Below are 67,727 nucleotides of genomic sequence, written 5' to 3'. Positions count from 1 at the left end.
CTGCACGGTCTTGCTGTTGTAGGATGAGTCGGGAATGGCCGTCCAGCGTTTCGGACCTGTTTCTTCTGCGTTTCAGCGTTCCTTTGCCGGTGCTTAGGCCTGTGCTGGCTCCATGCCGTTCCATCTCCAGCCGGTTCCCCCACTGCCCCAGTCCTCTCTGCAGGCCAGATCCGCGCTCTTGACGTTCTCCTGAAATTACTTCATCATTGGCATCTTACCTTTTTTGGGTTTTCTCACAGTTTGAAATGTAAATAAAGAATTTTGTTAAATATGCGTGCAGAGCGCATCAGTTGACGTGCTCGGGAAGAGATTCTTCTTCAGGTGAGGAGGACTGCAGAGTCTTCAGCAACGTGTGTTGTCCCTAGCTGGTTCAGCAGGGAGCTTCTACTGGGCGTGGTGGTGCGGGGCCCTGCTGCTGGGCGATTGCGAAATGGGCAAGAAGGGGTGAAGGGAGCATGGCAGAGCACGGCAGTGCCGTGCTACAGCAGCTCCTTTACTGGGCAGGTAAGTCGGGCTGCCTGGCAGAGAGGTTCTTGGCGTCTTGGGAACAGCCAGAGCCTTTCTACACGCAGCCTTGCTGAAGCAGAAGGAATTGGCGCGGCGCAGGCTCCATCCCCGTGAGTTTGCTGGGCTCTGGGGCGAGTCGTGTTGTAAACAAGCGTTTGTAAAACCTCCCCTGGCGCGTGGCGGCACCAGGCCGTCGGGCTGTCGTGTGGCACGGGCGTTAGAGGAATTTACCTGGGTGCGACGTGGGTGTTAGGGCAGGGCTTTGGGCTGGGAAGCCAAGAATGCTTATGCTCTAGGAGCAGAAATTGGGCCTCCTTATCCTGCACGGTTACCGAGGGCGCAGCTGAGGCTGCCGGTCGGTGGAAAAACTGACTTTCTCCTTCCAGAATTGGGTTGCAAGCTGACTGTCACGGTTTGAGGCTGGGCCGGCCACTAACGAATGACAGACGCTCTCTACTAACCCCTCTCCCCTCCCAAAAGGGAAAAGGAGAGAGAACAAGGGAGAGAGAGACTTTACGGTTTGGAAAAGAAAACTAAAACAGCTTTAATGGAACAATAACAATAAAAGAAAAGATAAGAATAAGAATAAGGAAAAAAATGAAATCTATACAGTATGTACAAATATAGACAAAACCAATAGCGAACCCAACTCCCCCCCCCCCCCCCGATGACCATACGTCATCACTACACCGCAGGGCTGGCACTGGGGCAGTCCCAGGCTGGACTCGGCAGCAGACAGGGACGGGATGCAGGAGCTGGACTCAGGCACTGGATTCAGGGATGCACGGATCAGTCCTCCTCAGATGTCGGCCATCGAAGAAGAGCGAAGGGGAGCGAAGGGGCGAGACCCTCGTGATCTCTTAGCTTTATACTGAATATGACGTCTATGGGATGGAATACTCTGTTAGTCAGGTTTGGGTCACCTGTCCAGTTCGCTCCTCCCTGTAGGTGCGACCCTTTTCACTCCTGGCACCCCAACACGCAGTACAAGATTTAGCAGTGACCTTGGTTGCCATAAGAACAAGTATAAGCAAGGGCCTCTCTGCATCCCATCCCTTGGTACGAACTATAAACATCAGGCCTTATCACTGCTGGGAGCAGTCACTGTCTGGAAAAACAGGCTGCTGTTTCAGAAAGTGCTGGTAGTTAGAGGGGACTTAACTGAAAAGTTAAAGCACTAAACCAGAATTAGTTCTGATTTAGCCCAAACCAGGACACTGACCTACCTGCTGGGGGACACGCAAGCGCCCCTCGGGGGGGCTGGGCTACGGCGTGAGTTTCCTCATCCGGCAGATGAAAACGTAAGGGAGCTGGGACAAAGCCTGTTCTGTCACCTGCAGGCGCTTCATACCGCCCGGGGACGTCCCGCCGCTCCTCGGGCAGCAGGAGTGTGTTGTGTGGGGCTGTCTTGGGGAGGTGCGGGCCGCGCCCTTTGCTTGGGCGTTACCCAGCGCGAGGTGGCAAGCGCTGATGTGCTGGAGGACAGATCCTGCAGGCGGGCTTTGGTGTGCTCTGTTGTCTCGGGGCTGTTTGAAGTCCTTGAAGCAGGCTCCGGCTGTCGGGATTTCCAGGTCTCCATTCCTGGGGCTGCACAGCTCCTGAAGTCACTCGTGCTCACTTCTGTCCAGCCCGAGGCATCTCGCCTGCTTGTACCTGCAGAATCCCAGGTGATGAAAGAAACACAAAGCACACCGTCCCTTTCCTCTGCAGCCCCGAGAACGCTTTCCAGAGGGGTCTCTCCTGTGGGAGGAGGGTTAAAGATTCCCAAGAGCGAGGAGCAAACTGGAAGCTGGTGACAGCTGTGAAATAGAGGTGACCAAAAAGAGAGAGGCTCGGCTGGCTGCCGGTGCTGCTCGGGAAATGTGTCCAGATGGCCCTTCCCTGGGGGGCTGCTGAGGCAGGAGCTTGGCTGCAGGCAGCTCGGGGGAGCTCTGCCTGCCAGCTGCAGTGCTGAGGTTTGCACTGCTGAGGCGGGTACCCAAATTCACTGTACTTTTTCCTGAGGGAAAGCAGCGTATTGCTGGCTCCAGGCTTGATCTGGGGAGTAAAGAGTGAATTTAGCATAGCTTAGTAGTGAGCAGCAATTAGCTAGCTAGACCCAGCACAGGATAAGGGAGCAGAAGCAGCCTTGAAATGTTTGAGACAGTAGGAAGAGCTTGGATGAGAAAGTACACGATGAAGAAGACTCTGAGCCTTCCTCCGAAAGTCCCCAAAGGACGACCACCAGATGGCAGCGCGCGCGCGCCAAGAGGAGGAAACGTGTTATAATACTTTCTGAGAAACAATTATAATATCCCCAGCTATTCTCGGAACTAATTGCAGACACTCATGAATATGCATGTTTTGAGGTAATACATAGAGTTGTAGAATGTGACCCGTGTGCCAGCTAGGAGGAGCGACCCCCCTTGCACCCAGCGCCGTGCTAAACAGACCTGCTTTGGAACTCTCTGCGAGTTAGAGAGTTTGCCTCCACGCTTCAGGGGCAGCAGCTCTTTCTCAGCCTGATGCATGTGTTTCTGTCACTGCGATCAGCTAGTCTCGCTTCCCGCGTAGCAGGGGTCACAGAGCTTCCCCAAATGAACATCCTCGCAGGCTTCATCACCGAGATTTGAAGGTGTCTCCACAATTTCCTCCCCTAGGGTCCCTTGCATGGTGGATTCCCTATTTGCCATTGTATTCTAAGGCTTGTTTTTCTCTGGACTTCCTGAGCATCGTCCAGTTTTGATATCCTTCTGGTTTCAAGGTCACGGTCCCGATGCAGATCCCTTGCAGGACTGTATGACTGTTGGAAAGCTCTTTCCTTCGTTAGCCGACTTGGAGATCTCCTGGAACCGTAAGTGACCAAGATAGCTTGACAAGGCCTATGGCCATACCCCCCCATCGGTTCTTGCGATGGGCTGACCTTGGCCCCATTCCCCCCCTGGCCGTGGTGTAACGTGGGAAGCTGGGTCCCTGGCTTCCAGTTTTCACGCTAGGATGGGGGAATGGGCAGTCCTTTGGGGGTGATGTTGCAAGGGCTGATGCCGAGGGGATACACCTTGGTCGGAAAGGTGGTGGAGTGATGGGTCAGCTCCCAGATACCTTCTTGGTGGTTGCCGGTGAGTGAGGTTTGTCTCCTCTTCTGAGGGAGGAGTGACGTAGGCAAGGGCAGGGCTAGGAATCTGTGACCGGCAAGCCCATTTTTCAAGTGCCGGAGGAAAGTGACTTGGTGGACAAGAAGGCTGGGTTTCCCCCGGACCTTGCGCCTGGGGAATTCAGCAGAGCTCTTGGATCTCCCTGAGCCCACGTAAGGTGAAGACGTAGGGGATGGAGGCAAAGAGGAGGTGAAATGAAAGGTGATCCTTAGAGAAGGGCTCCGTGCAGATGAAAGAGCCCGGCAGTGGGGCTTTCCCGACGGTCTGGGTGGGGAGAAGGGCTCAGGGGAAGGGAGGGCAGCTGCCCCCCAGTCTCTCCCCCTCCCTCTGGCAGAGAAGCTCCCCTGGGCAGGAAGGATGGGATGCTGAGGAAAAGGCTCATTAAAGACAAGGCTGCGAAGAGCCCTCTGGCCCGGGGCTGCAGCCTGGCTCCGAAACGGCTCCAGCAGGAGGCATTTCTTTCTGGGAGGAACTGCCCGGGCAGGTGAAAGCAAAGGAGCTCCTGGGGGCGCAGCGCAAGCGCAGGCAGAGGGAGCCGAGCCTGGGCCCTGCATCTGCAGCGTGGAGGGGCCGAGGGGCACCTCAGCCAGGTCCCAAACTGCCGTGGGCAAAGCGCAGACCCTTTGCCCTCCTCCCCGCGAGGGCTGGCACGGGGCTCGGGACCTCTGCGCGCTGCCCGCCCCCTGGGGCGGGGGGTTAGACCCGGTCCCCCACCCGGCTTCAAGCGCCAAGCGGGGCGCTTGGGCCCGTCCGCTCCCCGCCAGCGCAGCCCCCCCCCCGCCGCCGTTCTCCGGGGGCTGATGGCGATGCTTTAACTGCACTCAGGACGTGTCTGAGGCAGCTCCGCCACGTCCCCCCCCCCGGCCTCCCCGCCCCGCCCCGCCCCGCCCCGCCGCGGGGATTAACGCTGCCGGGCTCCCGCCTGCTGACTCCCGCTTCTCTCCCGGCAGCCGGGAGCGCCGGGGCTGCACCCAGCCCTGGGAGCGGGGCCGCTCTGCCCCGTGGCTCCAGGGCTGTGGTTGGGATTGCCCCCGGCTGGGGAAGGGGCCTTGAGGCCCCTCCGTCACTCTTAGCGAGCGTTCAGGATCTCCCCTCTTTGCTCCTCTGGATGTCCAGGTCCCCTCCTTGCTGCTGCGCCTATTCCATTTCCCTCGCCCCCTCCATCTCCCTTCTGGCCCCTGGACCCGTCATCCTTGCGCTCGGAGCCCCTCCTTTTGCCCCCCATCTTCCTTCTCCGCACGTTCTCGTCCCCTCCCTCAGTGCTCGGGTACCTCCCGCTCCCCTCCGCAGGCTTGCACGAAGCAAAGTGGAAGGGGGAAGAGCAGGAGCAAAGGGGAACGACCGGGTCCGAGTACAGATCGAGGGGAGCGGAGAAAAGTGGGCACGTGCTGGAAGGCAACTTCTCCCAGTTTCGTTTCCAAAGCTTGTAATTTTGGACTGGACAAGGAACTGGGGTTCAGGGGGAGATCCGGTGGCTTCACCCCCTTCCACCCCTCTTCCATTTTACGGAGTTTATCTACAAATGCCAGCCTCCGGGGGGATCTGGGGTGACGCACGCACACCCTGACGCTTGGGCGAGTTGCAAAAAAGCTGTCGAATCCTGTGGTTGAACTATATGACAGAAATCGCCAGGTCAGCCGATTTGGCGATTGCCCCAAGAGCCCAAAAGCCAAGATTTCACAAACCTCTTTCCCCGTGCAGCTGCGCCATCAGGGTGATTAGAAAAGGGAATCACTGTAGAATCTTCTGTCAGGTTAACATCCATCCCCTGTAATTCCTCCAAGCGGTCAGATGTAAAAGGAAAGAACTTCTGGTAAAGCACATGTAATTGAAATTTCAGTTTTGGAAAACTTTTGCTCTCCTAAGATAAAAGCAACAAGCAGTCAAACGACCGACCTGTTTTAACCCAGCTTTCAAATATTTCCCCGCTCTGACTACTAGGTAACAGGCATTGCACTTGGTAATCCAAACAATTCTGTACTGTCCAAATGTAGGCTGGTAGTAGAGGACTCTTCCTTGAACAATTCACAGACAGTAATGCTCTCCAAAACACGCCACTGTTAAAAACACTCCTATATTTACAAACGAGTGCTGATGCTCTGGCTCTCCTGCAGCTGGAGGCTGTGGTCTCTCCGGGCAAAGCTACGTTCGAGTACCCAATCTCAGAAGCTTGCGAGGGGGACAAGCCTGAGGATGAGTCTTGGCTTGCGGCTTCTCCTTCAGGCTTCACGTCTCGCGTGGCCTGCAGGGTGCTGAGAGAGCCTGGTGGTTCTCGTGATGGGGAGCTGAAAACAAAACAAAGTTCCTCTCCTGAGTCATTCTGCAAACTCCATCTGAGCCTCCGCCACCCGCACGGCCCCAACGCTCCTCCCAGCCTCTCTGTGAGGCAGCGCAGGGCGACAGTCGGTGCCTTTCGCTTGGACCAAGTCTGGGATACTCCTCCTCCTCCAGCCAAGGAGCTGGCGGCCCTCATCTACCCCAGAGCCTCCTCAGACTGTCCGTCACCCTCCATGGCACCCGCAGGCCGTCACCGAGTCCACTGGGCTGGGTCTCCAGCAGGCAGGGAGCGGAGCTGCAGAGCCCCTCTGCCTTCCCTTGCCCATCTGGCGCGGATCGTGGGGATCCCGGCTACACCAGCAGAGAAACAGCTCGAGCTCCCTCCTGCCCCATAGCCTGGGACGTGAGTCACGCAGTCCTGGGCAGCAGCGGTCCTCTACGGCTCATCACCTCTTGTGTGAAGACACGCTTCCAAAAACCCTGGGCACCAAGCTGATCTCTAAATCCCACCGTGGGCCCCGACAGAGTTTGAAAATGTCACTCCTCCGTCCCATTAGCTTCAGTCTTTAAACACAGTCTTTAGAAACGGAGTCAGCCACCAGCACGGCATCTCCCCGGCTGAGGAGGACCCGTCTGTGCGGCAGCTCACCTCGCTCCAGTCGGTCTTGGCTGGCAGCTCCGTCTGGGTCTTGGCCAGCGACGTCTCCGTCCCCCAAATGCTGGAGCTGCTGCTGCAGGTCCTCCACCTGCTGCTCCAGGGGCTTCCTAAAAGCACGTTGGGCTGACAGTGAGACACTGACGTGGAGGCCTGCCTCCGTGAATTTAAGGCTGGCTGGGATCTAAACCCAACACCACGCTGCTCTGCACCTGCCCTGGGCAACAGCGAGGGCAGAAAGAAATCAGGACGTCCTGGCTGTCCCCACCTCCCAGTGGCACGTGAAAGGTGCGTGCTGTGTCCGGGATCCTCAATGCCAGCGGCACAAGAAAGGGCCCTGCCGGCAGCTGGAGGGTAAACCAAATCACTGGGCTGGCAGGAGGGGCCACGCACCTTCTGAGGCAGCTGAAGCCTCCAAAGCTCTTTCAAATCTGACACAGAGGGGATGGGGGGAGCTCTGCCAGGGACACTGGCAGGTCCAAAGGACACAAAGGAGGTAAAACCCGTGCTGCCCTGACTCCTTGAGCCCGCCTAGGGCCAGCCGTGGAGCTGCAGCAGGGAGCTGCAGGCTGGCCCAGCAGCATTTGCTGGCACACGCCTCCCCTCCACACCCAGCACAGCCCTTCCCCAGCTCTGGGTACCTGTTCAGCCGCTCCTCGTGAAGTTCTTGCTGCGCACAAGCTTCATTTGCTCGGGTCCCCTTCAATTCCCCCTCCAGGAGTTTCTTCTCTGAAACATGGGCCTCTGCCAGCTGGAGTTGGTGTTCTGAATCCTTTAGCTTTTGCTGCAGCTTTGAAATCTCGGACTGAATTTGGACATGGATTAAAAACCTTCTGAATGTATAGGCCAGGATCTGATACGGATCCCTTTGATCCCTCACTGTCTGAGTCACAGGAACAAAAGGTTTCCATGCTTCTACTCAAAGCACTTCTGCACGTCTTGGTGTCAAAGCCCATGAGAAGCACCACCTCTCCAATGGCTACCAGACACTTTATCGGGAATTAGCAATAATAATCCTTTTCTGCACCTCATTTGATCCTGCACACTTCAGAACCCAACCCACTGATTAGTGCAAGAACACGGCAGAAGTGATGCCACGGAAAACACAAGCTTTTGCCATTTACCAGGTAGCAAACTGCAGCACATCTCCTCGGCAAGAAGGTGGTCTGGGCTTCCTGGCCTGCCAGCCCTACTGCCAGTATTTTCAGAGACCCCGAGTTTTAGAGACAAGAGTGGAGCCATCAGATTTGGCTTCTATTATCTTGGGTATGCTCCCACAAATAACAGACCTTTTTCCTAAAATATTTTGGGAATCTTAAGGGCGTTTAAGTAGGAAGCGGGGTAAAGCCAGTCAGTGCATACGCGTACATACAGATGTCTAAGCGCGTCTCAGGGCTTGCCAAAACCTTTGCAATTCCATCAAAAGGGGGCAGTGCTCACCTCACCCCTTCTTCTACTCTGACGGCCTCGCTTCCTAAGGCATCACTCACCGCTTGTGCTTGGGCGGTCTCCTGCGCCTCTCCCAGCTGCCGACGGAGGAAAAGGTTTTCACTTCTCAGCTTGGCCAGTTCCTCCTGCAGCTCTTCTGCCTCCTCGATGGTGTCTTTCGTCTCCTGGTCTGTCTCAAGGAGTACAGCATGCTGCTCCTTTGCTTGATTCTGGACCTGAAGTAATTCTCTTTGTGTTACGTGTAAAGCCGATGTCTTTTCCGAGAGGGCTTTTCTCAGTTCTTCCACTTCTCTTTCAGCTCTGCTCAGCTGCTGAGACAAGCTCTGGTTGGTTTCTTGCACCAGAGACATGTGCTCACGCACGCTGAGCAATCGGACAATTATTTGAAGCACTTCTGCATCAACGATATCTGACGGCTGATGGCTTCCAGGGCTCGGGTGGGAAGGGGATGAACCCGACCCTGTCTGTTCAGAGATAAAGAGCACAGATTGGCAGAACTTAGGAAAGCAGCTCAGAAGAGGGGAGAGGGGCAGCATTTCCGAGAACCAGGACTCCCACCAGCTTGACGTCAGCTTAGAAAAGAGTTGTCAACAACTCTGCATCGGACATGACTCGAGGAAAGGTCTGATTTCACGCTGGCGTGTAGCGCCGTCCTACGAGGAGGACGGCAATTTAAAATGTTTGGGTTTACGTACCGCCCCCCCCGAGCTGTTGCTCTCCTCGACGGCTTCTTGGTCTGGTGGCGCCTTACAGAGGGCAGACTCCTCGCCCCAGCGGCCGGTGTTGGGCTCCTGCACCGGCCGCAACGGGGCGCAGTCGATGGTGGCGGCCGCAGGGTGCAGCTGGTCCCGGCCGTGCGGCCGGAGCTCATCGGCACGACGGCTCCCGGAGGGCTCGGGCACCACCCGCGCCGTCCTGCGCCGCAGGAACCGCCAGATGCTCTTCATGGCCCCGTGGGAACGGGCACTGCACGGCCTCGCCTCCCCTCTCTCCGGGCAGCAGGGGCCGGCAGGACTCGGCGGGCGCTGCTGGGGGCCGGCTGCGAGCGGCGGAGCCGAGCCCCGAGGATCGGCAGGGCACGGGCAGCTGCCTACGGGCTGAGCTCCACCGGCCAGCACCAGCTCCACCAGTGACACCAGCACCAGCACCGCCGGCACCGGCAGCACCGCTTCCACCAGCTCCACCAGCAGCAACAGCACTGGCTGCACTGGCAGCACCAGCACCGCCAGAGCCACTGGCACAGCACCAGCAGCACCAGCAGGTACGGTGTGTGCAGGGACTGTGCCAGCGCCCCAGGTCTAGTGGACCTGTGCGCTGACGTCATGAACGGCTGAGTGACATCATAAGGCTCTGGGGGCTGGGCGGGGCAGAGGGGCCCGCACGCTCAGAGCCTCTCTGCACACACACAGCCCACGGGGCCAAGGGGAAGCGACTGGTGTGCCCAGCCCCCCTGCGCATGGATTTGGGCACACGCTGCACCCCTGGGTGTGATGCTGGGTCTCCCCGCGCCCCTCAACGTGCCTTTCAGTGCGCCCAAAACCCCTGGGTGTGTGGGGGTGCCCTTTGGTACACCATAGAGCCTTCTGTCTGTCTGCCAGAGGGCTACCCCAGGCCACCAGGGTATATTTTGGACTGCTCCGAGACCCTTGCTCGGCTTTTTGGGCTTCCCCTGCACGTCTCACTTAGCCTTTAGCTGCTCCTGCCGCCCGCGGCTGTGCTTTTCAGGGTGCCCCAGCCCCCCAGGTGTGAATTTCAGTGATCTCCACGGCAATTGCACTGCCATTCAGGACGATAAAGCCCCTAAGGACGCCTTTCTGAGCAGCCCAAGGCCCCGCGGTGTGCCTTTCGGGCTCCCCCAACTCCTTGCTGTGCCTTTGGCTGCATCTCCAGGCCCCGCCGTGTGCTTTCTCCTGCACCCCATCTCCCTTGCTGCACTTTCTCCTGCACCCCGTCTCCTTTGCTGTGCCTTTCACGACTCCTCCGTGTACCTGTCGGGGCAACCCGGTCACCATGACGTGCCGTTTGGGACAGCCCGGACCGCTCGGGCTTCCTTCTGGAGCACCCACAACCCCCTGGCTGCTGCCCATGAGCCACCTCTGCTGAAGGCTGCCGGAGGCTGCAGTTCCCTGCTGTCGCTCTTCCTTCGTTTCCGCTGCGTCCCGTTGGGCTTGGGGGCAGACGGCCTCGAACGGTGTCGATGCTCCTGCTGGGTCTCCGGGGGCTCGCAGCTGCTTTGGTCATGATTCAAGGATTACACACAGCGGGTACCGTAATAAATCCTGTCTGGCAGACATCTTGGACTACAACAGACTGTCCTTGTTTCTAACCACGAACAGAGCATTGGTTAATGAAGACCTTCGGTCTGGGACTTTACAGGGGCGTGCTAGCAGCATTGGCAATAGAGATTGTATTTCGTATTTGATCATTTATTCCCTTTGAGACTTACTTTCCCAGCATAATCATTAGTCTCTCCTACTGCTATTCGCCAATTAGAATTCTTGCTCTTCAAGGCAAGGTGGGAAGAGCAAGGGGGTCGCTAAGCAGTAGCCCCAAATCCTCAATCTGGTGATGGCCGCAGCAGTGCCGCTCGCCAGCGCTCCCTGAAGTCTCCCGTGGGGCACTGGAGCTGGCCTGTCTACCCTCTGCGCTGCAGCAGGCCCGCACTAAGGCAGGAGGAGACGTGCTTGAAGGCCAGGCCCTGCCCCCTGCTGAAGCCCGGCCCTGCCAAGCTGCCCAGGAAAGCCCCGGGGGCAGGAGCCATCCTGGAGGCAGCAGGCTGGGGTCTCCCCCGGCGGGGCCGGCGCCAAGGGCCAGAGGGCAGCAGCCCGGCCCTGCCAAGAAGGGAGCCGAGAGCTGCCCACGAGGGACAAAGCCCAGGGGAACGCCAATCTCCTCAAGCCCTCCGCAGGCCCCTGGCACCCTCCCGGCGCCGCCCGGCCTGGCGGGTCGACTCCGGGGCGGGCCGGGGCCACAGAGCCCCGGCTGCGGGGCCGCCAGCCCCCGCCGCTGCCCGCCGGCAGGCAGGGAGGGCAGCCGAGGGAAGGCGCGTGCGCGCCCCGCCTCCCGCTGCCGCGGCCGCTGCCGGGAGAGGCGGCCGCGATGGCGGTGCTGGCGTCCAACCCCAACAACCCCGTGGTCTTCTTCGATGTCGCCATCGGCGGGCAGGTGGGCGAGGGCGCCGCCGCCCCGGCCCCGGCCCCGGCCCCTGGGGCTCTCGGGAGCCGCGCGGCGGGGCCGGGGGCCGCGGGTGCAGCGGGAGGGGCCGGCGGGGGTGCGGTGGGGTGTTGCGGGGGTGCAGCGGGAGGGCGGGGGGGGCTTGTTGGGGAGGGGAGGGGAGCGGCCAGGGGTGCAGGGCGGGGTCTTTTTGTTGGTGGTGCGGGAGGGGGTTGGCCGGGGTGCGGGGGGGGCTGTTGGGTCTCGTGGGGAGTGTAGGAGCGCAAGGGTGGGGGTGCGCTGGGAGGGGGCGGTCGCAGGGTCCGTCGTGGGGCTGTGAGGGGCGCAAGTGGTTGGAGGGGCGCGTCGGGGTTCAGCGGGGGCTGTGGGGTTGCAGGGGCGCGTGGGCAGGGGCTTGGGGCAGTGCTGCGGGGGAGGGGTGTGGAGGTGCAGGGCTGCATCGGGAGGGGGCTTGCAGGGCTGGGGTTGCAGCAGGAGGCTGACTTGGCGGGAGTTGCCTGGGTGCAGCGGTGGGGAGGCCGGTGGGTGCGAGTGGGGCCCAGAAGGCTCATGTGGCCGCCGTCTTGCCCAGGAGGTCGGCCGCATGAAGATGGAGCTGTTCGCCGACGTTGTCCCCAAAACGGCGGAGAACTTCAGGTGAGGAGCGGCCGGCGTTCCTGCGGCTCAGCCTGGAGCCGGCCTGCGAAGGGTTTTCGGTGCAGGAACGTCTCTGGTGGCAGAGCGACTGCCTGCCCCCGCGAACTGCTGCACCTGCTTTGCTCCTCTCTGCGTTGCCAGAGAGATGTGACGGTGCAGCATGCTGATCCCCGGGGGAGCCCGTCTGGCTGGAAGGTGAAGGCCTCCGGTCCCTCTCTGCTCCCTCGGTGGAGCTTCCGATAGGCCCGGTGCATCTATGAAGGGGGCTGCCTTAAGGTCACGGTAGGGCTCTCCTCGCCGCCCGGTTATTTTGCCACGGGCCGACGGATGTGCCTCACGCTCTGCTCTCTTTTTTGTTTTCCAGGCAGTTTTGTACGGGGGAATTCAGGTGAGTGGGTTCTAGTGGGTCTTTTTAAGTAGGCTACTGCGAGAAAGAGGGCTGGGCAAGTAGGAAGAAGGGTCACTTGGGATTTTCTCTCACTGTCCCAGTACAAAAGGAAAGAGGGAGAGAAACCTGCTGGGATGAAGTTGTGCCGGGCTCGTCGGTGGGTCGCGGAGGTGGCAGACTTTGCCATTTGGGCATGACTGTGTTCGTGCTCAGGTCGCTCTAGAACGGCCTGTCTGCAACTCGCAGCCGCCCGTGCTGCAGCTTGCCGCGGGATCCCGTCAAGGTGATGGTGTGGAGGTTGTAGGGAACGACGTCAGTTCATGTGCAGGGCCCACCGGAGGTTTCCCTGTGCCTCCAAGAGCACCAGCTGAGAGCCAGGCTGCAGCGCTTGGTTGTGTATCAAGGCAGCTGCTGAGGTACAGGGCAGCCCTTTGGGGCTCCGGATCCCTGGGAGGGTTTTGCGTGGGCTGTCCAGTGAGTCGCAGTGATGTTCCTGTTTATTTCCTTGCAGGAAAGATGGTGTCCCTGTGGGTTATAAAGGAAGCACTTTCCACAGGTAATTCCCCTGCTTTTGTTCAGGCACCTAAATAGCAGCCTGAGCCAGCTGGGGTTTTGAGACGCGCCTTCAAGGCGTTACTGGTGTGGGAGGCCTTTGTGGGTGGCAGCTAATTGTCCTTCTGTAGCTGTGGGGGATTTGGGGGCGCTGTCAGACGTGTACGCTGGGGTCACTGGGAGGGATCCCCCGTTCCTGGTGGGCCAGGTCAGAGATCATTTTCTGGCATCTGTCACCTAATCGCTGTCCCTGGTCGAAGAGCAGTGGCTCCCAAATCACCTGATAGCAACCAGTAGTTAATATTTGTGGTAGACTTGAGACTGTAGCGTTCGTAGGCCCTGATAACTTCCGTGGTGCTGCTGCGAGGCCAAACTCCTTTTTACCACGTAGTATTCTTCTTGAGGCATTTGTCTGCTGAGAACTAAGTATTCTTTTCCTTGTTTAGGGTGATAAAGGATTTCATGATCCAAGGAGGTGACTTTGTAAACGTATGTACCTCTGTATTCCTTTGGGGCTTCTCCTGCGTGGTGTAATAGGCACTGTTTCCAAGGGTGCGTGCTGATTTGGGGGCTCTGTTGGCTCTCTTTTGAGGTCCCCAGTAGTCACTGGAGGTTTCCTTGTAGCTTTGCTGCCATCTCACTGCAGCAGGCTGTAATGTACTTGGAAAGGAATCGTGAGTCTTGTGTGCACATACCCTCTCCTCCCCCAAAGAGTTCCTCTCTAAAAAGCCCCGTGGCAGTACAGCTCGAGGCTTTTCAAATTGGCAAAGATTTTTTTTTTTTTACCCTGTTGTCCTTCCCCGCCTTCTCCTGTCCCCCCGAACAAGAAACCCTGCGAGTTTGTCTTTGCTTTGCGGAGAGTGACCTTAAGTAGGCAACCGAGAAGCATGTGGTGCAAGAGATCGTTTCCGTGCAAACGAACTTTTTGTCAGTGAATTGTGCCAAAAGAGGACAGAGTTTGTGCCGGCAGTGGTGGTCGTGCTCTGAGTTGGGGAGAAGCAGAGTGTGTGGGGAAGGCTGGAGGACCGCGGGGTCTCTTGGCTGTCCTAGGACCCAGTAAAATGATTTCATTTCTGGAAGTGTTTCAAAACGTGAGGGGGCGTGATGAAGGTTTTTTAATCCAAACTTCCTAAAACTTGGTTGTCTGAAAGTCGCTGAGGGGAGTGACCGCACGGCGGGCGGCTCAGCCGCAGCAGACTTTAGGTGGTCGCTAATTGCGATGCTGCTGCGATGCCCCCGCGGGCTTTATTCCTTCCCCTGGAGCTGCTCAAGCATTAGGGCTTGCACCAGACATTGAATGTGTTGGCTCCTGGTGCGTATCGAGGGCAGGGGAGCATCCATTTGGGGCAGAGTTGAGCCCTGTCCTTTTGCGTGGGGCTTTTAAATTTGTGTTTTAATAAACTGAACCGTTGGGTAGCGCTGGCTCAGAACAAGCGCTGAGGCTGACGGGGCACCTCTGTCACCCAGGGAGACGGCACCGGAGTAGCCAGTATATACAGGGGTCCTTTTGCCGACGAAAACTTCAAGCTGAAACACTCTGCTCCTGGGCTGCTCTCTATGGTGAGTAGAAAACACTGCCGTTGTAAGACGGAAAAGCTTTAGGTACTTTCTCTGTGCCCTTTTCCTGGGTGTATCGGGTATTTGCCAGGCAACAGACATCTCCACCGCTGGACCCAAGGGCTGAAAGACCGGCTGTGTAAGTGCTCGTCAGAAGGCTGCTCGTGGGTTAATGTGTGGAGGAACAGCGAAGTCCCGATGATGATCCTGCAGCATCCTTTCTTTTCCCCCGTTGGAGGGCTGGGGCAGGCTTTGCTCGATGAGCTTTGAGAAGAGCTTGGTGGCTCTTGCGGTTTGTGTAGGGTGGCAAGCGGTGGGGTTTTCTTCCTCCCCGATGCTGTTACCGAGCACTGACCTCAGCAAGGGGGAGGCAAAGAGGTGGGGCGTTCCGAAGCCGTAGCAGCGTTCCCAGGGTGCCTTTGCTAACATAGGCTTCCTGTTCCACGCTGTAGGAAAAACTGCAAGCGTTGCCCGTTGCCTGGTAGGAACAGTACCCTGACTTTGGCCACAGACAGCAAGCGGAGCCGGTGCTGCAGCGTTCCTGTCCGCAGCTGCTTCTCGCCCAGCTCTTTCAGCTGCCCTGCCCTTAAAGCACTTGCTTAGAGCATTCGCCATGTGCATTAGTTACTCCTCCCGTTCCAAGCACGGCCCAGAAAGAGGTGTCACGACACAGCTAAGCGAGCAGTGTGCCGTGGCGTGGGACGAGGGATCCCGCGCTGGTCTCGGCAGCTTTGTGTGAAAGCGGCGTGGCTCCGGAGTCGCTCTGCCGGGCCAAGCCGTGGTCCCTCCCAGCTGGGTCCTTCCGCAGCTGGCTAGCGATAAGTAAAAATGCCATGGGACTGTGTCCCGTGCAGCCCTGCAGCTGCAAAACGTGCCCAGTTCACTTGCCGGCCCAGAAACGGGCTTTAGTATCTCCTGGGTGTCCAAAGAGCTTTGAAAAACCGGAATGGACTTAAGCGTGGCAGAGACGTGTTCTTAGCAGAGCGCGCACGCTCCGGGTGCTGCGCTCAGGTGTGAATTCAATTTGCCGTCCGCATCGCGCTGTTCCGTGAGCCCTGTGCCGCTGGGATCGTTGCCTTTCTCATCCTGGTCGTCAGAACAGACACGTTTGGGTTGGTTTGTCCTGAGGAAACCTTCCAACTAGCAGAAAGCTGCTTTTTTTTTTCTGCCCTGGTTTCTGTCTCTTCAGTTTTCCCCGGGACAATACTGCAGCCAGGAAGGACTCGCCACCAAAAAGTTTGGCCTTTTTTCAGGAGCGTGCCCTAGAGCCCAGATTTCAGCGCGATCTTGTGCTGAACGTGCCTGCGTAGAAGTACGGTGGGAAGTTGGTGAGAGCGGCATGACCAGACTGGGTGGCGTGCCGCGTCCCAGCCCGGGGTGCTCTCCTGCGGATGCGTATCTGCTGCCCGTGGTTTGTGTAGCCACAAGCTAAAAAGAAGCTAGGCTGGGTCTAGAGCAACAGCTTTTTCCTACGTGAGGCGCGTCTGCCTTCGGTTTTGGCAAGTCTTTGATTGTACACTGTTGGTATTTTGCCATTCTCCCCCCAGGCAAACAGTGGTCCCAGTACCAACGGCTGTCAGTTTTTCGTTACGTGCTCCAAATGTGACTGGTTGGATGGGAAACCCGTCGTGTTTGGTGAGTACCGGCAGCGGCGGCCTGGCGTCCCGGCTGAGGGACACTGCCTGTGGCGCAGCTGCTCGAAGAAACAGCCGGGGACTGCTTGTTCTTCGCCCCTTGCTTGTGGAGCACGTTTTAAGAGGGATCGTTTCCTTTGCCCGTTTAGAGCTCGGAAGCCAGCCCTGACGTGGCCAGTAGCTTTACACTGCACCAGACTTTCCAGCGGGACCAAAAGTGCATGTACCTGTGATGAGTGGCGGGGAGCAAAGGTAAGTCCGGCCGTATTGAGATGGAAGAATTTTCTCATTCTAGGTAAAATCGTCGATGGGCTGTTGGTCATGAGAAAAATGGAAGTAAGTTGAATTTGCCTATTTCTCCGCGAACGTCCCCTTGGGCAAGTGGTACAGAGGATTGACAAGGGTGGTTCTGTTCTCTGCCGCTGTCTGTTTACAGGGTACCAGGGAACAGCAGCGTTGATAACTGGTATTACCGGTTGTCGTTGTTATAAAATGGCAGGAAAGGCGTCGAGGCAAATGCTGTCCTATAGATTGACTTTAGAAATGCTGTGCTGTCGTGGTTGCTGGTTGGTCTTTGAGCGGGGATTGTGTTCCTGTGGCTTTATTTGCGACGCTTTGCATTTGTTGGGGAAGCTGAATTGAAAAGCTGTTCCGTCAGCAACCCAGACGAGGGTGTGAAGCAGATCACTTCTGTGCCGTTGCCCGGGATTATTCCGTGGATGCTGAATGATCAGTTCTGCTGATCCGTGATCAGCGTGTTTGATAAGAAAAATGAAAGTCATCTCCTGAAGGGCTTCCAGCGTCGTGACTGGGTGTCTGAGTAGATGAGGAGATGTAACAAACAGCGGTGAGTTCGAGACGGGCGAAACTGAACTCCCTGGCCCGCGCCTGGCTAATGTGCGCAAGGGCCTCCACCCTCGGTCTGGGAAGCGGGGCGAGCACAGAGCTGACCCCCGTCCGGTGTTGAGAAAAGGTCCCGTGCAAGGAAGGGTACGGCGCGGTGTGATGCACGTGTTGCTGACCCTCTTTGCCAGGAGCACCGATGGCAGGGTTGCGGTGTGCCTGCCTTGTGCGTCACTGCAGCGAGGGGCGAGTTGAGGGAAATAAGTAAGAGACTCAGAAAGGAGCAGCTGAGTCCAGCAGAAGGAGAGGTTCAGAATGAGGGTTGCTGTGGGACTGTCTGGTGTTTGGATTCCGCAAAGGCCGTACAAAGGCAAGTTTGCTTCGCGTGTTGCAGCTGTAATTAGTAACTTTCAAGCTTTAGGCCAGAGCAGCCTCAAGCGACGTGATGCCTGCTGTATCTCAGGAGGAGCTCTCTGGCTTTAGCTCTGTGCCTTCCCTCCCCTTGGAGGGATCGGGGTCTGGTCTGTATCCCAAACCTCTGCCCGCAGAGAGAGTGCAGCAGCTTATGGCTGGGTCCGTTGCCCAAATGCGTGATGGTGCTTCTGTGCGACTCGGAGCTGTGTCTGGATTTCCCGGTTCCTGATGCTGTAGGCATCTCTCTCTCAGCCGGTCTTGGAGTACCTGTCACTCGCGGGATTTGCCGAGCTTTTATGAGGTTTAACGCTATACGTTTGTCTGTCCTCAGAATGTGCCGACGGGTCCAAACAACAAACCCAAGCTGCCGGTTGTGATCTCCCAGTGTGGGGAAATGTAGAGCAGTGAAACAGAAATGGGGTAAGTGTGTCTTCGCAGGCCGCCAGTGCAATCAGCCTCTGGGCTGCTCTGCTCCTTTCCTTTTCTCTTGACTTAGTTTTGCAGTCCTTTGAGTCTGTAGAGAGCTGACTCAGCTCAGTGAAGCGCCAGCAAATCCCCACCGTTTTTGGCCTTCCATTCGATGATTTCCAGAGAGGTCTGGAATTGCCCACGAAGACACTTTGTCCCCGCTTCCATAACAGAGTCTTTCAGATCTGTGGCACTCCAGACTCTGGGGAGCTCCTCCTGCTTGATGAAGTGACAACAGGGGATGTAATTGTTCTTTCGTTTCCCTGGTACTTCTGGTGGCATCGATAGGCTTTTGAAGAGAGGGACGACCTTGTTCCCAGGCTTTCTTGCAGATGGGCAGACCCGTGCTGATGGGTGGGGTCCCCTTTAGGGCTGTCCTCAGGCCCAGGCTTGTTCATCATTTCTGCTTGGAGCACATGATCTCTGGCCAAGATCCAGCTTGAGACCGGCAGCTTTTCCCTTCTAGGGACGAGGCCGGTGCCACCTCGCTGACTTCCCAGCCAGGTTTTAGGAACTGCCTTTCTGCAGCCTGCTGCCTCTCAGCTGCCTGGAGACAAGGAGGGCATCTGCCTTGCCCAGCTTCAGCCAGCTGAGTCAGTTACTTGTCCAGACCCTTTAAAATCAGCCGGGAGAAAGAGGCGCTGGTGGGTTTGGGTTCGGAGGCGGGTGCAGAGGCCTGGCATGGAGACCCAGGAGGACGCCCGCGTTCTCTGGCTCAGGGTGAGCTGATGCGTGCAGCAAGTAGCGCTCCCGTGAAAACCGCTGAGGCGGCACCCAGTGTCACTGCACGGTCTTGCTGTTGTAGGATGAGTCGGGAATGGCCGTCCAGCGTTTCGGACCTGTTTCTTCTGCGTTTCAGCGTTCCTTTGCCGGTGCTTAGGCCTGTGCTGGCTCCATGCCGTTCCATCTCCAGCCGGTTCCCCCACTGCCCCAGTCCTCTCTGCAGGCCAGATCCGCGCTCTTGACGTTCTCCTGAAATTACTTCATCATTGGCATCTTACCTTTTTTGGGTTTTCTCACAGTTTGAAATGTAAATAAAGAATTTTGTTAAATATGCGTGCAGAGCACATCAGTTGACGTGCTCGGGAAGAGATTCTTCTTCAGGTGAGGAGGACTGCAGAGTCTTCAGCAACGTGTGTTGTCCCTAGCTGGTTCAGCAGGGAGCTTCTACTGGGCGTGGTGGTGCGGGGCCCTGCTGCTGGGCGATTGCGAAATGGGCAAGAAGGGGTGAAGGGAGCATGGCAGAGCACGGCAGTGCCGTGCTACAGCAGCTCCTTTACTGGGCAGGTAAGTCGGGCTGCCTGGCAGAGAGGTTCTTGGCGTCTTGGGAACAGCCAGAGCCTTTCTACACGCAGCCTTGCTGAAGCACAAGGAATTGGCGCGGCGCAGGCTCCATCCCCGTGAGTTTGCTGGGCTCTGGGGCGAGTCGTGTTGTAAACAAGCGTTTGTAAAACCTCCCCTGGCGCGTGGCGGCACGAGGCCGTCGGGCTGTCGTGTGGCACGGGCGTTAGAGGAATTTACCTGGGTGCGACGTGGGTGTTAGGGCAGGGCTTTGGGCTGGGAAGCCAAGAATGCTTATGCTCTAGGAGCAGAAATTGGGCCTCCTTATCCTGCACAGTTACCGAGGGCGCAGCTGAGGCTGCCGGTCGGTGGAAAAACTGACTTTCTCCTTCCAGAATTGGGTTGCAAGCTGACCTACCTGCTGGGGGACACGCAAGCGCCCCTCGGGGGGGCTGGGCTACGGCGTGAGTTTCCTCATCCGGCAGATGAAAACGTAAGGGAGCTGGGACAAAGCCTGTTCTGTCACCTGCAGGCGCTTCATACCGCCCGGGGACGTCCTGCCGCTCCTCGGGCAGCAGGAGTGTGTTGTGTGGGGCTGTCTTGGGGAGGTGCGGGCCGCGCCCTTTGCTTGGGCGTTACCCAGCGCGAGGTGGCAAGCGCTGATGTGCTGGAGGACAGATCCTGCAGGCGGGCTTTGGTGTGCTCTGTTGTCTCGGGGCTGTTTGAAGTCCTTGAAGCAGGCTCCGGCTGTCGGGATTTCCAGGTCTCCATTCCTGGGGCTGCACAGCTCCTGAAGTCACTCGTGCTCACTTCTGTCCAGCCCGAGGCATCTCGCCTGCTTGTACCTGCAGAATCCCAGGTGATGAAAGAAACACAAAGCACACCGTCCCTTTCCTCTGCAGCCCCGAGAACGCTTTCCAGAGGGGTCTCTCCTGTGGGAGGAGGGTTAAAGATTCCCAAGAGCGAGGAGCAAACTGGAAGCTGGTGACAGCTGTGAAATAGAGGTGACCAAAAAGAGAGAGGCTGGGCTGCCGGTGCTGCTCGGGAAATGTGTCCAGATGGCCCTTCCCTGGGGGGCTGCTGAGGCAGGAGCTTGGCTGCAGGCGGCTCGGGGGAGCTCTGCCTGCCAGCTGCAGTGCTGAGGTTTGCACTGCTGAGGCGGGTACCCAAATTCACTGTACTTTTTCCTGAGGGAAAGCAGCGTATTGCTGGCTCCAGGCTTGATCTGGGGAGTAAAGAGTGAATTTAGCATAGCTTAGTAGTGAGCAGCAATTAGCTAGCTAGACCCAGCACAGGATAAGGGAGCAGAAGCAGCCTTGAAATGTTTGAGACAGTAGGAAGAGCTTGGATGAGAAAGTACACGATGAAGAAGACTCTGAGCCTTCCTCCGAAAGTCCCCAAAGGACGACCACCAGATGACAGCACGCGCGCGCCAAGAGGAGGAAACGTGTTATAATACTTTCTGAGAAACAATTATAATATCCCCAGCTATTCTCGGAACTCATTGCAGACACTCATGAATATGCATGTTTTGAGGTAATACATAGAGTTGTAGAATGTGACCCGTGTGCCAGCTAGGAGGAGCGACCCCCCTTGCACCCAGCGCCGTGCTAAACAGACCTGCTTTGGAACTCTCTGCGAGTTAGAGAGTTTGCCTCCACGCTTCAGGGGCAGCAGCTCTTTCTCAGCCTGATGCATGTGTTTCTGTCACTGCGATCAGCTAGTCTCGCTTCCCGCGTAGCAGGGGTCACAGAGCTTCCCCAAATGAACATCCTCGCAGGCTTCATCACCGAGATTTGAAGGTGTCTCCACAATTTCCTCCCCTAGGGTCCCTTGCATGGTGGATTCCCTATTTGCCATTGTATTCTAAGGCTTGTTTTTCTCTGGACTTCCTGAGCATCGTCCAGTTTTGATATCCTTCTGGTTTCAAGGTCACGGTCCCGATGCAGATCCCTTGCGGGACTGTATGACTGTTGGAAAGCTCTTTCCTTCGTTAGCCGACTTGGAGATCTCCTGGAACCGTAAGTGACCAAGATAGCTTGACAAGGCCTATGGCCATACCCCCCCATCGGTTCTTGCGATGGGCTGACCTTGGCCCCATTCCCCCCCTGGCCGTGGTGTAACGTGGGAAGCTGGGTCCCTGGCTTCCAGTTTTCACGCTAGGATGGGGGAATGGGCAGTCCTTTGGGGGTGATGTTGCAAGGGCTGATGCCGAGGGGATACGCCTTGGTCAGAAAGGTGGTGGAGTGATGGGTCAGCTCCCCGATACCTTCTTGGTGGTTGCCGGTGAGTGAGGTTTGTCTCCTCGTCTGAGGGAGGAGTGACGTAGGCAAGGGCAGGGCTAGGAATCTGTGACCGGCAAGCCCATTTTTCAAGTGCCCGAGGAAAGTGACTTGGTGGACAAGAAGGCTGGGTTTCCCCCGGACCTTGGCCCTGGGGAATTCAGCAGAGCTCTTGGATCTCTCTGAGCCCACGTAAGGTGAAGACGTAGGGGATGGAGGCAAAGAGGAGGTGAAATGAAAGGTGATCCTTAGAGAAGGGCTCAGGGGAAGGGAGGGCAGCTGCCCCCCAGTCTCTCCCCCTCCCTCTGGCAGAGAAGCTCCCCTGGGCAGGAAGGATGGGATGCTGAGGAAAAGGCTCATTAAAGACAAGGCTGCGAAGAGCCCTCTGGCCCGGGGCTGCAGCCTGGCTCCGAAACGGCTCCAGCAGGAGGCATTTCTTTCTGGGAGGAACTGCCCGGGCAGGTGAAAGCAAAGGAGCTCCTGGGGGCGCAGCGCAAGCGCAGGCAGAGGGAGCCGAGCCTGGGCCCTGCATCTGCAGCGTGGAGGGGCCGAGGGGCACCTCAGCCAGGTCCCAAACTGCCGTGGGCAAAGCGCAGACCCTTTGCCCTCCTCCCCGCGAGGGCTGGCACGGGGCTCGGGACCTCTGCGCGCTGCCCGCCCCCTGGGGCGGGGGGTTAGACCCGGTCCCCCACCCGGCTTCAAGCGCCAAGCGGGGCGCTTGGGCCCGTCCGCTCCCCGCCAGCGCAGCCCCCCCCCCGCCGCCGTTCTCCGGGGGCTGATGGCGATGCTTTAACTGCACTCAGGACGTGTCTGAGGCAGCTCCGCCACGTCCCCCCCCCCGGCCTCCCCGCCCCGCCCCGCCCCGCCCCGCCGCGGGGATTAACGCTGCCGGGCTCCCGCCTGCTGACTCCCGCTTCTCTCCCGGCAGCCGGGAGCGCCGGGGCTGCACCCAGCCCTGGGAGCGGGGCCGCAGGCGGGGGCCGCCCGCGCGGCCGCTCTGCCCCGTGGCTCCAGGGCTGTGGTTGGGATTGCCCCCGGCTGGGGAAGGTGCCTTGAGGCCCCTCCGTCACTCTTAGCGAGCGTTCAGGATCTCCCCTCTTTGCTCCTCTGGATGTCCAGGTCCCCTCCTTGCTGCTGCGCCTATTCCATTTCCCTCGCCCCCTCCATCTCCCTTCTGGCCCCTGGACCCGTCATCCTTGCGCTCGGAGCCCCTCCTTTTGCCCCCCATCTTCCTTCTCCGCACGTTCTCGTCCCCTCCCTCAGTGCTCGGGTACCTCCCGCTCCCCTCCGCAGGCTTGCACGAAGCAAAGTGGAAGGGGGAAGAGCAGGAGCAAAGGGGAACGACCGGGTCCGAGTACAGATCGAGGGGAGCGCAGAAAAGTGGGCACGTGCTGAAAGGGAACTTCTCCCATTTTCATTTCCAAAGCTTGTAGTTTTGGACTGGACAAGGAACTGGGGTTCAGGGGGAGATCCGGTGGCTTCACCCCCTTCCACCCCTCTTCCATTTTACGGAGTTTATCTACAAATGCCAGCCTCCGGGGGGATCTGGGGTGACGCACGCACACCCTGACGCTTGGGCGAGTTGCAAAAAAGCTGTCGAATCCTGTGGTTGAACTATATGACAGAAATCGCCAGGTCAGCCGATTTGGCGATTGCCCCAAGAGCCCAAAAGCCAAGATTTCACAAACCTCTTTCCCCGTGCAGCTGCGCCATCAGGGTGATTAGAAAAGGGAATCACTGTAGAATCTTCTGTCAGGTTAACATCCATCCCCTGTAATTCCTCCAAGCGGTCAGATGTAAAAGGAAAGAACTTCTGGTAAAGCACATGTAATTGAAATTTCAGTTTTGGAAAACTTTTGCTCTCCTAAGATAAAAGCAACAAGCAGTCAAACGACCGACCTGTTTTAACCCAGCTTTCAAATATTTCCCCGCTCTGACTACTAGGTAACAGGCATTGCACTTGGTAATCCAAACAATTCTGTACTGTCCAAATGTAGGCTGGTAGTAGAGGACTCTTCCTTGAACAATTCACAGACAGTAATGCTCTCCAAAACACGCCACTGTTAAAAACACTCCTATATTTACAAACGAGTGCTGATGCTCTGGCTCTCCTGCAGCTGGAGGCTGTGGTCTCTCCGGGCAAAGCTACGTTCGAGTACCCAATCTCAGAAGCTTGCGAGGGGGACAAGCCTGAGGATGAGTCTTGGCTTGCGGCTTCTCCTTCAGGCTTCACGTCTCGCGTGGCCTGCAGGGTGCTGAGAGAGCCTGGTGGTTCTCGTGATGGGGAGCTGAAAACAAAACAAAGTTCCTCTCCTGAGTCATTCTGCAAACTCCATCTGAGCCTCCGCCACCCGCACGGCCCCAACGCTCCTCCCAGCCTCTCTGTGAGGCAGCGCAGGGCGACAGTCGGTGCCTTTCGCTTGGACCAAGTCTGGGATACTCCTCCTCCTCCAGCCAAGGAGCTGGCGGCCCTCATCTACCCCAGAGCCTCCTCAGACTGTCCGTCACCCTCCATGGCACCCGCAGGCCGTCACCGAGTCCACTGGGCTGGGTCTCCAGCAGGCAGGGAGCGGAGCTGCAGAGCCCCTCTGCCTTCCCTTGCCCATCTGGCGCGGATCGTGGGGATCCCGGCTACACCAGCAGAGAAACAGCTCGAGCTCCCTCCTGCCCCATAGCCTGGGACGTGAGTCACGCAGTCCTGGGCAGCAGCGGTCCTCTACGGCTCATCACCTCTTGTGTGAAGACACGCTTCCAAAAACCCTGGGCACCAAGCTGATCTCTAAATCCCACCGTGGGCCCCGACAGAGTTTGAAAATGTCACTCCTCCGTCCCATTAGCTTCAGTCTTTAAACACAGTCTTTAGAAACGGAGTCAGCCACCAGCACGGCATCTCCCCGGCTGAGGAGGACCCGTCTGTGCGGCAGCTCACCTCGCTCCAGTCGGTCTTGGCTGGCAGCTCCGTCTGGGTCTTGGCCAGCGACGTCTCCGTCCCCCAAATGCTGGAGCTGCTGCTGCAGCTCCTCCACCTGCTGCTCCAGGGGCTTCCTAAAAGCACGTTGGGCTGACAGTGAGACACTGACGTGGAGGCCTGCCTCCGTGAATTTAAGGCTGGCTGGGATCTAAACCCAACACCACGCTGCTCTGCACCTGCCCTGGGCAACAGCGAGGGCAGAAAGAAATCAGGACGTCCTGGCTGTCCCCACCTCCCAGTGGCACGTGAAAGGTGCGTGCTGTGTCCGGGATCCTCAATGCCAGCGGCACAAGAAAGGGCCCTGCCGGCAGCTGGAGGGTAAACCAAATCACTGGGCTGGCAGGAGGGGCCACGCACCTTCTGAGGCAGCTGAAGCCTCCAAAGCTCTTTCAAATCTGACACAGAGGGGATGGGGGGAGCTCTGCCAGGGACACTGGCAGGTCCAAAGGACACAAAGGAGGTAAAACCCGTGCTGCCCTGACTCCTTGAGCCCGCCTAGGGCCAGCCGTGGAGCTGCAGCAGGGAGCTGCAGGCTGGCCCAGCAGCATTTGCTGGCACACGCCTCCCCTCCGCACCCAGCACAGCCCTTCCCCAGCTCTGGGTACCTGTTCAGCCGCTCCTCGTGAAGTTCTTGCTGCGCACAAGCTTCATTTGCTCGGGTCCCCTTCAATTCCCCCTCCAGGAGTTTCTTCTCTGAAACATGGGCCTCTGCCAGCTGGAGTTGGTGTTCTGAATCCTTTAGCTTTTGCTGCAGCTTTGAAATCTCGGACTGAATTTGGACATGGATTAAAAACCTTCTGAATGTATAGGCCAGGATCTGATACGGATCCCTTTGATCCCTCACTGTCTGAGTCACAGGAACAAAAGGTTTCCATGCTTCTACTCAAAGCACTTCTGCACGTCTTGGTGTCAAAGCCCATGAGAAGCACCACCTCTCCAATGGCTACCAGACACTTTATCGGGAATTAGCAATAATAATCCTTTTCTGCACCTCATTTGATCCTGCACACTTCAGAACCCAACCCACTGATTAGTGCAAGAACACGGCAGAAGTGATGCCACGGAAAACACAAGCTTTTGCCATTTACCAGGTAGCAAACTGCAGCACATCTCCTCGGCAAGAAGGTGGTCTGGGCTTCCTGGCCTGCCAGCCCTACTGCCAGTATTTTCAGAGACCCCGAGTTTTAGAGACAAGAGTGGAGCCATCAGATTTGGCTTCTATTATCTTGGGTATGCTCCCACAAATAACAGACCTTTTTCCTAAAATATTTTGGGAATCTTAAGGGCGTTTAAGTAGGAAGCGGGGTAAAGCCAGTCAGTGCATACGCGTACATACAGATGTCTAAGCGCGTCTCAGGGCTTGCCAAAACCTTTGCAATTCCATCAAAAGGGGGCAGTGCTCACCTCACCCCTTCTTCTACTCTGACGGCCTCGCTTCCTAAGGCATCACTCACCGCTTGTGCTTGGGCGGTCTCCTGCGCCTCTCCCAGCTGCCGACGGAGGAAAAGGTTTTCACTTCTCAGCTTGGCCAGTTCTTCCTGCAGCTCTTCTGCCTCCTCGATGGTGTCTTTCGTCTCCTGGTCTGTCTCAAGGAGTACAGCATGCTGCTCCTTTGCTTGATTCTGGACCTGAAGTAATTCTCTTTGTGTTACGTGTAAAGCCGATGTCTTTTCCGAGAGGGCTTTTCTCAGTTCTTCCACTTCTCTTTCAGCTCTGCTCAGCTGCTGAGACAAGCTCTGGTTGGTTTCTTGCACCAGAGACATGTGCTCACGCACGCTGAGCAATCGGACAATTATTTGACACACTTCCGCATCAACGATATCTGACGGCTGATGGCTTCCAGGGCTCGGGTGGGAAGGGGATGAACACGACCCTGTCTGTTCAGAGATAAAGAGCACAGATTGGCAGAACTTAGGAAAGCAGCTCAGAAGAGGGGAGAGGGGCAGCATTTCCGAGAACCAGGACTCCCACCAGCTTGACGTCAGCTTAGAAAAGAGTTGTCAACAACTCTGCATCGGACATGACTCGAGGAAAGGTCTGATTTCACGCTGGCGTGTAGCACCGTCCTACGAGGAGGACGGCAATTTAAAATGTTTGGGTTTACGTACCGCCCCCCCCGAGCTGTTGCTCTCCTCGACGGCTTCTTGGTCTGGTGGCGCCTTACAGAGGGCAGACTCCTCGCCCCAGCGGCCGGTGTTGGGCTCCTGCACCGGCCGCAACGGGGCGCAGTCGATGGTGGCGGCCGCAGGGTGCAGCTGGTCCCGGCCGTGCGGCCGGAGCTCATCGGCACGACGGCTCCCGGAGGGCTCGGGCACCACCCGCGCCGTCCTGCGCCGCAGGAACCGCCAGATGCTCTTCATGGCCCCGTGGGAACGGGCACTGCACGGCCTCGCCTCCCCTCTCTCCGGGCAGCAGGGGCCGGCAGGACTCGGCGGGCGCTGCTGGGGGCCGGCTGCGAGCGGCGGAGCCGAGCCCCGAGGATCGGCAGGGCACGGGCAGCTGCCTACGGGCTGAGCTCCACCGGCCAGCACCAGCTCCACCAGTGACACCAGCACCAGCACCGCCGGCACCGGCAGCACCGCTTCCACCAGCTCCACCAGCAGCAACAGCACTGGCTGCACTGGCAGCACCAGCACCGCCAGAGCCACTGGCACAGCACCAGCAGCACCAGCAGGTACGGTGTGTGCAGGGACTGTGCCAGCGCCCCAGGTCTAGTGGACCTGTGCGCTGACGTCATGAACGGCTGAGTGACATCATAAGGCTCTGGGGGCTGGGCGGGGCAGAGGGGCCCGCACGCTCAGAGCCTCTCTGCACACACACAGCCCACGGGGCCAAGGGGAAGCGACTGGTGTGCCCAGCCCCCCTGCGCATGGATTTGGGCACACGCTGCACCCCTGGGTGTGATGCTGGGTCTCCCCGCGCCCCTCAACGTGCCTTTCTGTGCACCCAAAACCCCTGGGTGTGTGGGGGTGCCCTTTGGTACACCGTAGAGCCTTCTGTCTGTCTGCCAGAGGGCTACCCCAGGCCACCAGGGTACATTTTGGGCTGCTCCGAGACCCTTGCTCGGCTTTTTGGGCTTCCCCTGCACGTCTCACTTAGCCTTTAGCTGCTCCTGCCGCCCGCGGCTGTGCTTTTCAGGGTGCCCCAGCCCCCCAGGTGTGAATTTCAGTGATCTCCACGGCAATTGCACTGCCATTCAGGACGATAAAGCCCCTAAGGACGCCTTTCTGAGCAGCCCAAGGCCCCGCGGTGTGCCTTTCGGGCTCCCCCAACTCCTTGCTGTGCCTTTGGCTGCATCTCCAGGCCCCGCCGTGTGCTTTCTCCTGCACCCCATCTCCCTTGCTGCACTTTCTCCTGCACCCCGTCTCCTTTGCTGTGCCTTTCACGACTCCTCCGTGTACCTGTCAGGGCAACCCGGTCACCATGACGTGCCGTTTGGGACAGCCTGGACCGCTCGGGCTTCCTTCTGGAGCACCCACAACCCCCTGGCTGCTGCCCTGGAGCCACCTCTGCTGAAGGCTGCCGGAGGCTGCAGTTCCCTGCTGTCGCTCTTCCTTCGTTTCCGCTCCGTCCCGTTGGGCTTGGGGGAAGACGGCCTCGAACGGTGTCGATGCTCCTGCTGGGTCTCTGGGGGCGTTGCCGTCCCCGCGAGCAGGGAGAGGCAAGGGGCACTGGTGTGTCAGAGCTACCCCCGGCAGCCCGTCTGCAGTCAAAAGGGATCTGTTCTGGGCACTGCCTTAGGGTTGGACGCCTCCTTCGAGGCCGGGCTTAAGAAGAGGCGCAAGGAAGGGCACCCTCAAGGGGCCTGGTGCTTTTCTTGCGTTCCCCGTGGGCTCGAGGGGGTGAGCGGCGAGTGCTCTGTCCGAGGCTGAAGTCTGGATTGGGGCCCCTTGTCAGAGTCTGGTGGAGACAGAGGATGGGGGTGGGCTGGGAGCGGGCACTCAGGAAACGAAAGAGGGTCCCGGGTGGAGTCACCCTGGGGCAAAGCCTTAGATGTTCCTGGTGTGCACGCAAGGGCTCTTCCCCCGCGGGAGACGCGGCGGGGAGCCAGCGGGGCCCACGGGGACGGCAGAGTGCAGAGGGAGTCCCGTCGGGGTCTGGATCACGCTGCACGTCCTCCCCGGGCACCTCCCAAGCGCCCCAGGACCCCGTACAGAAGCCTTGCCCGTCAGCAGATCAGCAGCTCCCCCTCCACTTAGGCTCCTCGGAAAACTCTCCAAGAGTGGGTTCCTCCCCAATATCCAGGTGGTTAACAGAGAAGGTAATCCTTAGTCAGGGTCCCCGTCGTATCCACAGAGCACCTCAAGGCCCCTCTCCTTCCTGGGCGCGCCGGGATGCTGATGTTCTCCAGCAACAAGCCCAAGGCCTTGCCTTTGGTCAAGGGCCGCACAATGACTTTCACGGTCGCCTGGGTGCATGTCAAGCCCTTCTCCCCAGAGGTGCTGTTGCAAATCTGCAGCGGTCAGAAAAACTTCTTGGAAGAGTTAAACCCCCGACAATCCCTGACTAAGATACCGAAAAACTTTACTTGCATTTCTCCTGAGTTTTTCTTCCCCTGCAAGGATGGTTTTAGCTGTTTGCTGAGCAAAGCTGATAAATAGCTGACATCTTGCCAGACCTTAAGGAGACAAAGCTCCAGACATCAAGGAGACGCCTCTAGTACAGGACTGATTGTTACAACAGGTTGCATCAGAGAAGGGGCCCAGGTTTGTGCTCAAGAAGAAGGATTCAACTGGTGGACAGGTGAGGAAGACTAGGAACGCTGGGAACTCATCACCACTCAGGGAATCTGACGGAGGGGTATGATTTCTGTGTATAGGAACTGATGTGTTTTGCTGGCCCGTTGGAGCACGGATGGAAGGAGCTATCCCCCGTGCTGCCCGGCGCCGTCATAAAGAATCCCCGCTCGATAACGCTGAGTTGTTGTTGAGTTTTCTCAGATTCATTCTCTGCACCCAGTTAGAGAAGTAGAGACGTCCTTTATTAACGCTGCGCACCGGGGACACGGGATCCTTCCCAAGGATGTCCGCCTGCACACTGCAACCAACGAGTATTTCTATATTCAATTCATACGTATTTAGCTTATACAATGCATATTCATTCTCTTCCTCTCGATGACTGGTTCTTCTTTCCTCGCTTCTGATGCAAATTAGCGCACAGCCTCTGTCCATTGTTCCCCTTTGAGTAGGGGCTATCATTTGGGCAGGTGGCCCGTGAGTCGGAGGTCTCGACCGCTCCTCGAATTGACTGCGGATGGTCAGGGAACACGTCCTTGGCTCGCAGCTGCTTTGGTCATGATTCAAGGATTACACACAGCGGGTACCGTAATAAATCCTGTCTGGCAGACATCTTGGACTACAACAGACTGTCCTTGTTTCTAACCACGAACAGAGCATTGGTTAATGAAGACCTTCGGTCTGGGATTTTACAGGGGCGTGCTAGCAGCATTGGCAATAGAGATTGTATTTCGTATTTGATCATTTATTCCCTTTGAGACTTACTTTCCCAGCATAATCATTAGTCTCTCCTACTGCTATTCACCAATTAGAATTCTTGCTCTTCAAGGCAAGGTGGGAAGAGCAAGGGGGTCGCTAAGCAGTAGCCCCAAATCCTCAATCTGGTGATGGCCGCAGCAGTGCCGCTCGCCAGCGCTCCCTGAAGTCTCCCGTGGGGCACTGGAGCTGGCCTGTCTACCCTCTGCGCTGCAGCAGGCCCGCACTAAGGCAGGAGGAGACGTGCTTGAAGGCCAGGCCCTGCCCCCTGCTGAAGCCCGGCCCTGCCAAGCTGCCCAGGAAAGCCCCGGGGGCAGGAGCCATCCTGGAGGCAGCAGGCTGGGGTCTCCCCCGGCGGGGCCGGCGCCAAGGGCCAGAGGGCAGCAGCCCGGCCCTGCCAAGAAGGGAGCCGAGAGCTGCCCACGAGGGACAAAGCCCAGGGGAACGCCAATCTCCTCAAGCCCTCCGCAGGCCCCTGGCACCCTCCCGGCGCCGCCCGGCCTGGCGGGTCGACTCCGGGGCGGGCCGGGGCCACAGAGCCCCGGCTGCGGGGCCGCCAGCCCCCGCCGCTGCCCGCCGGCAGGCAGGGAGGGCAGCCGAGGGAAGGCGCGTGCGCGCCCCGCCTCCCGCTGCCGCGGCCGCTGCCGGGAGAGGCGGCCGCGATGGCGGTGCTGGCGTCCAACCCCAACAACCCCGTGGTCTTCTTCGATGTCGCCATCGGCGGGCAGGTGGGCGAGGGCGCCGCCGCCCCGGCCCCGCCCCGGCCCCGGCCCCGGCCCCGGCCCCTGGGGCTCTCGGGAGCCGCGCGGCGGGGCCGGGGGCCGCGGGTGCAGCGGGAGGGGCCGGCGGGGGTGCGGTGGGGTGTTGCGGGGGTGCAGCGGGAGGGCGGGGGGGGCTTGTTGGGGAGGGGAGGGGAGGGGAGCGGCCAGGGGTGCAGGGCGGGGTCTTTTTGTTGGTGGTGCGGGAGGGGGTTGGCCGGGGTGCGGGGGGGGCTGTTGGGTCTCGTGGGGAGTGTAGGAGCGCAAGGGTGGGGGTGCGCTGGGAGGGGGCGGTCGCAGGGTCCGTCGTGGGGCTGTGAGGGGCGCAAGTGGTTGGAGGGGCGCGTCGGGGTTCAGCGGGGGCTGTGGGGTTGCAGGGGCGCGTGGGCAGGGGCTTGGGGCAGTGCTGCGGGGGAGGGGTGTGGAGGTGCAGGGCTGCATCGGGAGGGGGCTTGCAGGGCTGGGGTTGCAGCAGGAGGCTGACTTGGCGGGAGTTGCCTGGGTGCAGCGGTGGGGAGGCCGGTGGGTGCGAGTGGGGCCCAGAAGGCTCATGTGGCCGCCGTCTTGCCCAGGAGGTCGGCCGCATGAAGATGGAGCTGTTCGCCGACGTTGTCCCCAAAACGGCGGAGAACTTCAGGTGAGGAGCGGCCGGCGTTCCTGCGGCTCAGCCTGGAGCCGGCCTGCGAAGGGTTTTCGGTGCAGGAACGTCTCTGGTGGCAGAGCGACTGCCTGCCCCCGCGAACTGCTGCACCTGCTTTGCTCCTCTCTGCGTTGCCAGAGAGATGTGACGGTGCAGCATGCTGATCCCCGGGGGAGCCCGTCTGGCTGGAAGGTGAAGGCCTCCGGTCCCTCTCTGCTCCCTCGGTGGAGCTTCCGATAGGCCCAGTGCATCTATGAAGGGGGCTGCCTTAAGGTCACGGTAGGGCTCTCCTCGCCGCCCGGTTATTTTGCCACGGGCCGACGGATGTGCCTCACGCTCTGCTCTCTTTTTTGTTTTCCAGGCAGTTTTGTACGGGGGAATTCAGGTGAGTGGGTTCTAGTGGGTCTTTTTAAGTAGGCTACTGCGAGAAAGAGGGCTGGGCAAGTAGGAAGAAGGGTCACTTGGGATTTTCTCTCACTGTCCCAGTACAAAAGGAAAGAGGGAGAGAAACCTGCTGGGATGAAGTTGTGCCGGGCTCGTCGGTGGGTCGCGGAGGTGGCAGACTTTGCCATTTGGGCATGACTGTGTTCGTGCTCAGGTCGCTCTAGAACGGCCTGTCTGCAACTCGCAGCCGCCCGTGCTGCAGCTTGCCGCGGGATCCCGTCAAGGTGATGGTGTGGAGGTTGTAGGGAACCACGTCAGTTCATGTGCAGGGCCCACCGGAGGTTTCCCTGTGCCCCCGAGAGCACCAGCTGAGAGCCAGGCTGCAGCGCTTGGTTGTGTATCAAGGCAGCTGCTGAGGTACAGGGCAGCCCTTTGGGGCTCCGGATCCCTGGGAGGGTTTTGCGTGGGCTGTCCAGTGAGTCGCAGTGATGTTCCTGTTTATTTCCTTGCAGGAAAGATGGTGTCCCTGTGGGTTATAAAGGAAGCACTTTCCACAGGTAATTCCCCTGCTTTTGTTCAGGCACCTAAATAGCAGCCTGAGCCAGCTGGGGTTTTGAGACGCGCCTTCAAGGCGTTACTGGTCTGGGAGGCCTTTGTGGGTGGCAGCTAATTGTCCTTCTGTAGCTGTGGGGGATTTGGGGGCGCTGTCAGACGTGTACGCTGGGGTCACTGGGAGGGATCCCCCGTTCCTGGTGGGCCAGGTCAGAGATCATTTTCTGGCATCTGTCACCTAATCGCTGTCCCTGGTCGAAGAGCAGTGGCTCCCAAATCACCTGATAGCAACCAGTAGTTAATATTTGTGGTAGACTTGAGACTGTAGCGTTCGTAGGCCCTGATAACTTCCGTGGTGCTGCTGCGAGGCCAAACTCCTTTTTACCACGTAGTATTCTTCTTGAGGCATTTGTCTGCTGAGAACTAAGTATTCTTTTCCTTGTTTAGGGTGATAAAGGATTTCATGATCCAAGGAGGTGACTTTGTAAACGTATGTACCTCTGTATTCCTTTGGGGCTTCTCCTGCGTGGTGTAATAGGCACTGTTTCCAAGGGTGCGTGCTGATTTGGGGGCTCTGTTGGCTCTCTTTTGAGGTCCCCAGTAGTCACTGGAGGTTTCCTTGTAGCTTTGCTGCCATCTCACTGCAGCAGGCTGTAATGTACTTGGAAAGGAATCGTGAGTCTTGTGTGCACATACCCTCTCCTCCCCCAAAGAGTTCCTCTCTAAAAAGCCCCGTGGCAGTACAGCTCGAGGCTTTTCAAATTGGCAAAGATTTTTTTTTTTTACCCTGTTGTCCTTCCCCGCCTTCTCCTGTCCCCCCGAACAAGAAACCCTGCGAGTTTGTCTTTGCTTTGCGGAGAGTGACCTTAAGTAGGCAACCGAGAAGCATGTGGTGCAAGAGATCGTTTCCGTGCAAACGAACTTTTTGTCAGTGAATTGTGCCAAAAGAGGACAGAGTTTGTGCCGGCAGTGGTGGTCGTGCTCTGAGTTGGGGAGAAGCAGAGTGTGTGGGGAAGGCTGGAGGACCGCGGGGTCTCTTGGCTGTCCTAGGACCCAGTAAAATGATTTCATTTCTGGAAGCGTTTCAAAACGTGAGGGGGCGTGATGAAGCTTTTTTAATCCAAACTTCCTAAAACTTGGTTGTCTGAAAGTCGCTGAGGGGAGTGACCGCACGGCGGGCGGCTCAGCCGCAGCAGACTTTAGGTGGTCGCTAATTGCGATGCTGCTGCGATGCCCCCGCGGGCTTTATTTCTCCCCCTGGAGCTGCTCAAGCATTAGGGCTTGCACCAGACATTGAATGTGTTGGCTCCTGGTGCGTATCGAGGGCAGGGGAGCATCCATTTGGGGCAGAGTTGAGCCCTGTCCTTTTGCGTGAGGCTTTTAAATTTGTGTTTTAATAAACTGAACCGTTGGGTAGCGCTGGCTCAGAACAAGCGCTGAGGCTGACGGGGCACCTCTGTCACCCAGGGAGACGGCACCGGAGTAGCCAGTATATACAGGGGTCCTTTTGCCGACGAAAACTTCAAGCTGAAACACTCTGCTCCTGGGCTGCTCTCTATGGTGAGTAGAAAACACTGCCGTTGTAAGACGGAAAAGCTTTAGGTACTTTCTCTGTGCCCTTTTCCTGGGTGTATCAGGTCTTTGCCAGGCAACAGACATCTCCACCGCTGGACCCAAGGGCTGAAAGACCGGCTGTGTGAGTGCTCGTCAGAAGGCTGCTCGTGGGTTAATGCGTGGAGGAACAGCGAAGTCCCGATGATGATCCTGCAGCGTCCTTTCTTTTCCCCCGTTGGAGGGCTGGGGCAGGCTTTGCTCGATGAGCTTTGAGAAGAGCTTGGTGGCTCTTGCGGTTTGTGTAGGGTGGCAAGCGGTGGGGTTTTCTTCCTCCCCGATGCTGTTACCGAGCACTGACCTCAGCAAGGGGGAGGCAAAGAGGTGGGGCGTTCCGAAGCCGTAGCAGCGTTCCCAGGGTGCCTTTGCTAACATAGGCTTCCTGTTCCACGCTGTAGGAAAAACTGCAAGCGTTGCCCGTTGCCTGGTAGGAACAGTACCCTGACTTTGGCCACAGACAGCAAGCGGAGCCGGTGCTGCAGCGTTCCTGTCCGCAGCTGCTTCTCGCCCAGCTCTTTCAGCTGCCCTGCCCTTAAAGCACTTGCTTAGAGCATTCGCCATGTGCATTAGTTACTCCTCCCGTTCCAAGCACGGCCCAGAAAGAGGTGTCACGACACAGCTAAGCGAGCAGTGTGCCGTGGCGTGGGACGAGGGATCCCGCGCTGGTCTCGGCAGCTTTGTGTGAAAGCGGCGTGGCTCCGGAGTCGCTCTGCCGGGCCAAGCCGTGGTCCCTCCCAGCTGGGTCCTTCCGCAGCTGGCTAGCGATAAGTAAAAATGCTGTCAGTTTTTCGTTACGTGCTCCAAATGTGACTGGTTGGATTGGAAACCCGTCGTGTTCGGTGAGTACCGGCAGCGGCGGCCTGGCGTCCCGGCTGAGGGACACTGCCTGTGGCGCAGCTGCTCGAAGAAACAGCCGGGGACTGCTTGTTCTTCGCCCCTCGCCTGTGGAGCACGTTTTAAGAGGGATCGTTTCCTTTGCCCGTTTAGAGCTCGGAAGCCAGCCCTGACGTGGCCAGTAGCTTTACACTGCACCAGACTTTCCAGCGGGACCAAAAGTGCATGTACCTGTGATGAGTGGCGGGGAGCAAAGGTAAATCCGGCCGTATTGAGATGGAAGAATTTTCTCATTCTAGGTAAAATCGTCGATGGGCTGTTGGTCATGAGAAAAATGGAAGTAAGTTGAATTTGCCTATTTCTCCGCGAACGTCCCCTTGGGCAAGTGGTACAGAGGATTGACAAGGGTGGTTCTGTTCTCTGCCGCTGTCTGTTTACAGGGTACCAGGGAACAGCAGCGTTGATAACTGGTGTTACCGGTTGTCGTTGTTATAAAATGGCAGGAAAGGCGTTGAGGCAAATGCTGTCCTATAGATTGACTTTAGAAATGCTGTGCTGTCGTGGTTGCTGGTTGGTCTTTGAGCGGGGATTGTGTTCCTGTGGCTTTATTTGCGACGCTTTGCATTTGTTGGGGAAGCTGAATTGAAAAGCTGTTCCGTCAGCAACCCAGACGAGGGTGTGAAGCAGATCACTTCTGTGCCGTTGCCCGGGATTATTCCGTGGATGCTGAATGATCAGTTCTGCTGATCCGTGATCAGCGTGTTTGATAAGAAAAATGAAAGTCATCTCCTGAAGGGCTTCCAGCGTCGTGACTGGGTGTCTGAGGAGATGAGGAGATGTAACAAACAGCGGTGAGATCGAGAGAGGCGAAACTGAACTCCCTGGCCCGCGCCTGGCTAATGTGCGCAAGGGCCTCCACCCTCGGTCTGGGAAGCGGGGCGAGCACAGAGCTGACCCCCGTCCGGTGTTGAGAACAGGTCCCGTGCAAGGAAGGGTACGGCGCGGTGTGATGCACGTGTTGCTGACCCTCTTTGCCAGGAGCACCGATGGCAGGGTTGCGGTGTGCCTGCCTTGTGCGTCACTGCAGCGAGGGGCGAGTTGAGGGAAATAAGTAAGAGACTCAGAAAGGAGCAGCTGAGTCCAGCAGAAGGAGAGGTTCAGAATGAGGGTTGCTGTGGGACTGTCTGGTGTTTGGATTCCGCAAAGGCCGTACAAAGGCAAGTTTGCTTCGCGTGTTGCAGCTGTAATTAGTAACTTTCAAGCTTTAGGCCAGAGCAGCCTCAAGCGACGTGATGCCTGCTGTATCTCAGGAGGAGCTCTCTGGCTTTAGCTCTGTGCCTTCCCTCCCCTTGGAGGGATCGGGGTCTGGTCTGTATCCCAAACCTCTGCCCGCAGAGAGAGTGCAGCAGCTTATGGCTGGGTCCGTTGCCCAAATGCGTGATGGTGCTTCTGTGCGACTCGGAGCTGTGTCTGGATTTCCCGGTTCCTGATGCTGTAGGCATCTCTCTCTCAGCCGGTCTTGGAGTACCTGTCACTCGCGGGATTTGCCGAGCTTTTATGAGGTTTAACGCTATACGTTTGTCTGTCCTCAGAATGTGCCGACGGGTCCAAACAACAAACCCAAGCTGCCGGTTGTGATCTCCCAGTGTGGGGAAATGTAGAGCAGTGAAACAGAAATGGGGTAAGTGTGTCTTCGCAGGCCGCCAGTGCAATCAGCCTCTGGGCTGCTCTGCTCCTTTCCTTTTCTCTTGACTTAGTTTCGCAGTCCTTTGAGTCTGTAGAGAGCTGACTCAGCTCAGTGAAGCGCCAGCAAATCCCCACCGTTTTTGGCCTTCCATTCGATGATTTCCAGAGAGGTCTGGAATTGCCCACGAAGACACTTTGTCCCCGCTTCCATAACAGAGTCTTTCAGATCTGTGGCACTCCAGACTCTGGGGAGCTCCTCCTGCTTGATGAAGTGACAACAGGGGATGTAATTGTTCTTTCGTTTCCCTGTTACTTCTGGTGGCGTCGATAGGCTTTTGAAGAGAGGGACGACCTTGTTCCCAGGCTTTCTTGCAGACCCGTGCTGATGGGTGGGGTCCCCTATAGGGCTGTCCTCAGGCCCAGGCTTGTTCATCATTTCTGCTTGGAGCACATGATCTCTGGCCAAGATCCAGCTTGAGACCGGCAGCTTTTCCCTTCTAGGGACGAGGCCGGTGCCACCTCGCTGACTTCCCAGCCAGGTTTTAGGAACTGCCTTTCTGCAGCCTGCTGCCTCTCAGCTGCCTGGAGACAAGGAGGGCATCTGCCTTGCCCAGCTTCAGCCAGCTGAGTCAGTTACTTGTCCAGACCCTTTAAAATCAGCCGGGAGAAAGAGGCGCTGGTGGGTTTGGGTTCGGAGGCGGGTGCAGAGGCCCGGCATGGAGACCCAGGAGGACGCCCGCGTTCTCTGGCTCAGGGTGAGCTGATGCGTGCAGCAAGTAGCGCTCCCGTGAAAACCGCTGAGGCGGCACCCAGTGTCACTGCACGGTCTTGCTGTTGTAGGATGAGTCGGGAATGGCCGTCCAGCGTTTCGGACCTGTTTCTTCTGCGTTTCAGCGTTCCTTTGCCGGTGCTTAGGCCTGTGCTGGCTCCATGCCGTTCCATCTCCAGCCGGTTCCCCCACTGCCCCAGTCCTCTCTGCAGGCCAGATCCGCGCTCTTGACGTTCTCCTGAAAGTACTTCATCATTGGCATCTTACCTTTTTTGGGTTTTCTCACAGTTTGAAATGTAAATAAAGAATTTTGTTAAATATGCGTGCAGAGCACATCAGTTGACGTGCTCGGGAAGAGATTCTTCTTCAGGTGAGGAGGACTGCAGAGTCTTCAGCAACGTGTGTTGTCCCTAGCTGGTTCAGCAGGGAGCTTCTACTGGGCGTGGTGGTGCGGGGCCCTGCTGCTGGGCGATTGCGAAATGGGCAAGAAGGGGTGAAGGGAGCATGGCAGAGCACGGCAGTGCCGTGCTACAGCAGCTCCTTTACTGGGCAGGTAAGTCGGGCTGCCTGGCAGAGAGGTTCTTGGCGTCTTGGGAACAGCCAGAGCCTTTCTACACGCAGCCTTGCTGAAGCAGAAGGAATTGGCGCGGCGCAGGCTCCATCCCCGTGAGTTTGCTGGGCTCTGGGGCGAGTCGTGTTGTAAACAAGCGTTTGTAAAACCTCCCCTGGCGCGTGGCGGCACCAGGCCGTCGGGCTGTCGTGTGGCACGGGCGTTAGAGGAATTTACCTGGGTGCGACGTGGGTGTTAGGGCAGGGCTTTGGGCTGGGAAGCCAAGAATGCTTATGCTCTAGGAGCAGAAATTGGGCCTCCTTATCCTGCACGGTTACCGAGGGCGCAGCTGAGGCTGCCGGTCGGTGGAAAAACTGACTTTCTCCTTCCAGAATTGGGTTGCAAGCTGACTGTCACGGTTTGAGGCTGGGCCGGCCACTAACGAATGACAGACGCTCTCTACTAACCCCTCTCCCCTCCCAAAAGGGAAAAGGAGAGAGAACAAGGGAGAGAGAGACTTTACGGTTTGGAAAAGAAAACTAAAACAGCTTTAATGGAACAATAACAATAAAAGAAAAGATAAGAATAAGAATAAGAAAAAAAATGAAATCTATACAGTATGTACAAATATAGACAAAACCAATAGCGAACCCAACTCCCCCCCCCCCCCCCCCCCCGATGACCATACGTCATCACTACACCGCAGGGCTGGCACTGGGGCAGTCCCAGGCTGGACTCGGCAGCAGACAGGGACGGGATGCAGGAGCTGGACTCAGGCACTGGATTCAGGGATGCACGGATCAGTCCTCCTCAGATGTCGGCCATCGAAGAAGAGCGAAGGGGAGCGAAGGGGCGAGACCCTCGTGATCTCTCAGCTTTATACTGAATATGACGTCTATGGGATGGAATACTCTGTTGGTCAGGTTTGGGTCACCTGTCCAGTTCGCTCCTCCCTGTAGGTGCGACCCTTTTCACTCCTGGCACCCCAACACGCAGTACAAGATTTAGCAGTGACCTTGGTCGCCATAAGAACAAGTATAAGCAAGGGCCTCTCTGCATCCCATCCCTTGGTACGAACTATAAACATCAGGCCTTATCACTGCTGGGAGCAGTCACTGTCTGGAAAAACAGGCTGCTGTTTCAGAAAGTGCTGGTAGTTAGAGGGGACTTAACTGAAAAGTTAAAGCACTAAACCAGAATTAGTTCTGATTTAGCCCAAAGCAGGACATTCCACCCCTTATTCCATACCATTTACGTCATACTGATTACTAGCTTATAATTTGTCTTTTTACATGAAAGTTCATTAGGTTTGTTTAGTTCATGATTATGGATTTCCATTCTTCCATAGCAGTCTCTCAGGGCAGGAAAGATGTCATGAAGTTCGTTGTGGTTCGTGCCCAGGGTTTGCAAGTCCATCTCGAAGAAGTTGTTGGACGTCACTCGATGAGGCTAGCTCCAGTTATTCTGAAAGACACTTATTGAACACTGTTAGTATTATGTAGCAATTAACACTGTACAGGTCAGAATTAAGTGTTCTCACCCAAAGTGAAATTCCCTTGAGGTACACATTGGACTTCACCATCCTTCATCATTACCCACCAAGTATGACCAGGTCCTTGAGCGAAAGCAACCCCACGAATGGGTTTGCCTTTGCCCGAAGCAGGAAATACCCACACAGTTTTTCCCAACAAATTCCTTTCACACACCACAGGGACTTTATCCCCTTCAACTGTATGTAGAAGGTCGGATTGGGCAGGACCGGCTCGATTGATAGATCCTCTGGTGTTAACTAACCAGGTGGCTTGTGCTAAATGCTTGTCCCAGTTTTTGAAAGTTCCACCACCCATTGCTTTCAGAGTAGCTTTTAATAGTCCATTGTACCGTTCAATTTTCCCAGAGGCTGGAGCATGGTAGGGAATATGATATACCCGCTCAATACCATGTTCCTTAGCCCAGTTGTCTATAAGATTGTTTTTGAAATGAGTCCCATTATCCGACTCAATTCTTTCTGGAGTACCATGTCGCCACAAAATTTGCTTTTCAAGGCCCAGGATGGTATTCCGGGCAGTGGCATGAGGTACTGGATATGTTTCCAGCCATCCGGTGGTCGCTTCCACCATTGTAAGCACGTAACGCTTACCCTGGCGGGTTTGAGGCAATGTGATATAATCGATCTGCCAGGCCTCTCCATACTTAGATTTCAACCATCGTCCCCCATACCACAAAGGTTTTAACCGTTTAGCTTGCTTAATTGAGACGCATGTTTCACAGTCGTGGATAACCTGCGCAATAGCGTCCATAGTTAAATCCACCCCTCGATCACGAGCCCACTTGTACGTCGCATCTCTTCCCTGATGTCCTGAAGTGTCATGGGCCCACCGAGCTAGAAACAGTTCACCTTTATGTTCCCAGTCTAGGTCTGTTTGGAACACTTCCGCAGCCTGATCCGCTTGCTGATTGTTTCGATGTTCCTCAGCGGCCCGACTTTTAGGTACGTGAGCATCTACATGACGTACCTTGACAACTAGTTTCTCCATCCGGGCAGCAATGTCTTGCCACAATGCAGCAGCCCAAATTGGTTTACCTCTGCGCTCCCAGTTATTCTGCTTCCACTGTTTCAGCCAACCCCACAAGGCATTAGCTACCATCCATGAGTCAGTGTAAAGATAGAGTACTGGCCACTTTTCCCGTTCGGCAATGTCCAAGGCCAACTGGATGGCTTTTACCTCAGCAAACTGACTCGATTTACCTACTCCCTCAGCCGCTTCTGCGACTCGTCGTGTGGGACTCCACACAGCAGCTTTCCACTTCCGACGATTCCCTACAAGGCGGCAGGATCCATCAGTGAACAGAGCATATTGCTTTTCATTATCTGGCAACTGATTATATGGTGGAGCTTCTACAGCACGTGTTACCCCTTCTTCTGGTGTCATTATAAAGTCTTTACCTTCTGGCCAATCAGTAATGACTTCTAAAATTCCTGGATGATTGGGGTTTCCTATCCGGGCCCTCTGTGTGATTAAGGCAACTCACTTACTCCAGGTAGCATCAGTGGCATGATGAATAGAAGGAACCTCACCCTTGAACATCCAGCCTAGTACTGGCAACCATGGTGCCAGGAGGAGCTGTACTTCAGTACCAATCACCTCCGAAGCAGCTCTGACTCCTTCATACGCTGCCAGTATTTCTTTTTCAGTCGGGGTATAGTTGGCCTCAGAGCCTTTATATCCTCGGCTCCAAAATCCTAGGGGTCGACCTCGAGTCTCCCCTGGTGCTCTCTGCCACAAACTCCAGGTTGGACCATTATCCCCAGCTGCAGTATAGAGTATATTTTTAATGTCCTGTCCTGTTCGGACTGGCCCAAGAGATACGGCATGTACAATCTCACGTTTGATTTGTTCAAAGGCTTGTTGCTGTTCAGGGCCCCAGTTAAAACTGTTTTTCTTTCGAGTCGCTACATAGAGAGGTTTCACAATCTGACTGTAACCAGGAATATGCATTCGCCAGAAACCCACAACACCTAAGAAGGCTTGTGTTTCCTTTTTGTTAGTTGGTGGGGACATAGCAGAGATTTTATTAACCACGTCCATTGGGATCTGGCGGCGCCCATCTTGCCACTTGATTCCCAGAAACTGGATCTCTTGTGCAGGTCCTTTGACCTTGCTCCTTTTTATGGCAAAACCGGCGTCTAAGAGAATTTCAATGATCTTCTTACCTTTCTCAAAGACTTCTTCTGCTGAATTACCCCATATAATGATGTCATCAATGTATTGCAGGTGTTCTGGAGCTCCACCCTTCTCCAGTGCAGAACGGATCAGTCCATGGCAGACGGTAGGGCTGTGTTTCCACCCCTGGGGCAGTCGAGTCCAGGTATACTGGATACCCCTCCAGGTGAAAGCAAACTGTGGCCTGCATTCCGATGCTATAGGAATAGAAAAGAATGCATTAGCAATGTCAGTTGTAGCATACCACTTAGCTGCCTTTGACTCCAGTTCATACTGAAGTTCTAATATGTCCGGCACAGCAGCACTAAGCGGTGGTGTAACTTCATTCAGGCCACGATAGTCCACTGTTAATCTCCATTCTCCATTAGACTTCCGCACTGGCCATACAGGGCTGTTAAAGGGTGAATGAGTCTTGTAAATCACCTTTTTACGCTCAAGTTCACGAATGAGCTTAGAAATGGGAATCAGTGAGTCTTGGCTGGTACGATATTGTCGTCTATGCACTGTTTTGGTAGCAGTTGGCACCTGTTGATCTTCAACCTTCATCTGTCCCACAGCAGTGGGCTCCTCTGAAAGTTTAGGCAATGAAGCTAATAGTTCTTTAGCCTCTATAGGTGCTATACCAAAAACCCACCGACGACCTTTTGGGTCTTTATAGTACCCTCTCTTTAAAAAGTCTATGCCAAGGATGCATGGAGCATCAGGACCAGTCACTATAGGGTGCTTCTCCCATTTGTCCCCAGTTAGGCTCACTTCGGCCTCCACAACAGTCAGTTCTTGAGATCCTCCTGTCACTCCAGCAATAGTAACAGTTTGTGTTCCTTTACGATTTGATGGCACTAGGGTGCATTGTGCACCGGTATCTACAAGGGCCTTATATTTCTGTGGTTTTAACGTGCCAGGCCATCGGATCCACACAGTCCAATAAATTCGGTTGTCCCTCTCCTCCACCTGGCTGGAGGCAGGGCTCCTCTAATTTTTAGCGCAATACCCATCAAGAAATGGGTTTGTATTCACTGGAGCAATCGCTCTGGTAGAAGAACTTTCTCTTTTGTTTGTTCTACCTTGTAACCTACGTACTTGAGCCCGCAAGACAAAAGTAGGTTTACCATCCCACTTACTCATGTCCTCTCCATGCTCACGCAGGAAAGACCACACGGAACCTCGGGACATGTACTGTTCCCTTCGGGCTGGCCTTGCAGGATAGCGTCTTCTCCTAATGGCTTCAACACGAGTCCATTTAGGGGAAGAATAGGATTTATCCTCTTTCTTAGACAATTTCTCATACATTTTTTCCATTTTCTTAGATATTTCATCAGCCATTTCCTTAGCTACAGCTGAGACACAGGCCTTCATGGGATCAGCGAGACTGTCCTCATACTGTCGCACTTTGTTAGCCACCTCATTCACAGTTGGTGTCTCGGCATCTCCTCCCCAGACCATTGTTGACAATGTATGGGAATACATTGATGGTGCACTCTGTACAAACTTCCTCCATATGGGTCGCTGACATGGCATTTCATCGGGATCTGTAATTGCTTGCCAGTCACTATAGATCACCTCTCGCACAGCTAATTCCCTCAGGTACTTAATACCTTTTTCCATAGCGTTCCATTTGCTTGGGCGGCATTCGATATCTTCCTTAAAGGGATACCTGTACTTTACAGCTGCTAAGAGTCGTTTCCAGAGGCTGGCATTGCCTTTCTTTCTTGCAAGTGCCTTGTCAATGCCTCCATTCTTAGCCAGGGATCCCAATTGCCTAGCTTCTTTACCGTCCAGTTCTATGGTTTCGGCCCCATTATCCCAGCATCGGAGCAACCAGCTGGTAATAGACTCTCCTTCATGACGACTAAAGTCCTTTCTTACATTACGCAGCTCTTTCCTAGAGAAGGGTGTACTTTCCTCTCTCTCTGACTCCCCCTCTGATGCTTTTGTTTTAGAAGGACCCTCGTCTGAATCTTCATCATCTGTAACTGGGCGATCTGTCTTTTTAAGGTGTTTTTTCCCAGTCACAGGGGCCTTATCCTCCTCTTCTGACTCTGACTCCTCTACATGTGCTGGTGGGGCTTTAGAAGGACCCTCTCCTGGATCTTCCTCATCCCTCACTGGGCGATCTGATTTCTTTGTCTGTTTCCTTCCGGACACAGGGGCAACTTGTGCTGCTAGAGATTGAGTGGGAGCCTTAGTACTTATCGGTGCAGCTGCGGTGCTCGCCGGAGTTGGAGTAGTGCCAGTGCTCACTGTCGGAGTTTGAGCAGTGGCAGCACTTGCTGTGGGAGCAGCAGCAGTGCTTGTGGGAGCTGGAGCAGCGGCAGCGCTTGCTGTGGGAGCTGGAGCAGCGGCAGCGCTTAGCGGGGGGGCCTGCTGGGTCTGAGTGGCTGTGGTGCATGTTACCCTCACTCGCTGTTTCCTTCGCGGGGTCTGAGTAGCTGCAGTGACTGTAGCTGAACAAGACCTATACCTACACCGAAATTTAACATACCGCCACACCCCCTGAAACACATGTAAGAGAACTGATAGTAAAAGGACCATCTATAAAATCATTATATTCGGATGTTGACGCTCACATCCAGGAGCCACGTAATCTGATAGATTCCACTTGTTATAGAAGGGAGCAGTATAGTTTCCCCAGGTGTGACTGAAAGTGTAACTAATAACAGAATCCACTATGTAACGCAAGATATACCCGGGTAAATTTGCTAACCAATTTATCCCAGCACAAACCAGTGATAAGCACCATAGCATAGTGGTAAATTTCGCCCAGCGCCTATAAGGGATAATCCACAAGATAAGGCTAACAACAAGTAAACAATAATTCAACGCATACAGCAGATGAGGCGATATCACGGCACTTAATTTCAAACAAAACATTAGAAGAGAACCCCGTGGTATTAAACTTAAGAGGCTTATCATCTTGTGAGCTGTTTGTTTAAATTTCCAACCGTTCAAAAATCTGGGAAAAAAAATTCAGCTCTTTTAAAAACAAGCGGGAGTTTGTGCTATAGCTATTCAGGTAATTTATCGGAGCTCTGGTCGTGCCCCACGTTGGGCGCCAATTGTATCTGTCACGGTTTGAGGCTGGGCCGGCCACTAACGAATGACAGACGCTCTCTACTAACCCCTCTCCCCTCCCAAAAGGGAAAAGGAGAGAGAACAAGGGAGAGAGAGACTTTACGGTTTGGAAAAGAAAACTAAAACAGCTTTAATGGAACAATAACAATAAAAGAAAAGATAATAAGAAGAATAAGGAAAAAAATGAAATCTATAGAGTATGTACAAATATAGACAAAACCAATAGCGAACCCAACTCCCCCCCCCACCCTGATGACAATACGTCACCACCACACCGCAGGGCTGGCACTGGGGCAGTCCCAGGCTGGACTCGGCAGCAGACAGGGACGGGATGCAGGAGCTGGACTCAGGCACTGGATTCAGGGATGCACGGATCAGTCCTCCTCAGATGTCGGCCATCGAAGAAGAGCGAAGGGGAGCGAAGGGAGCGAAGGGGCGAGACCCTCGTGATCTCTCAGCTTTATACTGAATATGACGTCTATGGGATGGAATACTCTGTTGGTCAGGTTTGGGTCACCTGTCCAGTTCGCTCCTCCCTGTAGGTGCGACCCTTTTCACTCCTGGCACCCCAACACGCAGTACAAGATTTAGCAGTGACCTTGGTCGCCATAAGAACAAGTATAAGCAAGGGCCTCTCTGCATCCCATTCCTTGGTACGAACTATAAACATCAGGCCTTATCACTGCTGGGAGCAGTCACTGTCTGGAAAAACAGGCTGCTGTTTCAGAAAGTGCTGGTAGTTAGAGGGGACTTAACTGAAAAGTTAAAGCACTAAACCAGAATTAGTTCTGATTTAGCCCAAACCAGGACACTGACCTACCTGCTGGGGGACACGCAAGCGCCCCTCGGGGGGGCTGGGCTACGGCGTGAGTTTCCTCATCCGGCAGATGAAAACGTAAGGGAGCTGGGACAAAGCCTGTTCTGTCACCTGCAGGCGCTTCATACCGCCCGGGGACATCCCGCCGCTCCTCGGGCAGCAGGAGTGTGTTGTGTGGGGCTGTCTTGGGGAGGTGCGGGCCGCGCCCTTTGCATGTTTTGAGGTAATACATAGAGTTGTAGAATGTGACCCGTGTGCCAGCTAGGAGGAGCGACCCCCCTTGCACCCAGCGCTGTGCTAAACAGACCTGCTTTGGAACTCTCTGCGAGTTAGAGAGTTTGCCTCCACGCTTCAGGGGCAGCAGCTCTTTCTCAGCCTGATGCATGTGTTTCTGTCACTGCGATCAGCTAGTCTCGCTTCCCGCGTAGCAGGGGTCACAGAGCTTCCCCAAATGAACATCCTCGCAGGCTTCATCACCGAGATTTGAAGGTGTCTCCACAATTTCCTCCCCTAGGGTCCCTTGCATGGTGGATTCCCTATTTGCCATTGTATTCTAAGGCTTGTTTTTCTCTGGACTTCCTGAGCATCGTCCAGTTTTGATATCCTTCTGGTTTCAAGGTCACGGTCCCGATGCAGATCCCTTGCGGGACTGTATGACTGTTGGAAAGCTCTTTCCTTCGTTAGCCGACTTGGAGATCTCCTGGAACCGTAAGTGACCAAGATAGCTTGACAAGGCCTATGGCCATACCCCCCCATCGGTTCTTGCGATGGGCTGACCTTGGCCCCATTCCCCCCCTGGCCGTGGTGTAACGTGGGAAGCTGGGTCCCTGGCTTCCAGTTTTCACGCTAGGATGGGGGAATGGGCAGTCCTTTGGGGGTGATGTTGCAAGGGCTGATGCCGAGGGGATACGCCTTGGTCGGAAAGGTGGTGGAGTGATGGGTCAGCTCCCAGATACCTTCTTGGTGGTTGCCGGTGAGTGAGGTTTGTCTCCTCTTCTGAGGGAGGAGTGACGTAGGCAAGGGCAGGGCTAGGAATCTGTGACCGGCAAGCCCATTTTTCAAGTGCCGGAGGAAAGTGACTTGGTGGACAAGAAGGCTGGGTTTCCCCCGGACCTTGCGCCTGGGGAATTCAGCAGAGCTCTTGGATCTCTCTGAGCCCACGTAAGGTGAAGACGTAGGGGATGGAGGCAAAGAGGAGGTGAAATGAAAGGTGATCCTTAGAGAAGGGCTCAGGGGAAGGGAGGGCAGCTGCCCCCCAGTCTCTCCCCCTCCCTCTGGCAGAGAAGCTCCCCTGGGCAGGAAGGATGGGATGCTGAGGAAAAGGCTCATTAAAGACAAGGCTGCGAAGAGCCCTCTGGCCCGGGGCTGCAGCCTGGCTCCGAAACGGCTCCAGCAGGAGGCATTTCTTTCTGGGAGGAACTGCCCGGGCAGGTGAAAGCAAAGGAGCTCCTGGGGGCGCAGCGCAAGCGCAGGCAGAGGGAGCCGAGCCTGGGCCCTGCATCTGCAGCGTGGAGGGGCCGAGGGGCACCTCAGCCAGGTCCCAAACTGCCGTGGGCAAAGCGCAGACCCTTTGCCCTCCTCCCCGCGAGGGCTGGCACGGGGCTCGGGACCTCTGCGCGCTGCCCGCCCCCTGGGGCGGGGGGTTAGACCCGGTCCCCCACCCGGCTTCAAGCGCCAAGCGGGGCGCTTGGGCCCGTCCGCTCCCCGCCAGCGCAGCCCCCCCCCCGCCGCCGTTCTCCGGGGGCTGATGGCGATGCTTTAACTGCACTCAGGACGTGTCTGAGGCAGCTCCGCCACGTCCCCCCCCCCGGCCTCCCCGCCCCGCCCCGCCCCGCCCCGCCCCGCCGCGGGGATTAACGCTGCCGGGCTCCCGCCTGCTGACTCCCGCTTCTCTCCCGGCAGCCGGGAGCGCCGGGGCTGCACCCAGCCCTGGGAGCGGGGCCGCTCTGCCCCGTGGCTCCAGGGCTGTGGTTGGGATTGCCCCCGGCTGGGGAAGGGGCCTTGAGGCCCCTCCGTCACTCCTAGCGAGCGTTCAGGATCTCCCCTCTTTGCTCCTCTGGATGTCCAGGTCCCCTCCTTGCTGCTGCGCCTATTCCATTTCCCTCGCCCCCTCCATCTCCCTTCTGGCCCCTGGACCCGTCATCCTTGCGCTCGGAGCCCCTCCTTTTGCCCCCCATCTTCCTTCTCCGCACGTTCTCGTCCCCTCCCTCAGTGCTCGGGTACCTCCCGCTCCCCTCCGCAGGCTTGCACGAAGCAAAGTGGAAGGGGGAAGAGCAGGAGCAAAGGGGAACGACCAGGTCCGAGTACAGATCGAGGGGAGCGCAGAAAAGTGGGCACGTGCCGGAAGGCAACTTCTCCCAGTTTCGTTTCCAAACCTTGTAATTTTGGACTGGACAAGGAACTGGGGTTCAGGGGGAGATCCGGTGGCTTCACCCCCTTCCACCCCTCTTCCATTTTACGGAGTTTATCTACAAATGCCAGCCTCCGGGGGGATCTGGGGTGACGCACGCACACCCTGACGCTTGGGCGAGTTGCAAAAAAGCTGTCGAATCCTGTGGTTGAACTATATGACAGAAATCGCCAGGTCAGCCGATTTGGCGATTGCCCCAAGAGCCCAAAAGCCAAGATTTCACAAACCTCTTTCCCCGTGCAGCTGCGCCATCAGGGTGATTAGAAAAGGGAATCACTGTAGAATCTTCTGTCAGGTTAACATCCATCCCCTGTAATTCCTCCAAGCGGTCAGATGTAAAAGGAAAGAACTTCTGGTAAAGCACATGTAATTGAAATTTCAGTTTTGGAAAACTTTTGCTCTCCTAAGATAAAAGCAACAAGCAGTCAAACGACCGACCTGTTTTAACCCAGCTTTCAAATATTTCCCCGCTCTGACTACTAGGTAACAGGCATTGCACTTGGTAATCCAAACAATTCTGTACTGTCCAAATGTAGGCTGGTAGTAGAGGACTCTTCCTTGAACAATTCACAGACAGTAATGCTCTCCAAAACACGCCACTGTTAAAAACACTCCTATATTTACAAACGAGTGCTGATGCTCTGGCTCTCCTGCAGCTGGAGGCTGTGGTCTCTCCGGGCAAAGCTACGTTCGAGTACCCAATCTCAGAAGCTTGCGAGGGGGACAAGCCTGAGGATGAGTCTTGGCTTGCGGCTTCTCCTTCAGGCTTCACGTCTCGCGTGGCCTGCAGGGTGCTGAGAGAGCCTGGTGGTTCTCGTGATGGGGAGCTGAAAACAAAACAAAGTTCCTCTCCTGAGTCATTCTGCAAACTCCATCTGAGCCTCCGCCACCCGCACGGCCCCAACGCTCCTCCCAGCCTCTCTGTGAGGCAGCGCAGGGCGACAGTCGGTGCCTTTCGCTTGGACCAAGTCTGGGATACTCCTCCTCCTCCAGCCAAGGAGCTGGCGGCCCTCATCTACCCCAGAGCCTCCTCAGACTGTCCGTCACCCTCCATGGCACCCGCAGGCCGTCACCGAGTCCACTGGGCTGGGTCTCCAGCAGGCAGGGAGCGGAGCTGCAGAGCCCCTCTGCCTTCCCTTGCCCATCTGGCGCGGATCGTGGGGATCCCGGCTACACCAGCAGAGAAACAGCTCGAGCTCCCTCCTGCCCCATAGCCTGGGACGTGAGTCACGCAGTCCTGGGCAGCAGCGGTCCTCTACGGCTCATCACCTCTTGTGTGAAGACACGCTTCCAAAAACCCTGGGCACCAAGCTGATCTCTAAATCCCACCGTGGGCCCCGACAGAGTTTGAAAATGTCACTCCTCCGTCCCATTAGCTTCAGTCTTTAAACACAGTCTTTAGAAACGGAGTCAGCCACCAGCACGGCATCTCCCCGGCTGAGGAGGACCCGTCTGTGCGGCAGCTCACCTCGCTCCAGTCGGTCTTGGCTGGCAGCTCCGTCTGGGTCTTGGCCAGCGACGTCTCCGTCCCCCAAATGCTGGAGCTGCTGCTGCAGCTCCTCCACCTGCTGCTCCAGGGGCTTCCTAAAAGCACGTTGGGCTGACAGTGAGACACTGACGTGGAGGCCTGCCTCCGTGAATTTAAGGCTGGCTGGGATCTAAACCCAACACCACGCTGCTCTGCACCTGCCCTGGGCAACAGCGAGGGCAGAAAGAAATCAGGACGTCCTGGCTGTCCCCACCTCCCAGTGGCACGTGAAAGGTGCGTGCTGTGTCCGGGATCCTCAATGCCAGCGGCACAAGAAAGGGCCCTGCCGGCAGCTGGAGGGTAAACCAAATCACTGGGCTGGCAGGAGGGGCCACGCACCTTCTGAGGCAGCTGAAGCCTCCAAAGCTCTTTCAAATCTGACACAGAGGGGATGGGGGGAGCTCTGCCAGGGACACTGGCAGGTCCAAAGGACACAAAGGAGGTAAAACCCGTGCTGCCCTGACTCCTTGAGCCCGCCTAGGGCCAGCCGTGGAGCTGCAGCAGGGAGCTGCAGGCTGGCCCAGCAGCATTTGCTGGCACACGCCTCCCCTCCGCACCCAGCACAGCCCTTCCCCAGCTCTGGGTACCTGTTCAGCCGCTCCTCGTGAAGTTCTTGCTGCGCACAAGCTTCATTTGCTCGGGTCCCCTTCAATTCCCCCTCCAGGAGTTTCTTCTCTGAAACATGGGCCTCTGCCAGCTGGAGTTGGTGTTCTGAATCCTTTAGCTTTTGCTGCAGCTTTGAAATCTCGGACTGAATTTGGACATGGATTAAAAACCTTCTGAATGTATAGGCCAGGATCTGATACGGATCCCTTTGATCCCTCACTGTCTGAGTCACAGGAACAAAAGGTTTCCATGCTTCTACTCAAAGCACTTCTGCACGTCTTGGTGTCAAAGCCCATGAGAAGCACCACCTCTCCAATGGCTACCAGACACTTTATCGGGAATTAGCAATAATAATCCTTTTCTGCACCTCATTTGATCCTGCACACTTCAGAACCCAACCCACTGATTAGTGCAAGAACACGGCAGAAGTGATGCCACGGAAAACACAAGCTTTTGCCATTTACCAGGTAGCAAACTGCAGCACATCTCCTCGGCAAGAAGGTGGTCTGGGCTTCCTGGCCTGCCAGCCCTACTGCCAGTATTTTCAGAGACCCCGAGTTTTAGAGACAAGAGTGGAGCCATCAGATTTGGCTTCTATTATCTTGGGTATGCTCCCACAAATAACAGACCTTTTTCCTAAAATATTTTGGGAATCTTAAGGGCGTTTAAGTAGGAAGCGGGGTAAAGCCAGTCAGTGCATACGCGTACATACAGATGTCTAAGCGCGTCTCAGGGCTTGCCAAAACCTTTGCAATTCCATCAAAAGGGGGCAGTGCTCACCTCACCCCTTCTTCTACTCTGACGGCCTCGCTTCCTAAGGCATCACTCACCGCTTGTGCTTGGGCGGTCTCCTGCGCCTCTCCCAGCTGCCGACGGAGGAAAAGGTTTTCACTTCTCAGCTTGGCCAGTTCCTCCTGCAGCTCTTCTGCCTCCTCGATGGTGTCTTTCGTCTCCTGGTCTGTCTCAAGGAGTACAGCATGCTGCTCCTTTGCTTGATTCTGGACCTGAAGTAATTCTCTTTGTGTTACGTGTAAAGCCGATGTCTTTTCCGAGAGGGCTTTTCTCAGTTCTTCCACTTCTCTTTCAGCTCTGCTCAGCTGCTGAGACAAGCTCTGGTTGGTTTCTTGCACCAGAGACATGTGCTCACGCACGCTGAGCAATCGGACAATTATTTGAAGCACTTCCGCATCAACGATATCTGACGGCTGATGGCTTCCAGGGCTCGGGTGGGAAGGGGATGAACACGACCCTGTCTGTTCAGAGATAAAGAGCACAGATTGGCAGAACTTAGGAAAGCAGCTCAGAAGAGGGGAGAGGGGCAGCATTTCCGAGAACCAGGACTCCCACCAGCTTGACGTCAGCTTAGAAAAGAGTTGTCAACAACTCTGCATCGGACATGACTCGAGGAAAGGTCTGATTTCACGCTGGCGTGTAGCGCCGTCCTACGAGGAGGACGGCAATTTAAAATGTTTGGGTTTACGTACCGCCCCCCCCGAGCTGTTGCTCTCCTCGACGGCTTCTTGGTCTGGTGGCGCCTTACAGAGGGCAGACTCCTTGCCCCAGCGGCCGGTGTTGGGCTCCTGCACCGGCCGCAACGGGGCGCAGTCGATGGTGGCGGCCGCAGGGTGCAGCTGGTCCCGGCCGTGCGGCCGGAGCTCATCGGCACGACGGCTCCCGGAGGGCTCGGGCACCACCCGCGCCGTCCTGCGCCGCAGGAACCGCCAGATGCTCTTCATGGCCCCGTGGGAACGGGCACTGCACGGCCTCGCCTCCCCTCTCTCCGGGCAGCAGGGGCCGGCAGGACTCGGCGGGCGCTGCCGGGGGCCGGCTGCGAGCGGCGGAGCCGAGCCCCGAGGATCGGCAGGGCACGGGCAGCTGCCTACAGGCTGAGCTCCACCGGCCAGCACCAGCTCCACCAGTGACACCAGCACCAGCACCGCCGGCACCGGCAGCACCGCTTCCACCAGCTCCACCAGCAGCAACAGCACTGGCTGCACTGGCAGCACCAGCACCGCCAGAGCCACTGGCACAGGACCAGCAGCACCAGCAGGTACGGTGTGTGCAGGGACTGTGCCAGCGCCCCAGGTCTAGTGGACCTGTGCGCTGACGTCATGAACGGCTGAGTGACATCATAAGGCTCTGGGGGCTGGGCGGGGCAGAGGGGCCCGCACGCTCAGAGCCTCTCTGCACACACACAGCCCACGGGGCCAAGGGGAAGCGACTGGTGTGCCCAGCCCCCCTGCGCATGGATTTGGGCACACGCTGCACCCCTGGGTGTGATGCTGGGTCTCCCCGCGCCCCTCAACGTGCCTTTCTGTGCGCCCAAAACCCCTGGGTGTGTGGGGGTGCCCTTTGGTACACCGTAGAGCCTTCTGTCTGTCTGCCAGAGGGCTACCCCAGGCCACCAGGGTACATTTTGGGCTGCTCCGAGACCCTTGCTCGGCTTTTTGGGCTTCCCCTGCACGTCTCACTTAGCCTTTAGCTGCTCCTGCCGCCCGCGGCTGTGCTTTTCAGGGTGCCCCAGCCCCCCAGGTGTGAATTTCAGTGATCTCCACGGCAATTGCACTGCCATTCAGGACGATAAAGCCCCTAAGGACGCCTTTCTGAGCAGCCCAAGGCCCCGCGGTGTGCCTTTCGGGCTCCCCCAACTCCTTGCTGTGCCTTTGGCTGCATCTCCAGGCCCCGCCGTGTGCTTTCTCCTGCACCCCATCTCCCTTGCTGCACTTTCTCCTGCACCCCGTCTCCTTTGCTGTGCCTTTCACGACTCCTCCGTGTACCTGTCGGGGCAACCCGGTCACCATGACGTGCCGTTTGGGACAGCCTGGACCGCTCGGGCTTCCTTCTGGAGCACCCACAACCCCCTGGCTGCTGCCCTGGAGCCACCTCTGCTGAAGGCTGCCGGAGGCTGCAGTTCCCTGCTGTCGCTCTTCCTTCGTTTCCGCTCCGTCCCGTTGGGCTTGGGGGAAGACGGCCTCGAACGGTGTCGATGCTCCTGCTGGGTCTCTGGGGGCGTTGCCGTCCCCGCGAGCAGGGAGAGGCAAGGGGCACTGGTGTGTCAGAGCTACCCCCGGCAGCCCGTCTGCAGTCAAAAGGGATCTGTTCTGGGCACTGCCTTAGGGTTGGACGCCTCCTTCGAGGCCGGGCTTAAGAAGAGGCGCAAGGAAGGGCACCCTCAAGGGGCCTGGTGCTTTTCTTGCGTTCCCCGTGGGCTCGAGGGGGTGAGCGGCGAGTGCTCTGTCCGAGGCTGAAGTCTGGATTGGGGCCCCTTGTCAGAGTCTGGTGGAGACAGAGGATGGGGGTGGGCTGGGAGCGGGCACTCAGGAAACGAAAGAGGGTCCCGGGTGGAGTCACCCTGGGGCAAAGCCTTAGATGTTCCTGGTGTGCACGCAAGGGCTCTTCCCCCGCGGGAGACGCGGCGGGGAGCCAGCGGGGCCCACGGGGACGGCAGAGTGCAGAGGGAGTCCCGTCGGGGTCTGGATCACGCTGCACGTCCTCCCCGGGCACCTCCCAAGCGCCCCAGGACCCCGTACAGAAGCCTTGCCCGTCAGCAGATCAGCAGCTCCCCCTCCACTTAGGCTCCTCGGAAAACTCTCCAAGAGTGGGTTCCTCCCCAATATCCAGGTGGTTAACAGAGAAGGTAATCCTTAGTCAGGGTCCCCGTCGTATCCACAGAGCACCTCAAGGCCCCTCTCCTTCCTGGGCGCGCCGGGATGCTGATGTTCTCCAGCAACAAGCCCAAGGCCTTGCCTTTGGTCAAGGGCCGCACAATGACTTTCACGGTCGCCTGGGTGCATGTCAAGCCCTTCTCCCCAGAGGTGCTGTTGCAAATCTGCAGCGGTCAGAAAAACTTCTTGGAAGAGTTAAACCCCCGACAATCCCTGACTAAGATACCGAAAAACTTTACTTGCATTTCTCCTGAGTTTTTCTTCCCCTGCAAGGATGGTTTTAGCTGTTTGCTGAGCAAAGCTGATAAATAGCTGACATCTTGCCAGACCTTAAGGAGACAAAGCTCCAGACATCAAGGAGACGCCTCTAGTACAGGACTGATTGTTACAACAGGTTGCATCAGAGAAGGGGCCCAGGTTTGTGCTCAAGAAGAAGGATTCAACTAGTGGACAGGTGAGGAAGACTAGGAACGCTGGGAACTCATCACCATCAGACTGCCCTTCTCAGGGAATCTGACGGAGGGGTATGATTTTTGTGTATAGGAACTGATGTGTTTTGCTGGCCCGTTGGAGCACGGATGGAAGGAGCTATCCCCCGTGCTGCCCGGCGCCGTCATAAAGAATCCCCGCTTGATAACACTGAGTTGTTGTTGAGTTTTCTCAGATTCATTCTCTGCACCCAGTTAGAGAAGTAGAGACGTCCTTTATTAACGCTGCGCACCGGGGACACGGGATCCTTCCCAAGGATGTCCGCCTGCACACTGCAACCAACGAGTATTTCTATATTCAATTCATACGTATTTAGCTTATACAATGCATATTCATTCTCTCCTCTCGATGACTGGTTCTTCTTTCCTCGCTTCTGATGCAAATTAGCGCACAGCCTCTGTCCATTGTTCCCCTTTGAGTAGGGGCTATCATTTGGGCAGGTGGCCCGTGAGTCGGAGGTCTCGACCGCTCCTCGAATTGACTGCGGATGGTCAGGGAACACGTCCTTGGCTCGCAGCTGCTTTGGTCATGATTCAAGGATTACACACAGCGGGTACCGTAATAAATCCTGTCTGGCAGACATCTTGGACTACAACAGACTGTCCTTGTTTCTAACCACGAACAGAGCATTGGTTAATGAAGACCTTCGGTCTGGGACTTTACAGGGGCGTGCTAGCAGCATTGGCAATAGAGATTGTATTTCGTATTTGATCATTTATTCCCTTTGAGACTTACTTTCCCAGCATAATCATTAGTCTCTCCTACTGCTATTCGCCAATTAGAATTCTTGCTCTTCAAGGCAAGGTGGGAAGAGCAAGGGGGTCGCTAAGCAGTAGCCCCAAATCCTCAATCTGGTGATGGCCGCAGCAGTGCCGCTCGCCAGCGCTCCCTGAAGTCTCCCGTGGGGCACTGGAGCTGGCCTGTCTACCCTCTGCGCTGCAGCAGGCCCGCACTAAGGCAGGAGGAGACGTGCTTGAAGGCCAGGCCCTGCCCCCTGCTGAAGCCCGGCCCTGCCAAGCTGCCCAGGAAAGCCCCGGGGGCAGGAGCCATCCTGGAGGCAGCAGGCTGGGGTCTCCCCCGGCGGGGCCGGCGCCAAGGGCCAGAGGGCAGCAGCCCGGCCCTGCCAAGAAGGGAGCCGAGAGCTGCCCACGAGGGACAAAGCCCAGGGGAACGCCAATCTCCTCAAGCCCTCCGCAGGCCCCTGGCACCCTCCCGGCGCCGCCCGGCCTGGCGGGTCGACTCCGGGGCGGGCCGGGGCCACAGAGCCCCGGCTGCGGGGCCGCCAGCCCCCGCCGCTGCCCGCCGGCAGGCAGGGAGGGCAGCCGAGGGAAGGCGCGTGCGCGCCCCGCCTCCCGCTGCCGCGGCCGCTGCCGGGAGAGGCGGCCGCGATGGCGGTGCTGGCGTCCAACCCCAACAACCCCGTGGTCTTCTTCGATGTCGCCATCGGCGGGCAGGTGGGCGAGGGCGCCGCCGCCCCGGCCCCGGCCCCGGCCCCGGCCCCGGCCCCGGCCCCGGCCCCTGGGGCTCTCGGGAGCCGCGCGGCGGGGCCGGGGGCCGCGGGTGCAGCGGGAGGGGCCGGCGGGGGTGCGGTGGGGTGTTGCGGGGGTGCAGCGGGAGGGCGGGGGGGGCTTGTTGGGGAGGGGAGGGGAGGGGAGCGGCCAGGGGTGCAGGGCGGGGTCTTTTTGTTGGTGGTGCGAGAGGGGGTTGGCCGGGGTGCGGGGGGGGCTGTTGGGTCTCGTGGGGAGTGTAGGAGCGCAAGGGTGGGGGTGCGCTGGGAGGGGGCGGTCGCAGGGTCCGTCGTGGGGCTGTGAGGGGCGCAAGTGGTTGGAGGGGCGCGTCGGGGTTCAGCGGGGGCTGTGGGGTTGCAGGGGCGCGTGGGCAGGGGCTTGGGGCAGTGCTGCGGGGGAGGGGTGTGGAGGTGCAGGGCTGCATCGGGAGGGGGCTTGCAGGGCTGGGGTTGCAGCAGGAGGCTGACTTGGCGGGAGTTGCCTGGGTGCAGCGGTGGGGAGGCCGGTGGGTGCGAGTGGGGCCCAGAAGGCTCATGTGGCCGCCGTCTTGCCCAGGAGGTCGGCCGCATGAAGATGGAGCTGTTCGCCGACGTTGTCCCCAAAACGGCGGAGAACTTCAGGTGAGGAGCGGCCGGCGTTCCTGCGGCTCAGCCTGGAGCCGGCCTGCGAAGGGTTTTCGGTGCAGGAACGTCTCTGGTGGCAGAGCGACTGCCTGCCCCCGCGAACTGCTGCACCTGCTTTGCTCCTCTCTGCGTTGCCAGAGAGATGTGACGGTGCAGCATGCTGATCCCCGGGGGAGCCCGTCTGGCTGGAAGGTGAAGGCCTCCGGTCCCTCTCTGCTCCCTCGGTGGAGCTTCCGATAGGCCCGGTGCATCTATGAAGGGGGCTGCCTTAAGGTCACGGTAGGGCTCTCCTCGCCGCCCGGTTATTTTGCCACGGGCCGACGGATGTGCCTCACGCTCTGCTCTCTTTTTTGTTTTCCAGGCAGTTTTGTACGGGGGAATTCAGGTGAGTGGGTTCTAGTGGGTCTTTTTAAGTAGGCTACTGCGAGAAAGAGGGCTGGGCAAGTAGGAAGAAGGGTCACTTGGGATTTTCTCTCACTGTCCCAGTACAAAAGGAAAGAGGGAGAGAAACCTGCTGGGATGAAGTTGTGCCGGGCTCGTCGGTGAGTCGCGGAGGTGGCAGACTTTGCCATTTGGGCATGACTGTGTTCGTGCTCAGGTCGCTCTAGAACGGCCTGTCTGCAACTCGCAGCCGCCCGTGCTGCAGCTTGCCGCGGGATCCCGTCAAGGTGATGGTGTGGAGGTTGTAGGGAACGACGTCAGTTCATGTGCAGGGCCCACCGGAGGTTTCCCTGTGCCTCCGAGAGCACCAGCTGAGAGCCAGGCTGCAGCGCTTGGTTGTGTATCAAGGCAGCTGCTGAGGTACAGGGCAGCCCTTTGGGGCTCCGGATCCCTGGGAGGGTTTTGCGTGGGCTGTCCAGTGAGTCGCAGTGATGTTCCTGTTTATTTCCTTGCAGGAAAGATGGTGTCCCTGTGGGTTATAAAGGAAGCACTTTCCACAGGTAATTCCCCTGCTTTTGTTCAGGCACCTAAATAGCAGCCTGAGCCAGCTGGGGTTTTGAGACGCGCCTTCAAGGCGTTACTGGTGTGGGAGGCCTTTGTGGGTGGCAGCTAATTGTCCTTCTGTAGCTGTGGGGGATTTGGGGGCGCTGTCAGACGTGTACGCTGGGGTCACTGGGAGGGATCCCCCGTTCCTGGTGGGCCAGGTCAGAGATCATTTTCTGGCATCTGTCACCTAATCGCTGTCCCTGGTCGAAGAGCAGTGGCTCCCAAATCACCTGATAGCAACCAGTAGTTAATATTTGTGGTAGACTTGAGACTGTAGCGTTCGTAGGCCCTGATAACTTCCGTGGTGCTGCTGCGAGGCCAAACTCCTTTTTACCACGTAGTATTCTTCTTGAGGCATTTGTCTGCTGAGAACTAAGTATTCTTTTCCTTGTTTAGGGTGATAAAGGATTTCATGATCCAAGGAGGTGACTTTGTAAACGTATGTACCTCTGTATTCCTTTGGGGCTTCTCCTGCGTGGTGTAATAGGCACTGTTTCCAAGGGTGCGTGCTGATTTGGGGGCTCTGTTGGCTCTCTTTTGAGGTCCCCAGTAGTCACTGGAGGTTTCCTTGTAGCTTTGCTGCCATCTCACTGCAGCAGGCTGTAATGTACTTGGAAAGGAATCGTGAGTCTTGTGTGCACATACCCTCTCCTCCCCCAAAGAGTTCCTCTCTAAAAAGCCCCGTGGCAGTACAGCTCGAGGCTTTTCAAATTGGCAAAGATTTTTTTTTTTTACCCTGTTGTCCTTCCCCGCCTTCTCCTGTCCCCCCGAACAAGAAACCCTGCGAGTTTGTCTTTGCTTTGCGGAGAGTGACCTTAAGTAGAGAACCGAGAAGCATGTGGTGCAAGAGATCGTTTCCGTGCAAACGAACTTTTTGTCAGTGAATTGTGCCAAAAGAGGACAGAGTTTGTGCCGGCAGTGGTGGTCGTGCTCTGAGTTGGGGAGAAGCAGAGTGTGTGGGGAAGGCTGGAGGACCGCGGGGTCTCTTGGCTGTCCTAGGACCCAGTAAAATGATTTCATTTCTGGAAGCGTTTCAAAACGTGAGGGGGCGTGATGAAGCTTTTTTAATCCAAACTTCCTAAAACTTGGTTGTCTGAAAGTCGCTGAGGGGAGTGACCGCACGGCGGGCGGCTCAGCCGCAGCAGACTTTAGGTGGTCGCTAATTGCGATGCTGCTGCGATGCCCCCGCGGGCTTTATTCCTTCCCCTGGAGCTGCTCAAGCATTAGGGCTTGCACCAGACATTGAACGTGTTCGCTCCTGGTGCGTATGGAGGGCAGGGGAGCATCCATTTGGGGCAGAGTTGAGCCCTGTCCTTTTGCGTGGGGCTTTTAAATTTGTGTTTTAATAAACTGAACCGTTGGGTAGCGCTGGCTCAGAACAAGCGCTGAGGCTGACGGGGCACCTCTGTCACCCAGGGAGACGGCACCGGAGTAGCCAGTATATACAGGGGTCCTTTTGCCGACGAAAACTTCAAGCTGAAACACTCTGCTCCTGGGCTGCTCTCTATGGTGAGTAGAAAACACTGCCGTTGTAAGACGGAAAAGCTTTAGGTACTTTCTCTGTGCCCTTTTCCTGGGTGTATCGGGTATTTGCCAGGCAACAGACATCTCCACCGCTGGACCCAAGGGCTGAAAGACCGGCTGTGTAAGTGCTCGTCAGAAGGCTGCTCGTGGGTTAATGCGTGGAGGAACAGCGAAGTCCCGATGATGATCCTGCAGCATCCTTTCTTTTCCCCCGTTGGAGGGCTGGGGCAGGCTTTGCTCGATGAGCTTTGAGAAGAGCTTGGTGGCTCTTGCGGTTTGTGTAGGGTGGCAAGCGGTGGGGTTTTCTTCCTCCCCGATGCTGTTACCGAGCACTGACCTCAGCAAGGGGGAGGCAAAGAGGTGGGGCGTTCCGAAGCCGTAGCAGCGTTCCCAGGGTGCCTTTGCTAACATAGGCTTCCTGTTCCACGCTGTAGGAAAAACTGCAAGCGTTGCCCGTTGCCTGGTAGGAACAGTACCCTGACTTTGGCCACAGACAGCAAGCGGAGTCGGTGCTGCAGCGTTCCTGTCTGCAGCTGCTTCTCGCCCAGCTCTTTCAGCTGCCCTGCCCTTAAAGCACTTGCTTAGAGCATTCGCCATGTGCATTAGTTACTCCTCCCGTTCCAAGCACGGCCCAGAAAGAGGTGTCACGACACAGCTAAGCGAGCAGTGTGCCGTGGCGTGGGACGAGGGATCCCGCGCTGGTCTCGGCAGCTTTGTGTGAAAGCGGCGTGGCTCCGGAGTCGCTCTGCCGGGCCAAGCCGTGGTCCCTCCCAGCTGGGTCCTTCCGCAGCTGGCTAGCGATAAGTAAAAATGCTGTCAGTTTTTCGTTACGTGCTCCAAATGTGACTGGTTGGATTGGAAACCCGTCGTGTTCGGTGAGTACCGGCAGCGGCGGCCTGGCGTCCCGGCTGAGGGACACTGCCTGTGGCGCAGCTGCTCGAAGAAACAGCCGGGGACTGCTTGTTCTTCGCCCCTCGCCTGTGGAGCACGTTTTAAGAGGGATCGTTTCCTTTGCCCGTTTAGAGCTCGGAAGCCAGCCCTGACGTGGCCAGTAGCTTTACACTGCACCAGACTTTCCAGCGGGACCAAAAGTGCATGTACCTGTGATGAGTGGCGGGGAGCAAAGGTAAATCCGGCCGTATTGAGATGGAAGAATTTTCTCATTCTAGGTAAAATCGTCGATGGGCTGTTGGTCATGAGAAAAATGGAAGTAAGTTGAATTTGCCTATTTCTCCGCGAACGTCCCCTTGGGCAAGTGGTACAGAGGATTGACAAGGGTGGTTCTGTTCTCTGCCGCTGTCTGTTTACAGGGTACCAGGGAACAGCAGCGTTGATAACTGGTGTTACCGGTTGTCGTTGTTATAAAATGGCAGGAAAGGCGTTGAGGCAAATGCTGTCCTATAGATTGACTTTAGAAATGCTGTGCTGTCGTGGTTGCTGGTTGGTCTTTGAGCGGGGATTGTGTTCCTGTGGCTTTATTTGCGACGCTTTGCATTTGTTGGGGAAGCTGAATTGAAAAGCTGTTCCGTCAGCAACCCAGACGAGGGTGTGAAGCAGATCACTTCTGTGCCGTTGCCCGGGATTATTCCGTGGATGCTGAATGATCAGTTCTGCTGATCCGTGATCAGCGTGTTTGATAAGAAAAATGAAAGTCATCTCCTGAAGGGCTTCCAGCGTCGTGACTGGGTGTCTGAGGAGATGAGGAGATGTAACAAACAGCGGTGAGATCGAGAGAGGCGAAACTGAACTCCCTGGCCCGCGCCTGGCTAATGTGCGCAAGGGCCTCCACCCTCGGTCTGGGAAGCGGGGCGAGCACAGAGCTGACCCCCGTCCGGTGTTGAGAACAGGTCCCGTGCAAGGAAGGGTACGGCGCGGTGTGATGCACGTGTTGCTGACCCTCTTTGCCAGGAGCACCGATGGCAGGGTTGCGGTGTGCCTGCCTTGTGCGTCACTGCAGCGAGGGGCGAGTTGAGGGAAATAAGTAAGAGACTCAGAAAGGAGCAGCTGAGTCCAGCAGAAGGAGAGGTTCAGAATGAGGGTTGCTGTGGGACTGTCTGGTGTTTGGATTCCGCAAAGGCCGTACAAAGGCAAGTTTGCTTCGCGTGTTGCAGCTGTAATTAGTAACTTTCAAGCTTTAGGCCAGAGCAGCCTCAAGCGACGTGATGCCTGCTGTATCTCAGGAGGAGCTCTCTGGCTTTAGCTCTGTGCCTTCCCTCCCCTTGGAGGGATCGGGGTCTGGTCTGTATCCCAAACCTCTGCCCGCAGAGAGAGTGCAGCAGCTTATGGCTGGGTCCGTTGCCCAAATGCGTGATGGTGCTTCTGTGCGACTCGGAGCTGTGTCTGGATTTCCCGGTTCCTGATGCTGTAGGCATCTCTCTCTCAGCCGGTCTTGGAGTACCTGTCACTCGCGGGATTTGCCGAGCTTTTATGAGGTTTAACGCTATACGTTTGTCTGTCCTCAGAATGTGCCGACGGGTCCAAACAACAAACCCAAGCTGCCGGTTGTGATCTCCCAGTGTGGGGAAATGTAGAGCAGTGAAACAGAAATGGGGTAAGTGTGTCTTCGCAGGCCGCCAGTGCAATCAGCCTCTGGGCTGCTCTGCTCCTTTCCTTTTCTCTTGACTTAGTTTCGCAGTCCTTTGAGCCTGTAGAGAGCTGACTCAGCTCAGTGAAGCGCCAGCAAATCCCCACCGTTTTTGGCCTTCCATTCGATGATTTCCAGAGAGGTCTGGAATTGCCCACGAAGACGCTTTGTCCCCGCTTCCATAACAGAGTCTTTCAGATCTGTGGCACTCCAGACTCTGGGGAGCTCCTCCTGCTTGATGAAGTGACAACAGGGGATGTAATTGTTCTTTCGTTTCCCTGGTACTTCTGGTGGCGTCGATAGGCTTTTGAAGAGAGGGACGACCTTGTTCCCAGGCTTTCTTGCAGATGGGCAGACCCGTGCTGATGGGTGGGGTCCCCTTTAGGGCTGTCCTCAGGCCCAGGCTTGTTCATCATTTCTGCTTGGAGCACATGATCTCTGGCCAAGATCCAGCTTGAGACCGGCAGCTTTTCCCTTCTAGGGACGAGGCCGGTGCCACCTCGCTGACTTCCCAGCCAGGTTTTAGGAACTGCCTTTCTGCAGCCTGCTGCCTCTCAGCTGCCTGGAGACAAGGAGGGCATCTGCCTTGCCCAGCTTCAGCCAGCTGAGTCAGTTACTTGTCCAGACCCTTTAAAATCAGCCGGGAGAAAGAGGCGCTGGTGGGTTTGGGTTCGGAGGCGGGTGCAGAGGCCCGGCATGGAGACCCAGGAGGACGCCCGCGTTCTCTGGCTCAGGGTGAGCTGATGCGTGCAGCAAGTAGCGCTCCCGTGAAAACCGCTGAGGCGGCACCCAGTGTCACTGCACGGTCTTGCTGTTGTAGGATGAGTCGGGAATGGCCGTCCAGCGTTTCGGACCTGTTTCTTCTGCGTTTCAGCGTTCCTTTGCCGGTGCTTAGGCCTGTGCTGGCTCCATGCCGTTCCATCTCCAGCCGGTTCCCCCACTGCCCCAGTCCTCTCTGCAGGCCAGATCCGCGCTCTTGACGTTCTCCTGAAAGTACTTCATCATTGGCATCTTACCTTTTTTGGGTTTTCTCACAGTTTGAAATGTAAATAAAGAATTTTGTTAAATATGCGTGCAGAGCACATCAGTTGACGTGCTCGGGAAGAGATTCTTCTTCAGGTGAGGAGGACTGCAGAGTCTTCAGCAACGTGTGTTGTCCCTAGCTGGTTCAGCAGGGAGCTTCTACTGGGCGTGGTGGTGCGGGGCCCTGCTGCTGGGCGATTGCGAAATGGGCAAGAAGGGGTGAAGGGAGCATGGCAGAGCACGGCAGTGCCGTGCTACAGCAGCTCCTTTACTGGGCAGGTAAGTCGGGCTGCCTGGCAGAGAGGTTCTTGGCGTCTTGGGAACAGCCAGAGCCTTTCTACACGCAGCCTTGCTGAAGCAGAAGGAATTGGCGCGGCGCAGGCTCCATCCCCGTGAGTTTGCTGGGCTCTGGGGCGAGTCGTGTTGTAAACAAGCGTTTGTAAAACCTCCCCTGGCGCGTGGCGGCACCAGGCCGTCGGGCTGTCGTGTGGCACGGGCGTTAGAGGAATTTACCTGGGTGCGACGTGGGTGTTAGGGCAGGGCTTTGGGCTGGGAAGCCAAGAATGCTTATGCTCTAGGAGCAGAAATTGGGCCTCCTTATCCTGCACGGTTACCGAGGGCGCAGCTGAGGCTGCCGGTCGGTGGAAAAACTGACTTTCTCCTTCCAGAATTGGGTTGCAAGCTGACTGTCACGGTTTGAGGCTGGGCCGGCCACTAACGAATGACAGACGCTCTCTACTAACCCCTCTCCCCTCCCAAAAGGGAAAAGGAGAGAGAACAAGGGAGAGAGAGACTTTACGGTTTGGAAAAGAAAACTAAAACAGCTTTAATGGAACAATAACAATAAAAGAAAAGATAAGAATAAGAATAAGAAAAAAAATGAAATCTATACAGTATGTACAAATATAGACAAAACCAATAGCGAACCCAACTCCCCCCCCCCCCCCCCGATGACCATACGTCATCACTACACCGCAGGGCTGGCACTGGGGCAGTCCCAGGCTGGACTCGGCAGCAGACAGGGACGGGATGCAGGAGCTGGACTCAGGCACTGGATTCAGGGATGCACGGATCAGTCCTCCTCAGATGTCGGCCATCGAAGAAGAGCGAAGGGGAGCGAAGGGGCGAGACCCTCGTGATCTCTCAGCTTTATACTGAATATGACGTCTATGGGATGGAATACTCTGTTGGTCAGGTTTGGGTCACCTGTCCAGTTCGCTCCTCCCTGTAGGTGCGACCCTTTTCACTCCTGGCACCCCAACACGCAGTACAAGATTTAGCAGTGACCTTGGTCGCCATAAGAACAAGTATAAGCAAGGGCCTCTCTGCATCCCATCCCTTGGTACGAACTATAAACATCAGGCCTTATCACTGCTGGGAGCAGTCACTGTCTGGAAAAACAGGCTGCTGTTTCAGAAAGTGCTGGTAGTTAGAGGGGACTTAACTGAAAAGTTAAAGCACTAAACCAGAATTAGTTCTGATTTAGCCCAAAGCAGGACATTCCACCCCTTATTCCATACCATTTACGTCATACTGATTACTAGCTTATAATTTGTCTTTTTACATGAAAGTTCATTAGGTTTGTTTAGTTCATGATTATGGATTTCCATTCTTCCATAGCAGTCTCTCAGGGCAGGAAAGATGTCATGAAGTTCGTTGTGGTTCGTGCCCAGGGTTTGCAAGTCCATCTCGAAGAAGTTGTTGGACGTCACTCGATGAGGCTAGCTCCAGTTATTCTGAAAGACACTTATTGAACACTGTTAGTATTATGTAGCAATTAACACTGTACAGGTCAGAATTAAGTGTTCTCACCCAAAGTGAAATTCCCTTGAGGTACACATTGGACTTCACCATCCTTCATCATTACCCACCAAGTATGACCAGGTCCTTGAGCGAAAGCAACCCCACGAATGGGTTTGCCTTTGCCCGAAGCAGGAAATACCCACACAGTTTTTCCCAACAAATTCCTTTCACACACCACAGGGACTTTATCCCCTTCAACTGTATGTAGAAGGTCGGATTGGGCAGGACCGGCTCGATTGATAGATCCTCTGGTGTTAACTAACCAGGTGGCTTGTGCTAAATGCTTGTCCCAGTTTTTGAAAGTTCCACCACCCATTGCTTTCAGAGTAGCTTTTAATAGTCCATTGTACCGTTCAATTTTCCCAGAGGCTGGAGCATGGTAGGGAATATGATATACCCGCTCAATACCATGTTCCTTAGCCCAGTTGTCTATAAGATTGTTTTTGAAATGAGTCCCATTATCCGACTCAATTCTTTCTGGAGTACCATGTCGCCACAAAATTTGCTTTTCAAGGCCCAGGATGGTATTCCGGGCAGTGGCATGAGGTACTGGATATGTTTCCAGCCATCCGGTGGTCGCTTCCACCATTGTAAGCACGTAACGCTTACCCTGGCGGGTTTGAGGCAATGTGATATAATCGATCTGCCAGGCCTCTCCATACTTAGATTTCAACCATCGTCCCCCATACCACAAAGGTTTTAACCGTTTAGCTTGCTTAATTGAGACGCATGTTTCACAGTCGTGGATAACCTGCGCAATAGCGTCCATAGTTAAATCCACCCCTCGATCACGAGCCCACTTGTACGTCGCATCTCTTCCCTGATGTCCTGAAGTGTCATGGGCCCACCGAGCTAGAAACAGTTCACCTTTATGTTCCCAGTCTAGGTCTGTTTGGAACACTTCCGCAGCCTGATCCGCTTGCTGATTGTTTCGATGTTCCTCAGCGGCCCGACTTTTAGGTACGTGAGCATCTACATGACGTACCTTGACAACTAGTTTCTCCATCCGGGCAGCAATGTCTTGCCACAATGCAGCAGCCCAAATTGGTTTACCTCTGCGCTCCCAGTTATTCTGCTTCCACTGTTTCAGCCAACCCCACAAGGCATTAGCTACCATCCATGAGTCAGTGTAAAGATAGAGTACTGGCCACTTTTCCCGTTCGGCAATGTCCAAGGCCAACTGGATGGCTTTTACCTCAGCAAACTGACTCGATTTACCTACTCCCTCAGCCGCTTCTGCGACTCGTCGTGTGGGACTCCACACAGCAGCTTTCCACTTCCGACGATTCCCTACAAGGCGGCAGGATCCATCAGTGAACAGAGCATATTGCTTTTCATTATCTGGCAACTGATTATATGGTGGAGCTTCTACAGCACGTGTTACCCCTTCTTCTGGTGTCATTATAAAGTCTTTACCTTCTGGCCAATCAGTAATGACTTCTAAAATTCCTGGATGATTGGGGTTTCCTATCCGGGCCCTCTGTGTGATTAAGGCAACTCACTTACTCCAGGTAGCATCAGTGGCATGATGAATAGAAGGAACCTCACCCTTGAACATCCAGCCTAGTACTGGCAACCGTGGTGCCAGGAGGAGCTGTACTTCAGTACCAATCACCTCCGAAGCAGCTCTGACTCCTTCATACGCTGCCAGTATTTCTTTTTCAGTCGGGGTATAGTTGGCCTCAGAGCCTTTATATCCTCGGCTCCAAAATCCTAGGGGTCGACCTCGAGTCTCCCCTGGTGCTCTCTGCCACAAACTCCAGGTTGGACCATTATCCCCAGCTGCAGTATAGAGTATATTTTTAATGTCCTGTCCTGTTCGGACTGGCCCAAGAGATACGGCATGTACAATCTCACGTTTGATTTGTTCAAAGGCTTGTTGCTGTTCAGGGCCCCAGTTAAAACTGTTTTTCTTTCGAGTCGCTACATAGAGAGGTTTCACAATCTGACTGTAACCAGGAATATGCATTCGCCAGAAACCCACAACGCCTAAGAAGGCTTGTGTTTCCTTTTTGTTAGTTGGTGGGGACATAGCAGAGATTTTATTAACCACGTCCATTGGGATCTGGCGGCGCCCATCTTGCCACTTGATTCCCAGAAACTGGATCTCTTGTGCAGGTCCTTTGACCTTGCTCCTTTTTATGGCAAAACCGGCGTCTAAGAGAATTTCAATGATCTTCTTACCTTTCTCAAAGACTTCTTCTGCTGAATTACCCCATATAATGATGTCATCAATGTATTGCAGGTGTTCTGGAGCTCCACCCTTCTCCAGTGCAGAACGGATCAGTCCATGGCAGACGGTAGGGCTGTGTTTCCACCCCTGGGGCAGTCGAGTCCAGGTATACTGGATACCCCTCCAGGTGAAAGCAAACTGTGGCCTGCATTCCGATGCTATAGGAATAGAAAAGAATGCATTAGCAATGTCAGTTGTAGCATACCACTTAGCTGCCTTTGACTCCAGTTCATACTGAAGTTCTAATATGTCCGGCACAGCAGCACTAAGCGGTGGTGTAACTTCATTCAGGCCACGATAGTCCACTGTTAATCTCCATTCTCCATTAGACTTCCGCACTGGCCATACAGGGCTGTTAAAGGGTGAATGAGTCTTGTAAATCACCTTTTTACGCTCAAGTTCACGAATGAGCTTAGAAATGGGAATCAGTGAGTCTTGGCTGGTACGATATTGTCGTCTATGCACTGTTTTGGTAGCAGTTGGCACCTGTTGATCTTCAACCTTCATCTGTCCCACAGCAGTGGGCTCCTCTGAAAGTTTAGGCAATGAAGCTAATAGTTCTTTAGCCTCTATAGGTGCTATACCAAAAACCCACCGACGACCTTTTGGGTCTTTATAGTACCCTCTCTTTAAAAAGTCTATGCCAAGGATGCATGGAGCATCAGGACCAGTCACTATAGGGTGCTTCTCCCATTTGTCCCCAGTTAGGCTCACTTCGGCCTCCACAACAGTCAGTTCTTGAGATCCTCCTGTCACTCCAGCAATAGTAACAGTTTGTGTTCCTTTACGATTTGATGGCACTAGGGTGCATTGTGCACCGGTATCTACAAGGGCCTTATATTTCTGTGGTTTTAACGTGCCAGGCCATCGGATCCACACAGTCCAATAAATTCGGTTGTCCCTCTCCTCCACCTGGCTGGAGGCAGGGCTCCTCTAATTTTTAGCGCAATACCCATCAAGAAATGGGTTTGTATTCACTGGAGCAATCGCTCTGGTAGAAGAACTTTCTCTTTTGTTTGTTCTACCTTGTAACCTACGTACTTGAGCCCGCAAGACAAAAGTAGGTTTACCATCCCACTTACTCATGTCCTCTCCATGCTCACGCAGGAAAGACCACACGGAACCTCGGGACATGTACTGTTCCCTTCGGGCTGGCCTTGCAGGATAGCGTCTTCTCCTAATGGCTTCAACACGAGTCCATTTAGGGGAAGAATAGGATTTATCCTCTTTCTTAGACAATTTCTCATACATTTTTTCCATTTTCTTAGATATTTCATCAGCCATTTCCTTAGCTACAGCTGAGACACAGGCCTTCATGGGATCAGCGAGACTGTCCTCATACTGTCGCACTTTGTTAGCCACCTCATTCACAGTTGGTGTCTCGGCATCTCCTCCCCAGACCATTGTTGACAATGTATGGGAATACATTGATGGTGCACTCTGTACAAACTTCCTCCATATGGGTCGCTGACATGGCATTTCATCGGGATCTGTAATTGCTTGCCAGTCACTATAGATCACCTCTCGCACAGCTAATTCCCTCAGGTACTTAATACCTTTTTCCATAGCGTTCCATTTGCTTGGGCGGCATTCGATATCTTCCTTAAAGGGATACCTGTACTTTACAGCTGC

The 67,727-nt window shown here is 56.2% G+C and overlaps 3 protein-coding genes across 4 annotated transcripts; all 3 read left to right on the top strand.

The window, feature by feature from the left end:
- Positions 1–11,121: 11,121 nt before the first annotated feature.
- On the top strand, positions 11,122–17,635 carry LOC147414039 (peptidyl-prolyl cis-trans isomerase H-like). Of its 2 annotated transcripts, XM_086476084.1 has the most exons (9): positions 11,122–11,187; positions 11,768–11,832; positions 12,197–12,220; positions 12,732–12,776; positions 13,219–13,261; positions 14,240–14,332; positions 15,877–15,964; positions 16,259–16,299; positions 17,552–17,635. In XM_086476084.1, exons 1-9 carry the CDS (start codon positions 11,122–11,124, stop codon positions 17,618–17,620), a joined length of 534 nt encoding a protein of 177 aa, XP_086332210.1. In that variant the 3' UTR covers positions 17,621–17,635. The 2 variants fall into 2 exon arrangements, with proteins under 2 accessions (XP_086332210.1, XP_086332211.1); XM_086476085.1 differs by lacking the exons at positions 12,197–12,220; positions 12,732–12,776.
- Positions 17,636–30,376: 12,741 nt separating this feature from the next.
- LOC147414038 (peptidyl-prolyl cis-trans isomerase H-like) lies at positions 30,377–36,154 on the top strand. Its single transcript, XM_086476317.1, has 9 exons — positions 30,377–30,442; positions 31,045–31,109; positions 31,474–31,497; positions 32,009–32,053; positions 32,496–32,538; positions 33,516–33,630; positions 34,335–34,498; positions 35,889–35,987; positions 36,086–36,154. The coding sequence occupies exons 1-9, from the start codon at positions 30,377–30,379 to the stop codon at positions 36,152–36,154; spliced, it is 690 nt and encodes a 229-aa protein (XP_086332443.1).
- A 19,044-nt stretch (positions 36,155–55,198) lies between these two features.
- LOC147414037 (peptidyl-prolyl cis-trans isomerase H-like) lies at positions 55,199–60,983 on the top strand. The gene is made up of 9 exons (XM_086476316.1): positions 55,199–55,264; positions 55,874–55,938; positions 56,303–56,326; positions 56,838–56,882; positions 57,325–57,367; positions 58,345–58,459; positions 59,164–59,327; positions 60,718–60,816; positions 60,915–60,983. Exons 1-9 carry the CDS (start codon positions 55,199–55,201, stop codon positions 60,981–60,983), a joined length of 690 nt encoding a protein of 229 aa, XP_086332442.1.
- Positions 60,984–67,727: the final 6,744 nt, after the last annotated feature.

The sequence above is a fragment of the Leptosomus discolor genome, chromosome 20, assembly GCF_034619465.1.
Source record: "Leptosomus discolor isolate bLepDis1 chromosome 20, bLepDis1.hap2, whole genome shotgun sequence".
Lineage (NCBI taxonomy): Eukaryota > Metazoa > Chordata > Aves > Leptosomiformes > Leptosomidae > Leptosomus > Leptosomus discolor.
Note: the sequence above shows the minus strand (reverse complement) of the source record. Positions and strands in the feature narration are given on the sequence as shown.

Bases quoted from the DNA above. Each gene is read 5' to 3' on its own strand.
- LOC147414039 (XM_086476084.1), top strand. From the start codon at position 11,122: ATGGCGGTGCTGGCGTCCAACCCCAACAACCCCGTGGTCTTCTTCGAT. The intron at 13,262-14,239 runs GTATGTACCTCT...TCTGTCACCCAG, and splicing joins AAGGAGGTGACTTTGTAAAC to GGAGACGGCACCGGAGTAGC. The intron at 14,333-15,876 runs GTGAGTAGAAAA...TTCTCCCCCCAG, and splicing joins CTCCTGGGCTGCTCTCTATG to GCAAACAGTGGTCCCAGTAC.
- LOC147414037 (XM_086476316.1), top strand. From the start codon at position 55,199: ATGGCGGTGCTGGCGTCCAACCCCAACAACCCCGTGGTCTTCTTCGAT. The intron at 55,265-55,873 runs GTGGGCGAGGGC...CGTCTTGCCCAG, and splicing joins ATGTCGCCATCGGCGGGCAG to GAGGTCGGCCGCATGAAGAT. The intron at 59,328-60,717 runs GTGAGTACCGGC...CTCTGCCCGCAG, and splicing joins TTGGAAACCCGTCGTGTTCG to AGAGAGTGCAGCAGCTTATG.
- LOC147414038 (XM_086476317.1), top strand. From the start codon at position 30,377: ATGGCGGTGCTGGCGTCCAACCCCAACAACCCCGTGGTCTTCTTCGAT. The intron at 30,443-31,044 runs GTGGGCGAGGGC...CGTCTTGCCCAG, and splicing joins ATGTCGCCATCGGCGGGCAG to GAGGTCGGCCGCATGAAGAT. The intron at 32,054-32,495 runs GTAATTCCCCTG...TTCCTTGTTTAG, and splicing joins AAAGGAAGCACTTTCCACAG to GGTGATAAAGGATTTCATGA.